The sequence below is a fragment of the Rana temporaria genome, chromosome 2 (genome assembly GCF_905171775.1).
Source record: "Rana temporaria chromosome 2, aRanTem1.1, whole genome shotgun sequence".
NCBI lineage: Eukaryota > Metazoa > Chordata > Amphibia > Anura > Ranidae > Rana > Rana temporaria.
This window is the reverse complement of record NC_053490.1, coordinates 372,159,038-372,231,126: the sequence shown is the minus strand read 5'-3', so window position 1 is coordinate 372,231,126 and position 72,089 is coordinate 372,159,038. Positions and strand designations below refer to the sequence as shown.

Here is a 72,089-nt window from a genome sequence, read left to right as displayed (position 1 = left end):
ATGTGCGGTGAGACCGCATGCGCCTGCCACGTGTAAGAAGAAGGAAAGATTTCTTCAAGTGGGAGGAGCCACCCACCCCTGCGTGAGACGTTTCGCGCCAAACCAGTAATTGCTGCCCGCCTGCGAGAGACTGCCACGTGCAAAGATGTCTGCACCCTCGTTGCCGTCCGCAGCTTTCCAGCAAGTGAGACCCCCGATGACTACCCCGGGAGTCTCCACCATGTCTGCCGCATCTGGAGCACCCCTCACCGATACGGGGATCCGGATGAGCACAGAAGGAAAATTCGTCCTTTTTTCCAGTGGAGGATCCGAGGCCCTTGGACTATCCTGCCCTCGCTGCCAGGAGTTGGCCATGCGGATCCTGCCCTTTGCCCGGTGCCACAGATGCCGGGCCTACCTGTTCACCGTCAAGCCACCTGCTGAAACTCCCCATGAGTATCGGGTGAACTGGATCTCGTTACCGCGGAGGAGGAGACCCCCTGGCCGGAACCCTCCCCATCGGTGGAGATCGTGGAACCGGAGGCTACTAACTCAGAGATCATCACCGTCTCGTCAACCATGACCCTGCTGTCCACTACCTCACCATCCCGCTCACCGGAGGTAAGCACAATAGACGAGACGGACAAAAATGACGACCCGACCAGTGTGACCAGCGCGCAAACCGAGATTGAACCGGAGGCCGACACTACTAATACGGTTTCTGTGTGGCAAGCTGCTGTCGGAGAGGGCCCTGCACAGGCCTCCCTCAGCTGGGGTCAAGGCCTGCCTGCCCACCGCTGTTTACCGGACTGGCCTAGAGACCCATCCAAGGCGTGCCATTACCCACCTGCAGATGAGTATAACTCCTCTGAACTAGACTCTTTGTCGGACGATGGGACCATCGACCATCTTTTCGAGCCGGAGTTCCCAGAGTCCCAGGGCTATGGAGGATTTCAGGCCCCCCGCATGCCAAGGAGGAAGAAACGCTCTGTCCGGAGCGCATCGCATGGGCCCAGCGAATCAAACTTGAGCATCCCGCAGCTGACCTGGGGAGACGGTGAGTGTGTTCCTGTTTGTAATGTCACTGCTCCCATGCCCACTGCTGTGCCTGCACTTAAACGGGCACCTGATGCCATAGCCAAGCGTGGATTTGGAGACCCACGTACGCTGCCCAGACTGGCCCGTTTGCAGCGTGTCTTCATGCAGCGAGTAGCTACTGAATATGGGTATGAATACCCCTACGTACCTCCATCCCTCCTGACTGAGTTTGAAAATTTGAGGGAGGATTAGTACCGAGATGCCATTTGGGAACACCTGAATGTTCCTGTAAGGCATCGGGAGACACCATATGCTTTTCTGTGTATTGGAAACCGGATGGACAGTTGTCTCAAGAGATGGAGCCCAGGTAGGTACATTTTTCACGACCCAGTGGTTCTCAAATGTCCCGGGAGGGTGGACCAAGTGTTCTCTGTTGCTAGCGTTGACTCCCATGGGAACAACATTTTCCTGCCTGACCCACGCTTTTATCGATAGGCCCCACGCCTGTATTATTGAACTTGTTGCTGTTAAAGAAGAGATGGACAAGGACCTTTTCCCCTATTTAAGTTTTTGTTTGTTTATTCCCCTCCCGGATCCACATCTTGGTGCATGTGCAGAACTTTGGGTTGGGTTTATCTCAGTTATTTAAAATAGGGTCTTGTTCACTTCTCCACAGCACCCTCTTTTGAGGCCAAAGGAGAAATGGTCAAACAAGCGCCCAGAGGCGATTCAGTTCGCATGTGCAGCGCTATATAAGTTTTTCACTCACTTACCCGAAGAAAACTCAGCAAAGGAAATGCTTTATTTTTCATTTCCCTCTTGTTGCTATATCTTTTGAACTGAACTTGGACTGCCGTGTAGTACCAGCGCACTGACCGCTAGGGGGCAGTGTTCTGCAACGTTCTATTGCAGGACTTAAATGTATAATTTGTGGGGTTTTTTTCTGCAGCAGAGTAAAGAAATGCTCAGCACTTATGGTTAACTCCCTGGGAGGAAGGGAAATTTCACACTCGGCCCGAGGGTGCAGTTTCAACTCTGACCTTGGAGATTGTAAATAGAAAATAATATATATGTATATATTAGAGTATATATATTTTTATGTGTCTGTTCTTTTGTTTTTTTTAGGTTGCTGATCCAACCTACTATCAACGCTGTCGGAGACTGGGGCAGATTAGATAGATAGGAATGTATATGCTATTGTGTTTATTTGTAGTGTTGTGTAATGTCATAGTTCTTACTATAGTATTCAAGGAAGCTAATACTTGTACCTCAAAGTTATACACTTGTTTTATTATTCCTGTCCTTTCTACTTTCTTCATCACTGTCACGCAGATCAGGCCGGCATTCAGGCTTGAATGCCTTAGGACACTGGGGACAGTGTCATTTCAAGTGGGGGGAGTGTGTAGCGCCTGTGTACTTTTCAGTACAGGTGCTATGTTAAATTTAGTTGGGGGATGAGAGAGTTACCTTGCTCTCATCCGTGCTGTTTTGCTAAATTGGGTTCTGTCGTTTCTGGGCTGTCCTGTGGGTCATTCTGTGCTCCAGAGATGTAGTTCCATCTCTGGATGGCAGGTGGTGCCAGAGGGGTCCAGGCGGAGCCGCTTTTCCCCAGCAGCCAATTGGAGGAGTGTTTCCCTCGCGGGGCATGCTGGGGGAGGGTATTTCTGTGACAGGCGCCATTTTTTGGGGTTCTTCGCCCGTTCCTGGTTCCAGGTGCGGCACCCACCTTTAGGGTGTGTGCACATCACGGGTCCCGGCCTGGCCTACCAGGTCGTGGGAACACGTGCCACGCAGAATTCCTGACTTTGGGCCCTCATGGCCTGGAGCGACTGAGGCTGCAAAAGGACCCCAGTGACTTTCTGGGTTCCACATTCTGTGAGGAAGATCCCAAGCGAGTTATGCTGTTCGGTGTGGAGGCGGTCTGAGGTGAACCCAGAGGCAGGTGATCCAATAGGGCTTAGACGAACCATTGTGGATCTGGGTGACCGGACACTGACAGGTTGTATGCTGCAAACTGTCAGTCGGTGACCCCAAACTATCAAGTCTACCTGAGGGAGATTCAGGCAAAATTGTGTTACTGGGAGGATTCGCTCTACCGTCCATGTTCCTGAGTACTGGGCCTGTGGCAGAGGTCTCACTACTAATCCTAATTCTACTAGAGCCAAGTCGGTGGCAGAGACTTGTTCCTTACCAGAAGTTCTAGTGATGCTCTGGCTGCCATGCCTGTGAGAGGGACCTGTCCGGGGGCACTACACCCACTCCGGCTGGAGTGGCCATGAATTAAGGGTTGCTACTAGAAGCAGGACTGCTTCCATTTATCCATAGGCCTGAATCTGCAAAGTTCTCTCCTTTCACCAACCTATCCTATCTACCTCAAGTTGATTGTTGGTCGTGTTGGGCCAAAAATAAAAGCATTGAGAACATCACCCCGTTGTCTGGACATTCCATCACTACTCACAGCATCCTCATCCCTAGACACATCATAGAGGTAACATAATTACGCCAATCCCAAATCTAACCAGCGGCTCCTCCGGGGGTAGCGCTACACCATCTACCTTATTACCAGGGACCACAGTGAGTAGCTGAAGCAAGTACCGTAGTAGAATTCTCACCAACCAGGGATGGTGAAGAATTTCAGCAGGTTTCAAGCCAGGGACCGAGCCAGCGGAGGTGAAGCTTGCAGAGCAGCCTTGTGTGTCAAGCCAGGGACCGAGCAAGCCAGTGGGGTAAAGCTTGATAAGTATCTATAGTGCCAAACTAGGGACCCAGCAGAGAAGTGGGGGTGATGCTTGAGCAAGATACTACAGTGAAGATTGGAAGAGATCAAGGGATTCAGTGGCAGTGAACCATCTAGTCTAGTGAGAGAGAGACTGGGAGCTCAGTGGGTTGAAGAACTACAAGAAGTGATTGTAGTGGAAGTGACGGAACTGTTACACCTTGTGTTAGAAACTCTTAAAGTATGTTGCCATAGGAGACAGCATTCCTGTCTCCTGATGTGGCATCTTGCTGGATGCCTTTCCCTGCGTGGCTGTTCTCCTGTAGAAGTCTCGCAGTCTGCCAATTAACATTGTTTTTCCTTTATAGTTTGCATTTGTGCTGTGTGTATATGTGTGCTGACAGAAGTTCAGGAGCATTTTGAGAAGTCAAACTGTGGTAGAGGACATATTGATCGGGAATGGCAGCATAGTGAACATAAGAAAATGCGCCAGCCAAAAACAATGATAAAAAAAACATGTCACACTGCATTGCACTGGGAATATAGAGACTGCCATTGTTGGCAAATATGCGACTTTAGTTCTTTATAGCCTCAAACCTGGAGCAGGCAGAAGTCAGAGAAACACTCCTTGGGCCAGATTCAGGTACATCGGCGCATCTTTGAGCCGGCGTAGCGCAACTCATATGCGCTACGCCGACGTAACATTGAGAGGCAAGCTGAGTATTCACAAAGCACCTGCTCCCATATTTACGCCAGCGTAACGTAAATAGGCCGGCGTAAGCCTGCCTAATTCAAAGTAGGCAGGTAGTGGGCGTGTTGTATTAAAATTAGTCGTGACCCCATGTAAATGCATGGTCGTACGAACGGCGCATGCGCGCGCATGCTCAGAATCACGTCGCATATACTCTCTAAGATACGACGGCTCAATGCTTTCGACGTGAACGTAACCTAAGCCCAGCCCCATTCACGTACGACTTACGTAAACAACGTAAAATACGACGGCTGTTCCGACGTCCATACCTTAACATGACTTACCCCTGCTGTATGAGGGGTAAACTTACGTCGGACGTACGCCTTACGTAAACGGCGTAGATTACTGCAACGGGCGTAAGTACGTACGTGAATCGGTGTATCTTGCTCATTTACATATTCGACGCGTAAATCAATGGAAGCGCCCCTAGCGGCCAGCGTAAATATGCACCCAAGATACGACGACGTCAAAATTCAGGCGTATCTTGTACTGTGAATTAGGCGCATAGATACGACGGCGCATCCTAGAACTTACGCGGCGTATCAACAGATACGTCGGCGTAAGTTCTCTCTGAATCTGGCCCCTTATCTCTAAACAGTTTTTGGATCAGTGACGCAGAACGTTTTAAAGAATATGTAAACCCAACATTTCATATTCCTGATACAGTTGTGCTCATAAGTTTGCATACCCTGGCAGAATTGAAGATTTATTGCCATTTTTCAGAGAATATGAATGATAACACAAAAACATTTATTTCACTCATGGTTAAGGCCCCTTTCACACGGTCGGACCGTTCAGGTCCGCCTGTCAGTTTTGACGGCGGACCTGAATGGCCGCTCCATGCATGCCTATGGAGCATTGGATGTCAGCGGAGACATGTCCGTTGACATCTGATCCGCCAAAATCAGACGGATGGCGATACGTCCCCATCCGTCAATGGCGGATCGGATCAGGTGAGATCTGATGAAGATGGACATGCTGTCTGTTTTCATCAGATCTCTCCATAGGAATTAGCGGCGCTGCACAAGCCTCTCCCCGCTCGGTGAGCAGTGAGGGACTTGTCATCCGTTGGCTCAGCGTAGATCAGCGGAGAGATCTCCCACTGAGCCGGCGGGAGCTACGGAGTCCGCCTGGTGTGGAAGAGGCCTAAGTGTTTGGCTGAAGCCATTTATTATCAAGTGTTTACTCTTTTTAAATCATAATAGAAACTACCAAAATTACCCTGATCAAAAGTTTACATACCCCAGTTCTTAATACCGTGTATTGCCCCCTATAACATCATTCTTTTGTGGTATTTTTGGATGAGGCTCTTTATCTTCTCAGATGGTAAAGCTGCCCATTCCTCTTGGCAAAAGCCTCCAGTTCCTGTAAATTCTTGGGCTGTCTTGCATGTAATGCACATTTGAGATCTCCCCAGAGTGGCTCAGTGACATTGAGGTCAGGAGACTGAGATGGCCACTCCAGAACCTACACTTTATTCTTCTGTAGCCAATAACAGGTCAACTTGGCCTTGTGTTTTGGATCAATGTCATGTTGGAATGTCCAAGTATGTCCCATGCGCATCTTCCTGGCTGATGAATGCAAATGTTCCTGCAGTATTTTTTGATAACATACTGCATTCACCTTTCCATAAATTTTGACCAAGTTTCCTGTGCCTTTGTAGCTCACACATCCCCAAAACATCATAGATCCACCTCCGTGTTTCACAGTAGGAATGGTTTACCTTTCATCATAGGCCTTGTTGACTCTTTCCAAATGTAGCATGGTTATGGTTGTGGCCAAAAAGCTAAATTTTGGTCTCATCACTCCAAATGACTTTGTGCCAGAAGATTTGAGGCTTGTCTCTGTGCTGTTTGGCGTATTGTAAGCGGGATACTTTGTGACATTTATGTAGTAATGGTTTTCTTCTGGCGACTCGACCATGCAGCCCATGTTTCTTCCAGTGTCTCCTTATTGTGCATCTTGAAACAGCCACACCACATGTTTTCAGAGTCCTGTATTTTAGTTAGTTATTTGTGGGTTTTTCTTTGCATCCCGAACAATTTTCCTGGCAGTCGTGGCTGAAATTTTAGTTGGTCTACCTGACCGAGGTTTGGTTTCAACAGAACCCCTCATTTTCAACTTATTGATTAGAGTTTGAACACTGTTGATTGGCATTCTCAATTCCTTGGAAATATTTTTATATCACTTTCCTGTTTTATACAGTTCAACTACCTTTTTCTGCAGATCCTTTGACAATTCCTTTGCTTTCCCCATGACTAAGAATGCAGAAATGTCAGTGCAGCACTGTATGAAAGATGCAAGGGTCTGTCAGGAGTCCAGAAACTCATTGATCTTTTATAAACACACACAAATTAGAAGCAAACAGATCACAGGTGAGAATGATTACCTTTAATAGCCATTCAAACCCTTTTGTGTCAACCTGTGTGCATGTTATGAGGCCAAAATCACCAGGCCACGAAATCATAAAGTCTGCCAGGGTATGTAAACTTATGAGCACAACTGTATGTGCCTGCTGTACCATGTACTTGTATAAGAAAGTATCCTATTCTCTTTGTATTGCTTCCTTTATGTAAAATCCCTGGTGTTCCTGTCAGTTCTTCTGCTTTCCTAATGAAAACCGACCACATTAGGCAGGAAAGCTCAACATGGTCAGTTCTCTAGCTGTGCTGGGAACTCAACCTGCTCTCCTCCAATGATCAGACTTGTCCTGACACCCCCCCCCCCTCCTCATGTAAACTCATTCACTGGGAAGACAAGTGTACTGCTCTTTCTCCTCCCCCAACTTTCTGAGCTCCTTATGGAACTGAGAACAGAGGTTATGTGATCACATAAAAAGGGGAAAAAAAGGTATGTATAATGTTTTATATATATATATATATATATATATATATATATATATATATACACACACACACACACATGCTTTGCCTTTCATTTCTATTTTAAACTGAGTTGTTTTAAAAGACGAGGGTTCACGCATACTTTAAGGTACAGCACCAGTATGGCAGCTCAGCAATTGGTATTTTTAGATGGTGATACCAGCAATAGCAGCCCCCAGGTCTCCCTTTGGAACACACTGGGGTTGATTTACTAAAACTGGGGAGTGCAATATCTGGTGCAGCATGGTAGCCAGCCTGCTTCTAACTTCAGCTTTTTTCACTTGAGCTTTGACAAAAAAAACTGGAAGCTGATTGGTTTGTACGCAGAACTGCACCAGGTTTTCACTCTCCAGTTTTAGTTAATCAACCCCATTATCTTCTTATTTTACAGATACTTTCTTTAAAGAAGCAAAAGAAAACCCTTTCTACAGAGTAACATTTATATTGTCTGTTATCGTGGATCTGGTTAGACAATATTATCTCAGTTATTAAAGCCTAAAGTGATTGTAAACCTCAGTCATGAAATCTGAACAAAGCACATACAGTATATCTGTAGTGTTTACTTGTCTCTCTCCAAAGCTCTGAGTGTCATTTCTCTCTGGTGCTTTGTTCCTCTGTTATCTGCATGTGTCACTTCTGAAAAGTTATCCCGACACCAGAGATAAAATGTTGACGGGGAAGAGAGCCCAGCACACAACTTCTCTGTTCACAACACAGCTCTGCATCGTTCCAACTGTGCTGTGTGTTAAGGGGGGTGTGTCCATTTTGTTCAGTCAGCTCTCACACACCGTACAATAGCTTTAACTGCAGCTCTCTGCCCCTTCCCCTGTGCTCCTGACAGATGAAGAAGGATTTGATCACAATTCTGCACTTTTGAAGAGATGTAGAAAAGAAAAGACTGCAGATAAACAATTAAAACCTATGTAGGATGATTTCTTTCATCTCTGTGTATCATCTGAGGCTGTTTACTTCACTGGGTATATGTGAGGGCGTACATCCACTTTAAGGCTGGGTTCACACTAGTGCAAATTGGATGCAGATTTCCCGACATCAAATTCTCATGTCAGAAGACTGTGACTAGCTCTCAATGGAGCCGGTTCACATAGCTCGTGGACGGCTGCCCAGCGGTTTGCTGAAGAGTCTTGTACATCTTCTGGTACATTTCAGGTCTGAATTTAGCCCACAATTTGGACCGAAATCCTACCAGAAACGGTGAGCAGAGACGCACCGGACCCCCTGCTGTGAGCTGCTCCACATAACAGCGTGAACCCAGTCTAAGCCCTGGTTCACACTGGTGCGTTTTGACATGTCAAAACGGCGGTATTTTCCGCAAATTGCCGGCAATGGCATCGTCCTAATCGGTGCAACGCTGCATCTGCGGCGCTGCACCGATTTCAAAAAGTAGTTTCTGTACTACTTTTTGCGATTTCCGCCCGCGATTTACATAGACATCTGTGCAGAAACCTGAACAGATATCTCTAAAATCGCAGCCGAAATCAGGACTGCCAGCGGGAGTGAAATCGTGTGCGTTCAGCTGAACTCGCACGGCTTCATTCCCGCAGCCCAGTGTGAACCTGGGCTAAAGGGAAGTTAAAATGCACATGAACTTGTTTCCCTACCCAGGAGCCCACAATTATTTTATTCTATATATGTGCTTTTGTTTCTTTGGAATCATCTTTGTCCCCTATTATTGACAGCTATTACATATTGAGGAGAATTGACCACAAAGAGCCTCTTATATTTAGAATGGTTCTATATGTAAAGGTAAACAGGAAGGGTTGTTTTCTGAAATTATATTTTTTCACCTTTACTCTTAAAAAACTACTTTCGAAAAAGGAAAAATACTATTTTACTACAGGTACAATGTATATATATGATGCAATATCAATATTGTCATTATCACCTTTGCATGATACATAAGTACATATTGTATTCATATGCTAGAAATATACATTCTTTAATCTGTGTTTGTATGCAAATGTATATGTACATATATGTAAAATAGGTGCTACATAGATCCCGTCTAATGTAAACAGTAATTAGTACAAGTACGGTACAATTAAAATAGTTTAGGTAAAGAACTATAAGGACTAGGGTAGCGAAACATATATGATCCTGTATGTTTCTTTACTCTAGTCCTTATAGTTATATACAAAGATATAGGAACCTCAAAAAAGTTGCTTATCAAAAGCCTAAATCAATGGTGGTGGTGATGTATCAGTTTTCAATTCTACAAAATGGAATTGGGAAAACATTACACAGAAACCCATCATTAAGTGGATAAACTCTGTCAGGCTTATTTAAAGAATAAGGTCCCGTACACACGTCCGAGGAACTCGACGGGCAAAACTCATTGTTTTGCTCGTCGAGTTCTGTGTGAAGCCGCCGAGGATCTCGGCGACCCAACTTTCCGCATTGAACAACGAGGAAATAGAGAACATGTTCTCTATTTGGCTCGACGAGGAACTCGTCGGCTTCCTCGGCCGAAAGTGTACACACGCCGGGTCTCTCGGCAGAATTCAGCTCCGATCGAGTTTCTGGCTGAATTCTGCCGAGAAACTCGGTCGTGTGTACGGGGCCTAAGGGTATGTTAGATAACATGGTAATCAATTCCTTTACATTAGCTTAGTCTTTCACAATCTTTTTATCCCAGGGACACACTTTCAATTATTTTTAGGTTTTACGGAAACCCTGCTTAAAATGATTAGATCTGCAAGTACATACGTGTTCTTAGTGAGATCCAGAAAACAATAAAGAATTTGGCATACATAAGGGTTGATTAACTAAAGGCAAGTAGACTGTGCATTTTTCAGGTGCAGTTGCGCTCTTTTTCCCCAATAAATGTGGTGAAGTTTCACTTTGCAAAGAATATTCAATCAGATGCAAGGAAATAAAAAAAAAACAGCATTTTTTGCTTGCACATGATTGAATGATGGAAATCAGTGGAGCTTCACCACATTTACTATGCTCTGGGAAAAAATTGTGAAACAGCACTCCCATAGAGCACAGTCTATTTCCCTTCCGTAAATCCACACCGTAGTATATTAGACTCCCAGAGTGAATCGTTATTTTAACACCTCTTTGCTCTATATATCAAAATTATCTTCAGTTAAAATACTGAAATGTAATGAAGAATAATAATCAGAAAAGAAACACAGACAATGAAAATTGTAGTGTTCCCGCTTACTAGTGGTCAGTGTAGAAATGTCCTCTTACATTGGTGTTCAGCAGAAGAAGAGCATTTGCATTTTTAGATAGTGGGGAAATGCCCATCTATATTGGAGATCAGTGGGAAAGTGTCCCGTTACATTTGTGATCTGTGTAGAAGTGCCCATTACAATGGATGTCAGTGGAAAATTCTACCCCAACAATAGTGATAGACATATGTGGGTTATCAAGTCTGTCACTGCCCAGGGAACCAGCAGAAAATTATAAAGGAACCCCGGTTGAGAATGGCTGCATCTGCAACAATAAATTTTGAAATCCCTGCTTTTTATTGCACAGCCCGTTCAGAGCCTGGAGTGTACACAGGAATGGTAAGGTGGGCCCCACTTTCTATAGTACCAAATCATTGAAGTGTAAGATTGGTTTTGGGGTTGTCAAATAGTGCTTATACATCAAACAGTCCACTAATGTCTATGGGCTGCCGAAGTGAGGTACAAAGTGCAGTTATCCTTAGCACCAAGGAGAATGAACCTACTGTAGTTAGAACCAGTAGATTGTAATAAAACCATATTTACTGACACTTGAAATGGCCCTAAGGCCCCTTTCATACTACTGCGACTTCAAAGTTGCGCGAATTTACCGTGATTTTGAGGCTTGCGATTTACCCGCGATTCGCGGGCCATGATTTCATGGAATGCCTATGTAAGTGGTGTCAAAATCAGACCAAAGTAGTGCAGGGACTACTTTAAAGTCATACTAATATGAATGGTTGTCATTGGAAATCATGGGAAACGACTTGTCATGCTACTTTCCCATCACAAATCATGGGACAAGTCGTATAAGTGTGAAAGGGGCATAACAGGCTAACAGCTTTCCATTTGTGTTAAGCTACTTGTGTTACTCGCCTGTAAGTTCTCTATATATTTCTATGGAGAATCTACCAGAGGACACATGATGCAGTATTTTTACCCATTTCTCTGTAGTGTATTCTGAGGCCCCGTACACACGTCCGAGAAACTCGACGGGCAAAACACATCGTTTTGCTCGTCGAGTTCCTTGTGAAGCCGCCGAGGATCTCGGCGAGCCAACTTTTCCCATTGACTAACGAGGAAATAGAGAGCATGTTCTCTTTTTCTCGTCGGTTTCCTCGGCGAAAAGTGTACACACGACCGGTTTTCTCAGCAGTATACGTCTCCCATCGAGTTGGCTGAATTCTGCCGAGAAAACCGGTCGTGTGTATGGGGTCTCAGACATATATGGAGAACTCAAGAAGGCGGGTTACAAGAGTAGAGCAATTGAGAAGCTATGTTTGGTCGTTGACAGTGGTTTTATTTGTAGGGGCAAGCATCCCAACCAGCAATTCCATTGAGAAATTAAATCCACCCAACTCCATTCAAAACAGATATATAACATTTTAGTGGAATTGCTCTTTAAAGTATGGACAAGTTGTATCTCCTTGAAGGCTTAGGCCCCGTACACACGTCCGAGGAACTCGACGGGCAAAACACATTGTTTTGCCCGTCGAGTTCCTTGTGAAGCCGCCGAGGATCTCGACGAGCCGAAATTTCCCATTGAACAACGAGGAAATAGAGAACATGTTCTCTATTTCCTCGCCGAGGTCCTCTTCGGCTTCCTCGGCCGAAAGTGTACACACGGCCGGGTTTCTCGGCAGAATTCAGCTCCGACCGAGTTTCTGGCTGAATTCTGCCGAGAAACTCGGTCGTGTGTACGGGGCCTCACTGCACTTCAAGGTGAGCTTGAACTAAATATTTATGTTAAACAGGAATTTAAGAATCAATATGACATATTTAAGTGCCTTTTGATTTAACATACAAGAAATCTAAGTTATATATCAGTAATATCTATACAGATTATAAAGTTACTCTCTAAATTAGCAGGTAGTCATAACAGGTTGCAAGTCTAAGTAAGATCAATACATGTCTTTATAGATCTCCTGTAGAAGAGGATGCAGTGATGCACTGGACTCGGTACGTTTGATACTCTGAACAAGCTCAGCATGCTCTGTCACCAGTTGTCGTAGATCAGCCATCTTGTGAAGGAGCTTTGGAAAGAGGAAAGGTGCATCCGGGTGAGATGTCTGCAGATGACTCCGAAGAGCACTTAAAATCCCTTCCTGGATGTTTTCCACTTGTGGAGGGCTCATGAGGCCTGGACGGTCTACAAAGAAAAGAGAAAAGATCATGTTAAAAAGTGGACTGAAAGAAGAATGGGAAAATACTGAATGCAGAAGAACAAACTGTTTAAAATAGATCAGAGAAGAGAACCTGTCAACAAGCAGAATAGTAAATGAGCTTCTGAAAACCATCAAGCACAGGTGAAAAAGGGTGATGCCACTTTCTCTGTCGAAGGGCTTTGGGTTTTTATTGACAACACCTGTTTGAAATTAGTTTGAGACACTTCTGAAATTATTCAGAATTCAATGACAACTGCTTTTAACCTGCATATGACCTCCTTCTGATCTGCATTTGACCTGCTTCAAAAAGGTTTTGCATTCCCATTGACTTTAACGGGAATGCAAAACCTGTCTGAGGAAAACATAAGCCAATTAACACAGACACCTACAGAGGTTTTACCATTACAGCCTGCTGATTGGACAATTACAGAGCAGCAACACAGTGGTAGGCCGTCACCTCTGCTTGTGTCTCGTTGCGGATATTATTCTTTACTTCTTGTCCCAGAGACACAACAGAAACTATTAGAGCCGGTTCACACAGGCGCGACTCGTCAGCCACCTGACAAGTCGTGCTCTGTTCGGTACAATGGAACCGTTCTAATAGGAGCGACTCAAGTCGTTCCAAATTAGAAAAAGGTTCCTGTACTACTTTGGGATGACTTAAGGGCAACTTGTATTGACTTCAATACAGAAGTCATTTTGCAAATCGCCTCTGAAGTCGCTCAGCAAGTCGTGCTGCCCCAGTGTGAACCGGCTCTGAGGCAATCTTTCCAATTCCTCATTTAGACATTTGTCAACAAAACAGGTTTTCTAAAAACCTGACAGGTGTTCTAATATGTCTTCAGTGTACCGAAACTTAAAATTAAACAAAGCTGTGCTTTTGCTTACACTTTAGGTGCATTTAGTAATCATAGTAACACATCTGAATCTATCTTGCGCTGGCCTTGCTTGAGCAGAATTAATTCTGATTAATTTCTGCAGCATAATACACCCAAACTGGTTGCACAATGCAGCATTAAGGTAGAACTATACTTACCTTCAGTCCAGCGATCTTCAGGTAACCGGCTTCCAGGTCTTGTTTGTCGGCCGCTGTCATTGGCTGAGCCAAGATGACATCACTCCCGCACTTGCAGCATTGCCAAATTTGTGCATTGAGCTGGTAAGTAACTTTAATACAAAAGAGATAAAGCATGTCTCTTCTGCATTAAAAATCCTGCCTGTTCGCTCATCTTTATTTCTTATGCCTCGTACACACGACCGGTTTTACCGACGGGAAAACTGCCATGTTTGCTTTTTGTTGGGAAAACCGTCCGTGTGTATGCTCCATAGCAGTTTTCCTGACAAGAAAACTGCCCGAAAAAAATTAGAACCAGCTCTCTTTTTTCCCGTCGCGAAAACCGCTCGTGCGTATGCTTTTCCAAGGGGAAAAAAATGTGCATGCTCAGAATCAAGTATGAGACGGGAGCGCTACTGGTAAAACTAGCGTTCGTAATGGAGATAGCACATTTGTTATGCTGTAACGGACTGAAAAGCACGAGGCTGAAAAGCGCAAATCGTCTCTCACCAAACTTTTACTAACACGAGGATCAGCAAAAGCAGCCCAAAGGGTGGCGCAATTTGAATGGAACTTCCCCTTTATAGTCCCGTCGTACGAGTTGTACATCACCGTGCTTTGGTCGGGCGGGATTTGGCATGAACGTCTGTATGCAAGGCAGGCTGGAGAGGAATCACGTCGGGAAAAACGTACGTGTGTACGAGGCATTAGAATAAAGTACTACATTAGGTAATGGTGTACGGCACTATTAAGAAAAAAAAATCAGTTAGGGGTACTCAGCATGGGCCAGACATACAGGTGAAACTCGAAAAATTTGAATATCGTGCAAAAGTTCATTTATTTCACTAATGCAACTTAAAGGTGAAACTAATATATGAGATAGACTCATTACATGCAAAGCAAGATAGTTCAAGCCATGATTTGTCATAATTGTGATGATTATGGCTTACAGCTCATGAAAACCTCAAATTCACAATTTTTTGAAAATTAGAATATTGTGAAAAGGTGCAATATTCTAGGCTCAAAGTGTCCCACTCTAATCAGCTAATTAAGCCATAACGCCTGCAAAGGGTCCCCGAGCCTTTAAATGGTCTCTCAGTCTGGTTCAGTAGGAATCACAATCATGGGAAAGACTAATGACCTTACAGTTGTGCAGAAAACCATCATTGACACCCTCCATAAGGAGTGAAAGCCTCAAAGGTAATTGCAAAAGTAGTTGGATGTTCCCAAAGTGCTGTATCAAAGCACATTAATAGAAAGTTATGTGGAAGGGAAAAGTGTGGAAGAAAAAGGTGCACAAGCAGCAGGGATGACCACAGCCTGGAGAGAATTGTCAGGAAAAGGCTATTCAAAAGTGTTGGGGACTTTCACAAGGAGTGGACTGAGGCTGAAATCGGTGCATCAAGTCCACCACACACAGACGGATCCTGGACATGGGCTTCAAATGTCGTATTCCTCTTGTCAAGCCACTCCCGAACAACACAATGTCAGAAGAGTCTTACCTGGGCTAAAGAAAAACAGATCTGGTCTGTTGCTCAGTCGTCCAAAGTCCTCTTTTCTGAGAGCAAATTTGGCATCTCATTTGGAAACCAAGGAGCCAGAGTATGGAGGAAGAATGGAGAGGCACACACTACAAGATGCTTGAAGTCCAGTGTGAAGTTTCCACAGTTTGTGTTGATTTTGGGGAGCCATGTCATCCACTGGTGTTGGTCCACTGTGCTTCATTAAGTCCGGGGTCAACGCAGCCGTCTACCAGGAGATTTTGGAGCACTTCATGCTTCCTTCAGCAGACGAGCTCTATGGGGAATGCTGACTTTATTTTCCAGCAGGACTTGGCACCTGCCCACACTGCCAAAAACACCAAAACCTGGTTCAATAACCGTGGGATTACTGTGCTTGATTGGCCAGCAAACTCGCCTGACCTGAACCCCATAGAGAATCTATGGGACATTGTCAAGAGAAAGATGAGCGTCATGAGACCGAACAATGCAGAAGAGCTGAAGGCCGCTATTGAAGCATCCTGGTCTTCTATAATACCTCAGCAGTGCCACAGACTGATAGCTTCCATGCCACGCCGCATTTAGGCAGTAATTGCTGCAAAAGGGGCCCAAACCAAGTACTGAGTACATATGCATGCTAAAGCCCTGTACACACGATCGGTCCATCCGATGAGAACGGTCTGATGGACCGTTTTTATCAGTTAACCGGTGAAGCTGACTGATGGTCAGTCGTGCCTACACACCATCGGTTAAAAAAAACGATCGTGTCAGATCGCGGTGACGTAAAACACACAACGTGCTGAAAAAAACGAAGTTCAATGCTTCCAAGCATGCGTCGACTTGATTCTGAGAATGCGTGGATTTTTAACGGATGGTGGTGCCTACTAACGATCGTTTTTTTTTCTATCGGTTAGGAATCCATCGGTTAAATTGAAAACAAGTTGGCTTTTTTTTAACCGATGGCGCCCACACACGATCGGTTTGGACCGATGAAACTGGTCCATCAGACCGTTCTCATCGGTTTAACCGATCGCGTGTACGCGGCCTTATACTTTTCAGAGGTCCGATATTGTTCTATGTATAATCCTTGTTTTATTGAGTGCATGTAATATTCTAATTTTCTGAGATTGTGGATTTGTGTTTTTTTATGAGCTGTAAGCAATAATCATCACAATTATGACAAATCACGGCAAACTTGCTTTGCATGTAATCAGTCCATATGTTAGTTTCACCTTTTTAAGTTGCATTTGTAAAATAAATGAACTTTTGCACTATATTCAAATTACTCTGTGGTTGTCACCTATGTGAACTAAACCTAAAATTATCACTGACAATACTTTTAATATTTTATTAATGTTTAAAATTGTACATTTCTCTTTCTTTGCTTCCAGCCATGCAGTCTAAAGCTGACCATACACTAGTAGATTTCGGAACAAGTGTTTGTACGAACAATTATATGAAAATTCGGATTCGTGCATAACAAATGTCGTTTGGAAAGTACTTCTAATGTTTGTTTGTTTTTTTGCTTTTAACATTCCTTTTTGGAATGCTCGGACTTTCCAGAGCGAAAACCACTTCCACTGTTGGAAAACTTTTCTCAATGAATGAATTTCTATCTTGCTCTTTTAAAAAGGTCAACTTCACTCCCCTAACAAGTGGAAAAAATCAAATGTTCTGAAAGTGAACATTTTGTTACATAATTCTACTAGTGTATGGCCAGGTTAAAACTGTCAATATTCATTTATGTTAAATAACTGTGTAGGCTTTGACAGTCTGGTACCTCACAACTCCTAAATAATTGGAACTTTCTTATGAATGCTTCAGTGCCAGTTATTTTCTTTTCTTGCTTGCATTTCAGGAAGGTTTACCTTTCATTAGTAATTTATGAGTAATTTACCAGACAATGGATCTTGTGTCTTCTGTTCTACAGAACCAAGCCACTGACTGATTCATTCTAAGCCGACTTAGGGTATTAAAGGTCCTGGACATTTTCAAGGCTGTGAATTAACATGCAAGTCCAGATTTACATGTTTATGTCTGTGCAGGTGGTAGGGAGAGCACACCTATTGTCACAAGCATGCAATTCTTATTACCTGCAAATGGATGCCCCAATTTTGTTGCAAACAAAAATTATTCACAATAAAGCACAAGACCAAACTTTTGAGTACCTGTTTAACCACTTCAGCCAGGGAAGGTTTTACCCCTTTCATGATCAGGCCATTTTTTGCGATATGGCAGTGCATTACTTTAACTGACAATTGCGTGGTCATGCGATGCTGTACCCAAATAAAATTTATGTCCTTTTTTCCCCACAAATCTAGCTTTCTTTTGGTGGTATTTGATCACCTCTGTGGTTTTTATTTCTTGCATTATAAACAATTTTGAAAAAAAAAAACAGTATTTTTTTACTTTCTGCTATCATACATATCCAATAGAAAAATCTAAAAAATCTAATTACTTCATCAATTTAGGTCAATATGTTTTCTGCTACATATTTTTGGTTAAAAAAATTCCAATATGTGTATATTGATTGGTTTGCGCAAAAGTTACACTGTCTACAAATGATGGGATATTTTTATTTATTCTTTTTACTATTAATGGCGACCATCAGCGTTCTTTAGCGGGACTGCAGCATTGCAGCGGATAAATCGGACCCCTAACTGACACTTTTGACACTTTTTTGGGGACCAGTGACACTAATACAGTGATCAGTGCTAAAAAAATGCACTGTTACTGTACTAATGACACTGGCAGGAAAGGGGTTAACACCAGGGGCGATCAAAGGGTTAAGGGTGTCCCTAGGGAGTGCTTTCTAACTGTGTGGGGGATGGTTTGACTGGGGAATAAAAGAGATTTGTGTTCCTGCTTAGCAGAAGCACAAGATCTCTCTCTTTCCCTCTGACAGAACAGCGATCTGCCTTGTTTACATAGGCAGAACAGCGTTCTGACACTTCTGGGAACGATTGTGGGTGGCCAGCGGACATCGCCCTCTAGCCAATCAGCACGAGATTGCGTCTCTGGCAGCGTGCACGGCCCCCCCCCCCAAAGCTACTGAACCAAACGACGTAAATGTATGTTGTTTCGTGCAGCCGGGCCACCTTGCCACAGTAAATGTGCAGAAGGCGGCCTGGAACCAGTTAAACAAACATATTACTCTTGTTACATCTTTTCACTGGGAAGCCACAAAACTAAAATGACCTGCATTTCCACAGGTGTAAGCATTTTGAGATGCAGAAAACTGACATGATATTTCAAAGCCAGTAGTTCAACTATCCTATAGGTTTACCCCTTTTTAGTTTATATGATGAAAAGAGACATGACATAGAGGAAGGAATACAACAGTAGGATATGATTAAATAATGGGAGGGTTCTAACCACCACATAAGATGATAGCAGCTACGAAGAGCGCCAGATCACTGTCGTTAAGTTCCAGTGCATTGAATTTGGAGGCAAAGTTGAATTTGGGTTCCATTATATGGCAGAACGGAAGACGTAGACTGCGTAGAAATTCACGAGTGACGAAGCCACGGCCTCCAGCTACCAGTAGCCCATCCTTGTTCATAAGGGAGGCTATCATGCAAAATATTGCTTCATGGACTCCATATTTTAGTAGTGTGACTTGATCATTGAGGTAGAGAGAGCTAAATCCTGGAATATTTTTTGCAAAGTCAGTAAGTGCACGCACAGTCTCCACTGAAGTACATTGGCAGCGATAAAATACGTGAACTCCAATTTCTGTTCCAGGAGGATCCTGCATTGGTAACTGCTCCCACACTGCCCCACGTTCAGCCTGCCACAGGGTCTCCATGTCATGTATTACAAAGGGCTGAAAAAAAAAAAATGTAGTATATGATGTTAACAATCTTGTTTCAGTACTCAAATGTCCATAGACAGTGTTGTCATCTACTACAGCATTTCTTAAACTTTTTTCACAAGGCTTTTCATGCTTGTAATAGATGACTGCTGGGCCTTACCTTTTTCTCACAGAAAACACTTGGGGCTTACCTATCTCTTATGGAAGATTCCTAAACTTCACCAGTCTCTCACAGAGGACACCCAGGTCTCAGCTATCTTCTACAGAAGATTTTTGGCCCTCAGCTATGTCTTATGGAAGACACTTGGGCCTCTCAAGCCTCACACAGACATTTTGGTCTCACTTATTTCATACTAACGATACCTGGGCCTTACCAGTCTTTCACAGATGGCTCTCACCTATCTGTCTCAGAAGATAATTGGGCCTCTACTATGTCTTACGGAAGACATCTGGGCCTCATTAGTCTCTTACAGAAGACACCAGGGCTTCACCTATCTCTCAGAGAATACATCTGGGCATCACCCATCTATGGAAGAAGACCCTTGAGCCTCACCAATCTCTTATTTGAAAACATCGACACCTGGGCCTCCCTAATCTCTCACAGATGATCTCCTATCTTGAACATCATTTGTGAAAGCTAATTAAACTAAGGCAAAAGGTGACACTACGTTTTACTATGCATTACCTGCATTATAAAGTGAAAAGAAAATAGTGACCATGTAATAAAGGGTAGATAATGAAAATACCAAAGTTGTAAAATGGAAAGCCTTTCAGATATTACAGTTTGAAAATAGCCAATTGCCATACTTCTGTGTGCCCTGACAATTTGAAGAATACAAAAACTAAACTAGACAGAGAAATTTATTCTAGTGAAGTGGTATTTTTTATATATTAATTAAGCAATGCAACTATTGATTTATGTAAATACCTTGCCCCATGGTTAGTAGGTTAGTTTGCATTTTCTTTTTAGTCAGCAAATTTCTTTGGTCCTCACCGATAAGCTACTCCTGCCAGTTAGAATGTCCCGTGCTCTTTTCTTTGTCATAGTGAAAGTGTTCATGTAAGAAGAATGAATTTGCTGGGATAGTGCCAGCAGATCTGACACCTGGGACTCAGTCGTTTCTGAATCCACTGCTGATGTCTGTACCAGGCGCTTCTTCTCTGCTTCAGGCATTCGACCAAATCTAATTGCTGGAAGACAATAACAGAGAAATGTAAAAACTAAGACTAAGAATAACAAAATTGGACTAATATATAGTCTAATGATAAAGAGTTAGTACACCCAAAATTGATATTTCAGTTTTGAAAGATGTTGGCGTTGAACTTCCTGACAGTTTTTATCACTCAGGCCTCGTACACACGACCGAGAATCTCGTCGTAAATAAAAAAGGCGTTTTCCTCGACGAGTTTCTTGTCAGGCTTGTCAAGAATCTTGTCAAGCTTTCTTTGCGTACACACTGTCAAGACAAAATCTCGTTGTTCTCAAACGCGGTGACGTACAACACGTACGACGGCACTATAAAGGGGAAGTTTGATTCCACTGGTGCCACCCTTGGGGCTGCTTTTACTAATATCATGTTACTGCGTGTTAAGTAAAAGTTTGGTGAGAGACGATTCGCGCTTTTCAGCCTGTTACAGCGTGACAAATGTGCTATCTCCATTACGAACGCTACTTTTACCAAGGGTGCGCTCCCGTCTCATACTTTATTCTGAGCATGCGCGCGTTTCTAAGAATACAGGGCCAGATCCACAAAAGGGATACGCCGGCGTATCTACTGATACGCCGTCGTATCCCTGTTTCTATCTATGGAACTGATCCACAGAATCAGTTTCTCATAGATAGGCAGAAGATCCGACATGTGTAAGGGACTTACACTCTCAGGTCTTAGGATGCAGTACCTCGGCCGCTGCTGGGGGCATTTCTCGTCGAAATGCCGCGTCGGGTATGGAAATTAGCACTTACGGAGATCCACAAAGCGGTTTCCCTTCGTGAAGTCTCCGTAAGTTGTTAGTTTGCAAATGCAAAATTAGGGCTACTTTTACATAGTGTAAAGTTAGTAGACCATGTAAAAGTAGACCCTTCTTTCCCGCGACGCTGTCAAATTTTTTTTATTTTATTTTTTTCCCCGCCGCATCTCATTTTTTTCCCGACGCAACTTTTTTTACCCGGCGCAATTCACAAAACTCTGCGTAACGTAATTTCGCGCAATGCACGTCGGGAAAATCGCGTTGGGAGCATGCGCAGTACGTCCGGCGCGGGAGCACGCCTAATTTAAATGGGACTCGCCCCATTAGATTGGGCACGCCTTGCGCCGGCCGGATTTAAGTTACACCGCAGAAAATTTCTAGGTAAGTGCTTTGTGGATCGGGCACTTAGGTAGAAATTTTCCGGCGGTGTAACTTAAATCCGAATATTTAAGTTACACCCGCTGGCTGTGGATCTGGCCCACAGTTCCCAGACATGCAGACATAAGCTGGTCATACTCAAAATCAAATTTCGAGGATTTTCCAAATTAATTAGCCAGAGTAAATTCCATGTTTGGGCAGGAGGACAGCAGCCACTGGTGACACAACTTGCAGATTTCCCACAGAGCTGACACAAATCCCTCCTCATAGCACAAACCCGCCCCCTCACCCGAATTTCCCCATGTGCACAACTCCTCACCTCAAATACCCCTTTCTAACACAAATCTCTGCCCAAAGATGTCCCTTCCTAGCACACATCCCCCCCAATTTCCCCTCCTAACACAAATCCCCCCCCCCCCCACCAGGGGAGAGATGCTCCTGGGGGTATGGAATCACAGGTGGGGACACCACTGACTGTCAGATCGGGACTTTACAGGTTTGAAAACCCTGCCAAGTCCAGATGCAGGAGCAGAGGAGAGCACAGCCCCACCTCCTTCCAACTCTCTTCTGCTCTCCAGATTTGGCTTGTGACAGTGCTGTTTGTGACATCCTGAGCTAAACTGTTTGTGACATCCCGCGCCAAGCTACTTGTGACTTCCCCGCTAATCTGACAGGAGTAGTGATGCTGCTGTCACTACCACTGTCAGCTTGTAGTGGCAGGAACTCTGCAAGTGGCACCCCCCCACCTCTTATGATACCTGCGCCCGAGGCGGCTATCCCTCCTGCCCGCCCTACCGTCCTGGCCCTGTTTAACAGGCACCCCCTCCTCCAACTAGAATAGAAGATGGATAAACTATTTACTGTCAGTGAACCCTAACTTTTAGTTATATAATACAACAATAGAAGTTGCATTACTGCTCACAAAGAGGTGCTGTGATTTCAAGCTGTTTCGTGAATGTGAAAGGTCTCCGATGTGTCAGCCATAATGTCGCAGGTCACGATAAAAATCGCAGATCGCCTCCATTACTAATAAAAGAAAAATAATAATAAAAATTCCATAAAACTATCCCCTTTTGTAGACGCTATAACTTTTGCGCAAACCAATCAATATATGCTTATTGTGATTTTTTTTACAAAAAATATGTAGAAGAATACATATCGGCCTAAACTGAGAAAAAATTATTGTTTTTTTATATCTTTTTTGGGGATATTTATTATAGCAAAAAGTAAAAAATATTGCTTTTTTTTCAAAATTGGCGCTCTTTTTTTGTTTATAGCACAAAAAATAAAAAAACGCAGAGGTGATCAAATACCACCAAAAGAAAGCTCTATTTGTGGGGAAAAAAATACGTCAATGGGGGAACCACGTCGCACGACCGCGCAATTGTCAGCTAAAGCGATGCAGTGCCAAATAGCAAAAAGTACTCTGGTCAGGAAGAGGGTAAATTCTTCCGGGGCTGAAGTAGTTAAAGCACCTGTGCAAGATAAAGGAAAACCTGCAAATATGGCCTGTTTGGGGTACTCAAGGACTGAGGTTGAGAACCACTGCTCTACACTAGGGATGAGCTCCGGCGTGTTCGCACAGTCCACGTGCAGAGCCCGCCAGGAAGTCTGCACAGCGCTGCACTAACCACAGGCAGGGAGACATTTCCCAATCTCTGCAGCCGAGCATCGGGACAATGTCTCCCTGCCTGTGATTAGCGCAGCGCCGTGCACACTTCCTGGCGGGCTCTGCATGTGGACTGTGCGAACACGCCGGAGCTCATCCCTACACTACAGTATACAGAAGCATCTCTCCAAAAGTAACTGTGAATCAATGTTGCTAGGTTGCCAGAAGGGGGAGCTTCAGGAACACCTTTGTTTTTTTATAAAGAAAACCAGCGCAAGGCTCATAGGCCCAGATTCTCAAAGGGCTTAGTGAAGTTACGACGTTTACGTTAGTTTTGCGCGGCGTAAAGTTGCCCCTGCTATATGAGGGGCAACCAATGTTAAGTATGGCCGTCGTTCCCGCGTCAAAATTTTAAAATTTACGTCGTTTGCGTAAGTCATCCGTGAATGGGGCTGGACGCCATTTACGTTCACGTCGAAACCAATGACGTCCTTGCGACGTCATTTGGAGCAATGCACCCTGGGATATTTTCCGGACGGCGCATGCGCAGTACGTTCGGCGCGGGAACGCGCCTAATTTAAATACTACACGCCCCCTACCCGGCTAATTTGAATTAGGCGGGCTTGCGCCGGGTGATTTACCCTACGCCGCCGCAACTTTACAGGCAAGTTATTTGTGAATAAAGCACTTGCCTGTAAAACTTGCGGCGGCGTAACGTAAATCAGATACGTTACGCCCGCACAGTTTTACGCCCATATACGAGAATCTGGGCCATAGTGTAGTATGAAAAATCAGTCATGATGGATCTATTGCCCGCCTGCTAATAGTTTTGCGAGTTCAACTCTTTTATTCCTAATTAATAGATATGGTGTAAGAAAATTAACAGCACTACTTCATATATACTTATTTGTAATGTGTTACCACCTTACCGCATTAAACAAATATCCAGCTAATCCAACGTGCAAAAATAAAAGAAATATGCATCCAGAAAACTATGTATAAAATAAAAAAACTCCATATATGTCATACAAAAATAAGTCCCAAAAGATCAATAATAGTGTAGTCTTGCAACCAAAATCACCTAAAACATGTGAGGTTAATAGCGGCGCTAAAATGTGAAAGAGTGATCTCACCCTCACCTAAATATAAATGGAACACAATAAACAAATATAGTATATTCTCAAAGTAGTCTGAAATCACACCTAGTCAAACTGATGATCCGTAACATTCAGTAGATGTGTCTTTAGAATAAATATCACACCACACCATGTGAGACTGTGCAACCACTTCCCCATTCGGTTGAAACTCACCAAATTACTCACATTCTCATGTTTGGCAAAGTAGGCATCAACAACGATTTCCAGCCATTAGAAGTGAATCACAAAGGTAGAACTCAGATTTATTAAAAAAATCTTCAACTACAGTATTAACTCACAAATTTTCAATATAAACGGAAATATCGTAGTCTAGCATATCTTGTTCATAGCTCATTTGAATTCAACTAGGATTCTAGACCGGTAACTGTGGCGCAATGGTAGGCTGAGTGGTATATGAGGTTGAGATCACAGATCCTGAGATTTTCCTAATAGTGTAGTCATACGCCTCTAAGGCCTCGTACAGACGACCGAACATGTCTGCTGAAACTGGTCCGCGGACATTTGTCCACCCGACCGTTTTCGAGCGGACACATGTTTCTTAGCATGCTAAGAAACATGTCCGCTGGAATCCTGTCCGTCGGACATGTTCGGTCGTCTGTACAGACTCACCGTACATGTCCAAGCGGCAGCCATCCCTCGCATGCGTCGAATCACTTCGACGTATGCGTGGAAGCATTGACCTTCCAGCGTCGCGCACGTTGCCGCGGCGACGGCGCGGACACGTCTGTCCATGCGGATTTCTGTATGATGGTGTGTACAACCATCAGACAGAAATCTCCGGCCGGACATGTCCGCTGAAAACGGTCCGGCGGACTGATTTCAGCGAACAGTCCAGTCGTCTGTACGAGGCCTAAGGCCCCATACACACGAGAGGATTTATCCGCGAATACGGTCCAGCGGACCGTTTCCGCGGATAAATCCTCTCAAGGATTTGTGCGGATTTCCATGCGATGGAGTGTACTCACCATCGCATTGAAATCCGCGCCGAAATCCTCTGGCGATGACGTGTCGCGCCGTCGCCGCGATTATGACGCGGCGACGTGCGCGACGCTGTCATATAAGGAATTCCACGCATGCGTCGAATCATTACGACGCATGCGGGGGATCCCTTCGGACGGATGGATCCGGTGAGTCTATACAGACCAGCGGATCCATCCGTTGGGATGGATTCCAGCGGATAGATTTGTTTAGCATGTCAGCAAATATTTATCTGCTGGAATCCATCCCAGGGGATAAATATCCGCGGAAACAGATCCGCTGGAGTGTACACACCATAGGATCTATCCGCTGAAACCCATTCGCTGGGATTTTTCAGCGGATGGATTCTATCGTGTGTATGGGGCCTAACACACGATCAGATTTCCATGCGAAGGGAGTTGGCCGTGAACTTGTTCTGCATACAGACGGCAGAACTTTTTCAGCCAACATACACGAAACTAAGTGTTTTTTCTGCTCTTTAGCGCCACCCTTTGGGCAACTTCTGCTAATGTTGTCTTATGGTTAGCACTGGTTCGGAGCATGCGTGTTTGTACTTTGGATTTTAGTTCAACAGACTTGTGTACACACGATCGGATAATCCGACGGAACACATTTGTTGTCGGAAAGTTTGAGAGCATGCTATCCCACATTTGTTATCGGAAATTCCGACAAGAATTGTCCAATGGAGCGTACAAAAGGTCGGATTATCCGACAAAAACCCTGCCATCACACAATTGTTGTCGAAAAATCCGATCGTGTGTATGGGCTTTTAGGGCCTGATTCCCAAAAAAGCTGCCTAACTTAACTTTCAGCAGTTAAGTTACACTGACTTAAAATTTCTACCTAAGTGCCTGATCCACAAAGCACTTACCTAGAAATTTCAGGCCGTGTAACTTAAGTGCCTCCGTCGCAAGGCGGTCCTCCTCTCCGGGGGGCGTTTAAAATTTAAATGAGGCGCGCTCCCGCGCCGGCCGTACTGCGCATGCGTGTGACGTAATTTTCCCGACGTGCAGCGCGCGAACGTAATTGACGCCGGGCTTTGTGGATTGCGAAGGGACACTAAAGTTGCGACGGGTGAAAAAAAATATACGCGCCGGGAAAACAAATAATTATAAAAAAAAATGACAGCGTCTCTCAGCATGCATTCCTGAGAGGGAGAACTCCATGCCAATTTTCAAAGAAAAAAACGGCATGGGTTCCCCCCCCCCCAGGAGCATACCAGGCCCTTAGGTCTGGTATGGGTTGTAAGGAGACCCCCCCACGCCGAAAAATCGACGTAGGGGGTCCCCCTACAATCCATACCAGACCCGTATCCAAAGCACGCTACCCGGCCGGTCAGGAATGGGAGTGGGGACGAGCGAGCGCCCCCCCCCCTCCTGAGCCGTGCCAGGCCGCATGCCCTCAACATGGCACTGCGGGCCCCCCCACCCCAGAGCACCCTGTCCCCATGTTGATGAGGACAGGACCTCTTCCCGACAACCCTTGCCGTTGGTTGTCGGGGTCTGCGGGCGGGGGCTTATCGGAATCTGGGAGTCCCCTCAAATAAGGGGGCCCCCAGATACCGGCCCCCCACCCTAAGTGAATGGATATGGGGTACATCGTACCCCTACCCATTCACCTGGAGGCAAAAAGTTAAAGTTATTAAACACACAACACAAGGGTTTTTAAAATAATTTATTATTCTGCTCCGGAGGCCCCCCCTGTCTTCTTTATTAGCTCTAATACCAGGGGGGGCTTCTTCTTCCGCTCCGGTAGGTACCCACGTGGTGGGTGCACGTGGGTAGGCACCCACCACGTGGGTACCTGCCGGAGCATGATGGGACGGTGATGCCTAGATAAATGGGATGCAAGGCGCGCTTCCATCATTGCAGTGACAAGAGGCGACGAGTCAACATCGGAAGAGGGGAGAAGAACAGAAGAGAAGAACCTGACGTCACAGAAGACCGCGATGGCTGCCTGCTAGTAATTGAGCTAACACACGAAGATAGCAGGCAGCCAGCGCTGAAGAAGAAGGCACCGGACAGCTGCAGAAGAACCGGGGTTCGCCGAGTCAACAGCGGAGAGCGGCGAAGATAGAAGAAGACCCCCGGAGAGCGGAGAATCCCCCCCCGGAGAGCGGAAGAAGAAGCCCCCCCCGGAGAGCGGAGAAGACCCCCGGAAAGCGGAAGAAGAAGCCCCCCCTGGTATTAGAGCTAATAAAGAAGACAGGGGGGCCTCCGGAGCAGAATAATAAATTATTTAAAAAACCCTTGTGTTGTGTGTTTAATAACTTTAACTTTTTGCCTCCAGGTGAATGGGTAGGGGTACGATGTACCCCATATCCATTCACATAGGGTGGGGGGCCGGTATCTGGGGGCCCCCTTATTTGAGGGAACTCCCAGATTCCGATAAGCCCCCGCCCGCAGACCCCGACAACCAACTGCAAGGGTTGTCGGGAAGAGGTCCTGTCCTCATCAACATGGGGACAGGGTGCTCTGGGGTGGGAGGGCCCGCAGTGCGCCCCCCTGCCCCAGAGCACCCAACCCCCCCATGTTGAGGGCATGCGGCCTGGCACGGCTCAGGAGGGGGGGGGCTCGCTCGTCCCCACTCCCATTCCTGACCGGCCGGGTAGCGTGCTTTGGATACGGGTCTGGTATGGATTGTAGGGGTACCCCCTACGTCGAATTTTCGGCGTAGGGGGGGTCTCCTTACAACCCATACCAGACCTAAGGGCCTGGTATGCTCCTGGGGGGGAACCCATGCCGGTTTTGAATTTAAAAATTGCCGTGGAGTTCTCCCTCAGGAATGCATACCAAATGCCGTCGCTTGAATGGGCCTTTACATGGTGTGACTAACTTTCCACATTGTAAAACCAGCCCTAGTTTTGCGCAAGCAAAATCGGAACTTACGCAGAAATCACAGTGCTGAAAAGCGTTGTGGATCTGCTTAAGTCCTCATTTGCATACTCAAAGCTGCATTTCAATGAGAAATGCCCCCAGTGGCGGATGCGGTACTGCATCCTAAGATCTGACCGTGTAAGTGTCTTACACATGTCAGATTTTCTGCCTAACTTTGGAAAAAGCCTTTTGAGGATCGTTTCCAAAGTTAGGCACAGAGATAAGCAGGCTGAACAGCAGTTCCGCCTGCGTATCTCTTTTGGGAATCAGGCCCTTAGAGTTTCAATTTGCATCAGACAGGCTCTTGCACTACATGGTTTTGGTAAATCTGAAGACAAATATCTGCAGAAAATCTAATAGTGTGTATGGGGCTTCAGGGTTCTCAATTTTTTTTCCTAATAAACTTGTTTGAAAAAAATAAAAAAAATGTGCCAAACCTCGGATCCGAAAACGTTTTCCAGGGTACTCTAGACCATTCATTCCTCATGTATGGGCAATCTACAAACTCCACACTCGACAATTTTAACAAATAGATCATATAATAAAAAACCTTAATCAAGGAGCATCAGAATATCACTCTCAAAAATTTGTCAAAAAACAATTCAAATCGATGTCGATGTTCAACGCTTTAGGAGGGTCTCCAAACTACAGCCTGGGGCGATTGTTTTTATCTGGCCTTTGGGGCAATATTTCATCTACTGACACCAACGAAAGGACACAATTTCTACCAATGACACCAGCAATGGGGCACAATTTCTACCAATGACACCAGCAATGGGGCACAATTTCTACCAATGACACCAGCAATGGGGCACAATTGCTCCCAATGACGCCAACAATGGGGCTCAATGACACTAATGATGGGGCACAATTCCACTCACTGACACCAAAGATGGGGCATTGTTTACTTCCACTGATGCAGAGACATTTTCTATTCCCGATGACCACAGTCCGGCCCCTTTAAAGTCTGAAGGACAGTAAACTGGCCCTATGCTTTAAAAGTTTGGTCTCCAAACTGGGTGTTCCTCGATGTGATAGAGAATAAATAGCGGTGAGTCAGCACGCCGCTCGTGCCCCTGGAAGAAGTCAGCTATTTGACGAAACGGAGATCTAAGTAAGTATTTCATAATGAGCTTGTATGCGATGCTGCATTCTAGCTCATTATGCCTTTGTCTTACAGGGTTTTTTTGTTTTTTTTCAGGTTTGACTGTTTGTTTGTTTTTCGGGTTTGATGTGTCATTAAACCCAGAGTATGGGTAAACTCTCATTACATGCTATATAACAGAATGTTCATACTCACAAAACCACTAAAGCTTTTGTTTTGTGTGGAGTGAAATATACCTGGTTGATCCTGCATTGAGCTGTCCCTCCCATCTTCTCTGGGTCCCCACTTCAGGCTGAGATTGTGTAGACCAGTGGGTGTCCTCTAATAAGCATGCTCAATTTCCATTCCCTTCTAAGCTCCTTAGTTCCTTCTTTTTCTTATCTATACAGCCCACATTACTATAGTGACACATGTGGGTGTATACACAGTGGTAAATGACACTCTCCTTCCACGTAGCTCTTATTAGTAAACACTAGGGTGGAATATAGTATGCTGAGTAAGAAAGTCACTTTTTTTGGCGTATAGTTACCCCTGCTATATGAGGCGTAGCTAATGTTAAGTATGGCCGTCGTTCCCGCGCCAAGTTTTGAAATTTTTACATCGCTTGCGTAAGTCGTTCGCCAATACGGCTTTACGTCATTTACGTTCACGTCGAATCCAATACGTCCTTGCGCCATAATTTGGAGCAATGCACACTGGGATATTTTACGGACGGCGCATGTGCCGTTCAAAAAATACGTCAGAAACGCGGGGTCAAGTACAATTTAAATAAAACACGCCCCCAACATCCCCATTTGAATTAGGCGGGCTTACGCCGCCACACATACGTTACGCCGCCGTAACTTAGGGCGCAAGTTTTTTCTGAATACAGAACTTACGCCCAGAGTTACAGCGGCGTAACGTATCGGAAGATACGTTACGCCGGAAGAAAGATGCGCGCATCTTTCTCTATCCGGCCCGTGATATTTAGTTTTATCAAAAATTAAACCATTCGTTCCAGTGTATAGAAAATGCTTTGATGCCTAAATGCAGACTTGCATTTTGATTATGAACATAATGCTTAGCAACATGTACACATTACTTACCATTATGGGACATGCCAAGGTTTAGACACTTGTGAAATCGACAGTACTGACATTTGTTTCGATTCTTCTTCTGTATCTTGCAGTTACGATTACAGTATTCATACTGAAGCCTCATCCGCAATGTTCGTCGAAAGAAACCCTGTGGAAGTTAAAACACGGATACTAGGTTTTAGCAGCTTTGGTGTTTAGTGGCACTCTTTCATAACCCCGAACATCTCAAAAACATCAGCCCAACTTTTTTTTCCCAATGCAGTGGGGTTGTGCCTGCACTGCATGGATTAACTGCCCATTTTGTCTAGGGGTGAACACAGAGCCTATACTCACCCGATCCTCCAGAAAATCACGCTCCCCACGTCCAGAGGTGGACTATTCCTGACGTCTTCACGTCCAGACACGGTCTATGGACATTATGATGTCAGGAACACTCTACCGCACCTGACTGCGAGGGAGCAGGAGCCAACAGGACTGGGTTTGTGCTACAATTTTTCGGGTCCTGTGCCACTGCTGCTTAATAAACACAGGAAATTTCCTGCTCTGCACGTGTGTCATTCAGAGAATACTTTCCATTTTCTTAATGAATGCAAAGTGTTCTCTGATTGGATGAGGTGGAGATTGTTACTTCACCACGTTACCTCTCCACCTCCTCCAATCACAGTGTCATGAATATGCATCAAGTCTGTCTGCTTACCTGATCTCCATGTGTTCATTAGAGGCTGACCCTGTTCTGGTTTCCCTTTTTATCACTTCCTCTTCCTGTATGGCTCCACCCTAGTCCATCCCAGGAAGCCTATATTAACCGTTTCTCTACAGGTCTGCAGTGCTGTTCAACAGTGTTCCTATGCTTAGTTCCTGTCTGCAGTGTAGTTTGCTAGTTCTTGTTTGCAGAGTGCTACGATCATCTTTCCGTGTACCGTTTTGGCTTGTCCCCGACTTCCTTGTCTGCCTGTGCCCCTGACTATTTGCATGTTCCACGGTTATCCTTGTCTGCCTGTTGCCCTGACCTCGGCCTGTCCATCACCATTGTTTGTCCTGCTGGCTGCTTCCCCCTTCTCCCTGCGGAGTGTGACTTAGGGAATCCCGGGAACGCGACCTGGACCCAGTTGCGGCCAAGACCATCCTTACCATCAAAGGCTCTGGTGAATACAAAACTGGGTCTTAGACTCCGCGCCCTGGGTGATCTTGGGTTACGCTTCCTCCCTGCCAGTAGTAGTCGGCTATAGGGTTCACTTCCCTGTGGTGCATCCCTGACCCCTACAGGGTGCACTTGTCACCTGGCCACAGGTGACCTGACACACAGAATGCTTTATATTCATTTGGGAAATGCAAAGTTTCCCCTGGATAGCACCTGGGCCGAGCGATTGATCAGTCGTTTGGTACGGGACTCCGAAGCTAGTGGCAATCACTGTAGTAGCAGTGCCTAGTTCAGTGGTTTCCATAGGGATCCCACATTTACAGTATCTCACAAAAGTGAGTACACGCTTCACATTTTTGTAAATCTTTTCATGTGACAACACTGAAGAAATGACACTTTGCTACAATGTAAAGTAGTGAGTATACAGCTTGTATAAGGCCTTGTACTCACGAGCAGACATGTCCGATGAAACCGGTCCGCGGACCGTTTTCATCGGACATGTCTGCCCGGTGACTTCTGTTCGATGGCTGTACACACCATCGAACAGAGGTCCGCGCGTAAACAATACGCGGGGCGTGTCCGCGGTGTCGCCGCGTCGATGACGCGGTGTCGCCGCGACAATGACGCGGCGACGTGGGCGGCCTGCCTTTAAAATGCTTCCACGCATGCGTCGAAGTCATTCGACGCATGCAAGGGATGGCGGGCGGCCGGACATGTACGGTAGGTCTGTACAGACGACCGTACATGTCGGGGGGACAGGTTTCCAGCGGACTGTTTTAAAGCAAGTCCAGGAAACAGTTGTCCACTGGAAACCTGTCCGATCCGCCCGAAATTGGTCCGCTCGTGCCTACACACGGCCAAACATGTCTGCTGAAACTGGTCCGCGGACCAGTTTCAGCAGACATGTTTGGTCGTGAGTACGGGGCCTAACAGTGTACATTTTCTGTCCCCTCAAAATAACTCAACACACAGCCATTAATGTCTAAACTGCTGGCAACAAAAGTGAGTACACCCCTAAGTGAAAATGTCCAAATTAGGCCTAAATTGTCAATATTTTGTGTGGTCACCATTATTTTCCAGCACTGCCTTAACACTCTTGGGCATGGAGTTCACCAGAGCTACACAGGTTGCCACTGGAGTCCTCTTTCACTCCTCGTTGACAACATCACAGATCTGGTGGATGTTAGAGACCTTGCGCTCCTCCACCTTCCGTTTGAGGATGCCCCACGGATGCTCAATAACATTTAGGTCTGGAGACTTGCTTGGCCAGTCCATCGCCTTTACCCTCAGCTTCTTTAGCAAGGCAGTGGTCGGCAGAGGTGTGTTTGGGGTTGTTATCATGTTGGAATACTGCCTTGCTGCCCAGTCTCGAAAGGGAGGGGGATCATGCTCTACTTCAGTATGTCACAGTACATGTTGGCATTCATGGTTCCCTCAATGAACTTGTATCATATTCAATGGCAATCATGCACTGTGACATATAATTTCTATATAATGGCCATTAATTTGTTCGAATGTTAGCCTATTCGATGTTGTTTACAACAGAAAATTCTCCAGTTTTCTGTGGAAAAATGTTTTAAAGTGTTTGTAACCCTAAAAGAAAAGATCCTATTCCTGTATAGCAAATTAAACAGCACAGTGCTTGTGCTGTCTAATCTGTCCCTCTCTAAACTGTAAACCTGGCTGATCCCGTCACTTCCTGTGTCCCCCTTTGTGAGCTGACCACGATAATCATGGGGTAACAGAGATAAGCAAAGGAAAGATGGCCTCCGCTCATCTCTAAGATCTGGGAGGACCGAAGTAGTGTTTTTTTTAAAAAAAAAGCATTAGATCAATATTTACATTTGATCTAATGCTTTAAATTGTACAGGAGAGATGTGGAGTCTTATTGACCCAGGATCCGTCCATAAAGAGGACCTGCCACTGCTTATTTCTATCACAAAGGATGTTTACATTTCTTTGTGATAGGAATGCAAGTGCTAAAAATTTTTTTTTTTAAGGGGGCAGTGTAAAAATATAAAAATGATTTAATAAAATAAGTAAGCTCACGTCCACATATGTAAACAGTGTCCAAATCACACATGTGAGGTATCACCACTAACGTCAGAGCAAGAGCAATAATTGTAGCACTAGATATCCTCTGTAACTCTAAACTAGTCACCTGTAGAGTTTTTTTTAAGTGTCATCTATGGAGATTTTTAGGTACCGTAGTTTGGCACCATTCCACTAGCGTGCACAATTTTAAAGCATGACATGTTAGGGAACTATTTACTCTGCGTAACATTATCTTTCATATTTTACAAAACAAATGGGTTATATATTGTGTTTTTTTTTTCAAATTCATTAAAGTGTATTTTCTTCCCCCAAAAAAATGTGTATGAATAATCACTGCACAAATACTGTATGACATAAAAATTGCAACGACCGCTATTTTATTCTCTAGGACTCCTACTAATATATATATATATATATATATATATATATATATATATATATATATATATATATATATATATATATATATATATATTATGTACATGTATTTATTGTGGTCAGGACTAAATATAATATTCTGTTTGAAACACTTGATATTAATATTTAAAATTCTCACATCCTGCCAGCAGTTGCTCCACAAAATGATTAAAACACTGCATGCGGCTGAGAGAAATGAGGCCCTCTGTGCAATAGAGTGGCATGGGGCACTGCGTTTACCAGAGATAACAATTTAATAGCAGTGAGTTACAACACATAATGGAGAGCCATTGTGCATGAAGTGTAATAGATAGGTGCTATGCAATACAGGATAATGAGATGATCCATATCACACTGGTCAAAGGAATGAACTGTCTAGTTAAAATCAATATTTTTTGCTAGAAAATTACTTATAACACTCAAACATTAAATATATTTTTTAGCATTGGCCCTAGAGAATAAAATGGCAGTTGTTGCAATATTTTGTGTCACACTGTATTTGCGCAGCGGTCTTTCAAACACAATATTTTAGGAAAAAATAAATTTTAATGAATTAAAAGAAAACTAAACAGAAAAGTTAGCACACTAGTTGGTATAATATGAAAGATGATGTTACGCCGATCGTGATCTTTAGTCTAAGCAAAAAAAATCTGATTCTCATTTTAGCCAGAATCGTGCAGCTCTACTCTATACTTACCTGCTCTGTGCAATGAAATTGCACAGAGCGGCCACTCCTCTTCTCGGGTACCCAGCGCTTCTGGCTCCTTCTCTGTTCCCAGTGCCCCCACAGGAAGTCACTTCCCATGGGGGCACTGTGCATGCTCACTCCCAAGCCCTGCTGCTGCATCCATCGACACAGACAGCGGGACCCACCTCACAGGTGTGGCATATCAAGATGCTGATAAAACAGCATGATTATTGCAAAGGTGTGCCTGAGGTTGGCCACAATATAAGGTCACTCTAAAATGTGAATATATATGTGGATGAGGGCACTGTGGTTCACATGTTGAACCACAGCGCCCTCATCCACATATATATTCATGTACACAGTTCACCCCTGTAAACTGAGGAGCAGCTTTTATTTGTATATTTTGCATATACCATCCTCCCTTTTGGGGGGTTGTATATAGATTGCACTATATTTAAATATATAATTTCTGGCACGGGGGGGGGGGGGGGGGGGTACAAAAAGCAGTAAGGATCTGGTGTGACCACCATTTGCCTCACGCAGTGCAGCACATCTCCTTCACATAGAGTTGATCAGGTTGTTGATTGTGGCCTGTGAATTGTTGGTCCGTTCCTCTTCAATGGCTGTGCAAAGTTGCTGGATATTGTCTGGAACTGGAACATGCTGTCATATAGGCCGATCCAGAGCATCCCAAACATGCTTAAGGATGACATGTGAGAATGCTGGGCATGCAAGAACTGGGATATTTTCAGCTTCCAGGAATTGTGTACAGATCCTTGTAAGATGGGACCGTGCATTATCATGCTGCAACATGAGGTGATGGTCGTAGATGACTGTGTTACAATGGGCCTCAGGATCTCGTCACAATATCTCTGTGCATTCAAAATGCCATCAATAAAATGCACCTGTGTTTGTTGTCCATAGCATACATCTGCCCATACCATAACCCCACCACCACCATAGGCCACTTGATCCACAATGCTGACATCAGCAAACCGCTCACCCACTCTACAGCATATATGCTGTCTGCCATCTGCCCTGTACAGTGAAAACCAGGATTCCCCTGTGAAGAGAACAGCTCTCTAAAGTGCCAGACGCCATCAAATGTGAGAATTTGCCCACTCAAGTAGGTTACGATGCCAAACTGCAGTCAGATCGAGACCCCAATGAGGACAACGAGCATGCAGATGAGCTTCCCTAAAACCGTTTCTGATAGTTTGTGCAGAAATTCTTTGGTTATGCAAACCGATTTTTGCAGCAGCTGTCTGGGTGGTTGGTCTCAAACGATCTTGGAGGTGAAGATGCTGGATGTGGAGGTCCTGGGCTGGTGTGGTTACACGTGGTCTGCGGTTGTGAGGCCGGTTGGATGTACTGCCAAACTTTCTAAAACGCCTTTTGAGACGGCTTATGATAGAGAAATGAACATTCAATTCAAGGGCAACAGCTCTGGTGGACATTCCTATAGTCAGCATGCCAATTGCACACGCCCTCAAAACTTGCAACATCTGTGGCATTGTGCTGTGTGATAAAACTGCACATTTTAGAGTGGCCTTTTATTGTTGCCAGCCCAAGGCCCACCTGTGCAATAATCATGCTGTCTAATAAGCATCTTAATATGCCACACCTGTGAGGTGGATGGATTATCTCGGAAAAGGAGAAGTGCTCACTAACACAGATTTAGACAGATTTGTGAACAATATTTGAGAAAAATAGGTATTTTGTGTACATAGAAAAAGTCATAGATCTTTGCGTTCAACTCATGATAAATAGGGGCAAACACAAATGTGCTGTGTTTATAATTTTGCTCAGTGTATATCAGCGCAGAAAGCATACTGTGATTGGGCCATTTGTGGAGTCATGATGTGGACCAGCACAGTATTACATAGGTACTTTTGACTTTCTGGTCATTAGTTGCATGTGTCCTACTTCTGGCTTGGAGTAAAAATGAACATAGATAAATAGATAAGCTAGCATACTACAGGTCTGCTGCATAGAAGGATATTATATATAGCCCAGCCTGTAGTTCATGCTGTATATACAGTATATGTTGGGAAAAGGAGGTGATCATTATTATTTTTTTAAATCAATGTCCACAATACATGCCATTTTAATGTGTATTTTGTTATATATGTATTTTGTATAGCCAAAAATTATTTCTGTATTATTAATGGGCTATTATTAGTACACAAAAGAACCCTCTGCTCCTGGTCTGATCACTTATCTTGTAATAGTACCCTATAGATATATAGCTGGATTCAGAGACAGTTATGCCGTCGTAAATTTAAGTGTATTCTGGAAACCAGATACGCTTAAATTAGGCTAAGATACGAGCGGTGTAAGTCTCCTACGCCGTCATATCTTAGGGTGCATATTTACGCTAGCCGATAGGTGGTGCTTCCGTTGAGTTCAGCGTAGAATATGCAAATGAGCTAGATACGCCGATTCAGAAACGTACGTGCGCCCGGAGCATTTTTTTACGTCGTTTACGTAAGGCTTTTTCCGGCGTAAAGTTAGTCGAACAAATAGCTGGCCTAGCCAATGTTAAGTATGGCCGTCGTTCCTGCGTCGAAATTTGAAAATTTTACGTCGTTTGCGTAAGTCGTCCGTGAATGGGGCTGGACGGAATTTACGTTCAAGTCGAAACCAATACGTCCTTGCGGCGTACTTTGGAGCAATGCACACTGGGATATGTCCACGGACGGCGCATGCAGCGTTCGTTAAAAACGTCAATCACGTCGTGTCACCAGTCATTAACATAAAACACGCACCCCTGTTCCAGATTTGAATTAGGCGCGCTTAGGCCGGCCCATTTACGCTACGCCGCCGTAATTTAGGAGGCAAGTGCTTTGTGAATACAGCACTTGCCTCTCTGCGATACGCTACGCCCTCTCAAAGATATGCCAGTCTATCTGAATCTAGCTAATAGAATTATACTATATGTCTCATAGATAAGTTTGTATTCCTTTGGTTGTACAATTGCTTTTATTTTTGGAAACTTTTTTTTTAAATAATATGTTTAAAAAAAAACTATAGCAGTCATGCTCAACCAGGGTCCATGTAGAGGTTTCTAGGGGATTCCCTGAGTTTTGGCTTCTATCTGATGGTAGCTGGATGGTTCTTAAACCACTTGGCATAGCCATCTTTATAACACTAGCATCCTCAGGTGTACAGAGTAGGAAATGTAGTTTTAGTTGTAGGCAGAGGAGCTAGGGTTAATTGTTGTGCCGTTTAGAGCTCCAAGGGCCAAGTCTCTGTTACCTCCCCCTGGCTTCTGGAACAGGTTGGAGGGTTCTAGAACTTAGATGGTGGAAGAACAGAGATTAGGCCTGAATATTTATGGAGTCTCCTCCAATCGCTGGGTGGGTACAGCTCATAAGGTGGGGGGATAGGCCAATTTTAGGGTGACCACGTGTCCCAGGATTGCCCGGGACAGTCCCGCATTTTGCAGGTCTGTCCCAGGCACCTTCATTCCAGAACAATACAGTGTCCCGGAATGAAACGGACACAGCCACCCCCCCCCGGGCCAATCTGATGCCCCCAAAAAAGGCCGCCACATCACTGCTTTACTCACTGACAGTACTTGTCCTGGCTGGGAATGCCTGGAGGAGCACAATCCCCGCCCCCTGCTTGTGATTGGAGAAACCATAAATCCCGCCTCTTGTGTCCAATCACTGTGCTGTGATTCGTTACAGCGCAAACTGATTTTTGGGAAGGGAGGGGGTGTCCCTGAATGGTAGTTTGGAAATGTGGTCACCCTATAGGCCATTAATGTTCTGGAGCCTGGCAGCAAGGAAGCAGAGTCCAGGGTGCAGTTGCCTGGAGGTGACCCCATGTGCTGACAGACAGAGGAGAAGAACCAGAGAGAGAGAGAGAAAAGCCAGAAGGAGCTAAAGCCTTACTCACTTTCAGCTTCAGCTAGGCGTAGCTGAAGCAATCCTGTTCAGCAGGAGGTCTGTGCAGCAGTCACTTGAGCTTCAAGGTTCATCAAAAGGACCTAGTGAGTAACTTCAAACTCTACAACCCAGAGCCTGATAGGGGAGGAGCAACAAGTTGCAATACCCTGCTTTCTCACTGAAAAGGGACAGCTTAGTGCCAATTAAAGCCTGTAAAGCCAACCTACACCTCTTGCTTGGGGATTTAAAGCAAAACTCCACCAAGAAAAAAAAAATGCTGCAAAAAAAAATATTTTTTTATACATACCTGAAGTGCCTGTTGCTAGGCAGATCGTCCTAATCTGCCACTTCCTGATCCACGGTCCGTCTTCTTTCTTCTCCCCCTCGCGCTGGGGTATGGGGGAGCGGTGTCTTCTGGGACCTTGTGTGTGTGTCCCAGGAGACATCACCCATTTACGTTGTGCCGCGTGGCTCGCGCATGCGCAGTAGGGAATTGGCGGTGAAGCCGCAAGGCAGCCGAGACCCGAACGTTTCCTCGGCTTCGGTTGCCGTCATCGCGTTCACCCTGGACAGGTAAGTCTCCTTATTAAAAGTCAGCAGCTACAGTGTAAGTACCTGCTGACTTTTAATCTTTTATTTTTTAAACCGGACCTCCGCTTTAAGAACCTGCCAGGTGCATTAGCATTATCTATGGAAGCTGTATCTGCGCCCAGTGTTTGCAACTTTTTGTTACCAGTTGAGCTGGTCTGCCAATCCTACAGGAGGACAGCATAGTGACTTTCAGTAGCCAGAAACAGTATCAAGTCCTCCGTTTGTATTCAAGTTACAGTTCTGGGCAGTTATAAAAGGAAAATATAAGAACAGACAGAGGGGAGACATTTGACAGGTTTGTGGATTATATCCGGATTATCCATCTGTGACTGGTCGTATCTGGAAGGACTCCCTAATGCTTCAGTGAGGACCATCACTCTGCTGAGCCTGTTCTGACCCCCCTGAGAAAGGCGGTCACTGGCTAGTCGGTAAGCCTTCACTTCTCCTCCTGGTGGCGGGTCTCTCCACGTATTGGATTCTGTTCATTTGTCTGCTGAGCCTGTTTTGACCCCCCCTGAGAAGGGTGGTCACTGGCTAGTCGGTAAGCCTCCACTTCTCCTCTTGGTGGCGGATCTCTCCACACATTGGATTTCGTTTATTTGTCACTAGAGGTCTACACGAATGGATTGAACTTTTATTTTTTTCCACTAGGGCATATTCATTTATGAACCTTGAGTGAGTAATTATTCACCATTTATTTTTATTTTTTTATACTTTTTTCACCTTTTTTCACTGTATATTCACACCAGGGCTCTAGTCCTGCGGGAACGCGTGGGAACGGAGTTCCTGCACTTTTTTCACAGCAGGAACGCAGTTCCCTTTGCAGGACTAGAGCAGCCGAGAGCAGCCGAGCCGCCCGAGCCAATCCTTCACTAAGCGGCGATGCCCAGCTCGAGTCACTCTCAGGGGCAGGCGAACCTTAGTAATCCTTTGTTACTGGCCGCTTCCTGTATATGGATGCATCGCTTGTGTGCGGGCATTCCGTCACTTCCTCGATGCCGCAATGTCTCCTGGGGGCTTTTTCATTGTTCCCCGGAGACATTCCGGAGGTCTGCCGCGAGTTATCGCAGGATTTATAAAGAACTTGCTTAAAAAAACATGCGGTTTAGTAATTATGCATACGAGCGTATCATTTATTTATTTTTTGGTGGGGGAGTGGATTTTGGGTGGGAGTTCCCACACTTTTTTCCCCAGGACTTGGCCCCTGATTCACACATTGAACTATATGGTTGCATATGGTTCATCATCCAGCGCTACACTTTTATTGTATACAGTTCTGGGCATCCTACACTTCCCCTTCCAAGTTCATCCCCAATAAACCAAAACAAAAACACCCTGGAATGGTTCCTGAAGTCTGTGCAAGTGTTGAAAATGTCCTGTTGCCTGAATGTGTGAGTGAGGGAGGACCCAAAAATCCAGCGGCCCTTAAGGGGGTAGCGATTCACCACCAATGATCTTAGCTATCTGTAAGGGTGCTATTCTAACCACCACTGTAAGGGGCCTTTCTTTACACTGACCATCAATTTGAGGGGCATTTTGCCTCCTGCTGACATCACATGCATTAATTTTAGCAGGGGTTCCCTGAGCCCTAACAATAATTTTTAGTATTTAATTTTTAGAATAGCTGCCCTTTAGCAAAGCAAATTTTCCATGACAGGTCAATTTTTTAAGGGGAAAAAAAGATAGGTGTTACCTTGCAGCCTTCACACGCGTGTACGCCATAATGGAAACCAGATGCTATGTCACCACAAATTTTGCAGTCCACAGTATGCACAGTATCCTGAGATTGTTGGGTTCCTGAGTTCTCATCTGAAGATGGAGATCGAGGTGGGCTTTCTGCAATAATGAACAAGACATATTTGCATGTGCTAAACCATTTCTGCATTTAGGCTTGCCAATACAGTTTTATGGAAATGCATCTCACGTAACAAATTTCGACCAGCATCAACATTTGCAAAATGATAATTAAAAACAAAGTAAAATTACTTCATAGAACATAGCAGTTTTATAAAAATCACAAGGAAGCATATGTAGCAGAGAGACACAAGGATATGCGTATGGTATGAGTAGATTACAGCTGATCATGTAATGCACAGATGTCAGGGAAGCTCGTAGACCAGACTATGTGACTGCAAAAGAGGAAACCCAAAACGTATATAGGTATATATATAATAATTTATTAAAGCGGTTGTAAACCGCATATATAATTTTTTTTTTTTTTTTTACCTGCAAGGCAAAATGCATAATCAGCTAGTATGCACCGCATAATAGCTGATTATGAAATACTTACCTCAAAACGAGGTGAACAACACTTACCTGGTTCACGCCGAGCGAGATGTCATCTTGCTCCGGCGTGTCTTCCGGGTATCGCCGCTCCAGCGCTGTGATTGGCTGGAGCGGCGCCGCTCCAGCGCTGTGATTGGCTGGAGCGGCGATGACGTCACTCCCGCGCATGCGCGCGGGAGATTTAAAATCGGCAAGGTCCGGCGGCTGCCGGATCTTCCGCCGTGGATCCCCCCTGCGCATGCGCCGCCCGCATTGCGAGGGGAATATCTCCTAAACCGTACAGGTTTAGGAGATATTCTTTTTACCTACAGGTAAGCCTTGTTATAGGCTTACCTGTAGGTAAAAGTGCAAATTTAAGGTTTACAACCGCTTTAAGAAGAGGGGGTAACACCCCACCACCTCCAACAAACACAGTGCAATAAATAAATAAACAAGCAGTGACAAAAACTATGCTAAAGACGATATGTACAGTAATGGGGAATACCGGAATCATAAACAGGCCAGGTCGAGGTCATACACAGGAAGATCATAAAATGAATGAGGACGGGGAATGAGCAGGAAGCCAGGGCAAAGGGGAATGCAGGAAGGGCAAGTCCAGGATGGGGATCAGGTCGGATCAGAAGTCCAGGATAGGGATCAGGTCGGATCAGAAGCAGAGTCAGGATAGCAGGCTCAGGGTCCGGATAGCAGGCTCAGGATAGTAGAAAGATACCTGGGCGAGGTATGCTTGCACACACAGGGTATATGTAGAGGTGTGGTAATTGAGTTCAGGTCACACCTGAGCGCAGTAAAGGCCGTCTCCACACTGCCAGGATCCATCCGCTGGTGGAGACCAGTACTGCGTCCCAAAGGTGATATAACACCAGCAGGGAGAAGTTCTCCCGGCAGTTCCAAACTGCCAGGAGACACCTGTTGGTGAAACGCAGTACTGCGAGCCAGATAATAAATAGCACCAGCAGGTGGAACCTTTCCTGACAACAGATCTATTAAAGCGTTCCTCCACCCGATTTTTAAGTATATTTGAATAATTCTAATGCTAAAAAACTATGCTGAAATGGATAGTTATGTTTAATAAATATGTACATTACCTGAGTTCTTCGTTTGCCTTCCGGTCTGGAGTCTTCGGGTTTTCCTCGGGTTATTCTTACTTCCTGTCCCGCGCTGTGTCTTCTGGGAGCTTGTGTCATAGCTCCCTTGTGATCCTATTCTGGCCTAGATGAAACCTTGCGCGATTTCGGGACCAGGTTTACATCAGAGGGGGCGGAGGTGGCTGTGTTTACATCAGAGGGGGCGGGAACGCCATCGGTTGTTAGGGGAACAGAGACGCTGACGCCGCTGCTCCCCGCTGTGAGTGCTCATGCGCTAGATCGAGCGGTGCATGCTGGGATTACAGCATCACCGCAACCAGGAAGCCACTGCTGGTGGGATTCTAATGCCCACAGTGAAGATGGCAACGGCGCACACAGAGAAATATAAGTCATTCTTACAGACTGAAACAGAAAGGAGCAGACCTTTAACAAGCAAAACGGGAGTTTATTTAAGCCTTGCTACTATCTGTTTCACTACCCAAAAAAAAAAAACGTATTGGCATGGGAGAACCGCTTTAAAGTAGATCTATAGGCAAAGCTTTTTCTTTTTTCATTTATGAAAATTCTTTTTATTAAAGTTTTCTTAACAATACAGACAAAGAAAACATATACATACCTAAGAACAGCCTGTCAACCAGGCAACACTTACAAACAAGACCTCAGCACAAGGCCAACAGTATAGCTCCAAGGCTAATAGATAGCTGTGACACAGTACTTCCATTTCAGTTTAACCCCAAAATTAAGGTTTTATAAAAGGACTTTTATTGTTTACCAATTCAGGTAACAGTCTACGGGTCTGTAGGAATAAACAGCATATCCTGGGAATATTACATACTGTAAGTACCCAATTCAGATTAAGGGATGCACTAACACACAGTCCCAAAATATCCATAGCAAACTCCACCGATATATATTATGATGATAACCAGGAGCCAATATATCTTGTCCACTTAGTCAGACACTGTAAACACACTATTAGTCCACCCACCCCACACGTTATCAAATTTATTGGGTATTCCCTTACTAGTATATGTGGCTTTATAGAAGGTAAGGGCTTTATTGATACGTGCCTTCCTGGCCGGAGCAGCAAAAAGTGTAGAGTTTTTCCAAGTGAGAACTATCAGCTTTCTAGCATAGTAAAATAATAATGTCAAAAGTGTACGTGTTACTCTCTTAGGGACCAGGGCATCAACTAGTCCCAGGAGACGCACTTCCACAGTAGGTCTAACGCAGAGATTAACTTCTTCAATACATTCAGTAACCAAAATGTCTGTAAAGCCACACAGTCTCAAAAAATATGTATAAAATCTTTCCTAGGTGAGGTGCACCACCAACAGCATGACGACTGGGAGGGAAAAGTTCTAGCTAATCTGGTTGAGTAAGGTATCTCCAATGCAGGATTTTATATTGGATGAGATGGTCTCTAGCCAAAACCAGTCTGGAAAAATGATTATCCCAAAGATCATTCCAGTCATCCACATCTAAGGTAAGGTAACACCCCCTCCCAAGCTACTCTGCAAGATGAAGGGACCCTGCTGATATCCTTAAACAATCGCTTGTAAATATTGGACAGAGCCTTGTCTAAAGAATCATCCCGAAGCTTTTTTTACATTTTGGACAGAGCAAGGGAGGGTTAAACCCCCAGTCAGATTTTTTTGTTGTCATCTGTGTCCCATCGGGGATATTTCCTTTCACCTGTCCCATAGCCAAACAGAAAGTGAAAGGAAATCCCTGAAAATTGAGGTAATTTTTTGGTGACCCCCAGGTCACCAGATCTAGAGTCGCCATTGGAAGAGTTCCCTCTATTACTTTTCTGGGGCAGCCCAAAATTGGGGATTTTCTTTTATGTTCACTTTAAATGATAATGGTAAACAGGACAAATAGAGTGGACGTATCTCCTTAACAAGGGCACAGACAGCAATAAAAACAGACAAGCGTTCTAATCCCTTTCCACTCTATCCAACACTACAAAGAAAGTTTTGCCTTTTATTATACTTTTTTGTTAAACTATTTTTATTTAGAGGCATAAAGCAATACACATTGAAAACAGTGGTCCAAAAGTGGACGAAAAATGAAATGAGAACATAACAGTAGCCAAAGTCAGTGAGCACTTGGGAAATTATCAACTTTGGAGGGTACTAAGCCCTCGAAGAAAAGGATGAAGTGGGAGAAGGGAACCCAGGTGTTATCAGGTCTGGTCAGAAGTACTTCGGCTTCTTTTTAGGTTTAGTCACTGCAGATTTGTAAATAATGGGAGGGATGTATGAAAAGGATGGAATTGAGTAAGAGGAAGGGCTGGAATGTGGCAGAGACACAGGAACAGTGGCTGGAGGAGGTTCTTGTGGACTCGTTTCAGGTAGAAGGGAAGAAGCAGGTGGATTGAAGGCGGGGTAGGTGCAACAAGTAGACACTGGGTAATAATATTAGTCAGGAAGCTGGGTAAACTGGGCTGTAGCTGGGGTTGCCATAGGCGATGGACGGATAGATTCTTGGGAAGGCAAGTGATTAATGGCAGGGCTGGAATGTAGTGGCTTGGCTAAATTCAGGAGATCTGACCATGCCTGCAGCACAGGTTGAACAAAAGCAGATTCACACACACCCTGACTAATCAGAGACTGCACTGAACTAATAAATCAGATAACTTCTGCTGGGGACAAGAGAAATAATGTTCATCGAAAGAAGCCGGATCATCCTCTATTAACCATACCAGGGATTCAACTTGGTCACGACTGAAGGGGGGAGAGAAATCATCACTTCCATCGGGAATAAACGTCAGGGCTGGCTTTACACATAACCGGATTAACGGCTGATCATTAAAAGACATATAGCCCTGATCCACCCAGGAAAGAGCTGATCGGATGGGTTCCATCAGCTGGTCACTAGTCCACCCTAAAACCTGGTGACAATATTCCTCATCCTCTGCTGCGAGCAGAGAAAAGTAAACAATTTAATTGAAATCCATATTAGAAAAACGCACCACACTAGGATGGTTCCTCAATGCAGGCACGTCTGGTCAAGGAGTGGCCTTGGTATACTGTCACGGAGCTAGTAGACCAGACTGAGCGACTGCATAGAGGAGACCAAAAACGCATATAAGTTAAAGGTATTTATTAAAAAGGTGACAAACAAATGAAAACAACCAGTGCACTTTCCACAACAAATGGTATATACAAATACAGGGGAGATACCGTAAAGGTAAATAAGCCAGGCCGAGGTCACACACCAGGGGATATCAGCAGGATGGGGGACAAGGAGCAAGACGGACAGGGAGAGCAAGGATGGATAGGCTGCGGGGCAGGGATGTATAGGAAATCAGGATACAGACGGGATAGGTCCAGGAAGGGCTTGGGATAAGGATCAGATCGGATCGAGTCGGATCGGGTCGGGCTCAGGGTCAGGAAGAGCGATACCAAGGCGAGGTGTGCTTGCACTCACCGCGTATAAATAGGGATGTCAGTGATTGGCTTCAAGTCACACCTGAGCACAGCAAGAGCCTTACGCTCCACACTGCCAGGATCCATCCGCTGGTGGAGACCAGTACTGCGTCCCAAAGATGATATAACACCAGCAGGGAGAAGTTCTCCTGACAGTTCCAAACTTCCAGGAGACACCTGCTGGTGAACCACAGTACTACGAGCCAACTAATAATAAATATTACCAGCGGATGGAACCTTTCCTGACACTGGGTGGAGTTACAGACTTACTCCAATGTTTTCAACTATTTAATTGGTGTAATCATATTGGGGTAGATTCTTACCTCATAAGGGTGCATTCTCACTTGCGAATGCACCCTACCTACGACCTTAAGGTCAGAAAAAAAAAATCACCCAGTGGTTTACTACCGCTTTAAGTAATACTGCTGAGTATAATGGTGTCACAGAGGTAGTGGACTTTCTGTTCCACCAGGAAAAAGTAGGCCTTAAAGAGGGCCATGGTGCAGGGTCTAAGGAGGTACCCAATGTTCACCAGAGAACCCCACAAAGGATGATTGGCTTTGCTGGAGAAGGCTTCCAGGATGCGTCTCTCAGCTACACTCAGAGCAGAAATAGCTGAAAACAGGCAGAAATAAAGCGCAGTAAGGGAGGCCCGGAGCAAAAGACAGCAAAGACTAGCAGAGGGCCGGGCATGACAGAGTGTCTAGTGACACAGGAAGGGTTAAGCTTAGGGGGGTTGGAGGTAGGAAGAGCAGGATTGGTGTAGAGAGGGGCGGGGGAGTTAGTATTAGCAAGTTCAGAGGAGGAGCAGGATTGGCTGCTGGTGTCAGGGGAGTTACCCTATAAAAGGGTGGGGCGGGGCCAGGCGGGCACTTGCAGTCAGGAGAGCAACGAGGAAGCAGCTTTTCCTCCTGCTCTCACACAGACAAGATGGCGTCCATCGACCTCGTGCTCGCACGCTTGCGGGCCGAGGCAGCTCATCGGGGCACGGATTGGCTGGAGAGGCGCGCTGCAGAATGGGTCGCGGAGCAGGCGGGCGGATCGGGAGGATCGGGCGGCGGTGAGTTGACCCCACGCGGGCGGAGGTCGCGGCCTCCGGCCCGCTATTCCCCGGGGCCCTCATCCGGGACTGCAAGGGGGGCCCGGAGCCCCCCGGGGGGGCGGTCGGCCCCCCCGCCGAAGCGGGTTACCAGAAGCGGAACGGGGGGGACAGAGCAGGACTCACGCCGCCGACCTCCGTCGGTGGGCGGGGCCACGGGCCGTACTGGCGCCGCTTCCCCAAATACGGGCGGCGGGGGGGGGGGCACCTTCTCCACCTGCGGCAGGAACGGGAGCGGCAAAGGGGAAAAAGAAGGCCTCAGACCCACCTGGCACGGCCGCGGGGCCCTCTACACGTGGGGCCGGCGGTTCCGCGGGTGGGCGGGGCTCGGAGCGGGGGGCATCGGTCAACGCGGAGTCATCGTCGGGTGGTCTGCCTGCTGCAGCAACGCGGGGCAGAGGATCAGAAAAAGGCCGGCCGGAACGGAGGGGGGACTCCGGGGCCTCCAGGTCATCTTCTCCTGGGGGACTGTCGGCCGCACCGATCCCAGTCGGGGAGGACAGGTCAGAAGGTGTGCCATCGGAAGAAGAAGATGGGGAACCAGAGAGGGAGGCAGCGGTGGAAATCCAATCTACGGCAGCGGGGGCGTCTCCCGGCAGGCCTGGTAAGTCCACTACTTTACATGTATCCTCTTTAGCTGACGCATTGTGTGAATTGTTGGGAGTGGGGAGGGGGGGGGTTCCAGCACCTCCGCCGCCAGTGGCGGTGGCGGCACCGGTGGTGGCGGGCGTTGCGCCTGCCGCCTCTGGGGCTGACGCCCTGTTGACGGAATTGGTGGGAGGCCTCAAGGAGCTTTTGGGCCGGGTGGCTGCTGTACAGGGCCCTTCGCCACAGGTGGCTCCGTGGGCACCTGCGGCTGTGGGCGCGACTGGGGGTGATGCTACGGCCGGAGGGGGGGTTGCGGTTTCGCAGCTTCCCCCGGTGGCCCCAGTGGCAGGACAGGTGGGGACGGGAAAAGACAAGTCAGGGGGGGCCCCGGAGGTGGTGACTCGTTCCGATCTGGTACGTATTGCGGATGCGGCAAGGGGCGAGGTTTATATATGCTACGAGTGTCCTCTGGGGGGTCATTTAAAGCAGGAGGTGAAGGAAAAAATTTATAAGAGCGAATATGTAGAGATATTCTCCCTGTTGCCGTTGGAGAAATTCAACCTCGACAGGGTGAAGCCGGATGATTCTAAAAAGGAGGATGAGGAGAAGAGGCGGTATAGGTTGATTCCGCGCACTTTCGTGAACTGGCTCCAGGCGTTCGCCATTATGGCTAGCGTCGTTGGGGAAAAGAACCCAGAACATTGCTCGGCGTTGTTCGGGTACATGGATTCAATTGGGGAGGCGCATCGGGTGTACGGGGGGTCGGCTTGGCTCAGGTACGATGAGCAGTTTCGGCAACGGCGGGCAGTTAGGCCCTCTCTGCGCTGGGATCAGAAAGATATCAGCCTCTGGATGCGGCTCATGTCGGCGGCTAAGGCCCCGGCGCAGTCTTTTCACGGGGGGGGCCGGGGGTACATCCTCCTCAGGACCGTCGGCCGGTAAGAAGTGGGGAGTTTGCTGGCAGTTCAATGAGAACGCCTGCAAATTCGGAGGATCATGTAAATTCAAGCACGAGTGCTCAGGGTGTGGGGGCTCCCACCCCGCGGCCAAGTGTTTCAAAAAAGGAAAGCGTGCCGGTGACGCTGCTCAAAAAAGGGACGACTCCGGTGAAGGGGGAAAGGATGCTACCTTTCCTAAGTAGGTACCCGGACAAGGCAGCGGCAGAACTATTGTCCTCGGGGTTCAGGGACGGTTTCAAGATACCGTGTTCGCTGGTGGTGGTGCCGCCGGTGGCACGAAATTTGAAATCGGCTCTCCTTAATCCGGGGGTGGTGGGGGAAAAGTTGGGCAAGGAAGTGGCACTAGGACGGATGGGCGGGCCGTTTTCGGCCCCGCCCTTGCCGGAGCTGGTGGTGTCTCCGTTGGGGGTGGTGCCTAAGAAGGAACCGAACAAATTCCGTCTTATTCACCACCTGTCATTCCCAAAAGGGGGTTCGGTCAACGACTTTATCGATCCGGAGGCTTGCACGGTGTCCTACACGTCGTTTGACGCGGCGGTACGGTGGGTACGGCGGTACGGACGTGGGGCCTTAATGGCAAAGGCGGACATCGAATCCGCCTTCCGGTTGTTGCCGGTGCATCCTGACTGTTTTAGGCTGCTGGGATGTTGCTGGCAGGGCCAATACTATGTTGACCAGTGCCTACCCATGGGCTGCTCTATTTCCTGCGCACTGTTTGAGACATTCAGTTCCTTTTTGGAATGGGTGGTCAGGGATGTTTCGGGCCTGGACTCGATCATTCACTATCTGGATGACTACCTCTGCATGGGGCCGCCTTCCTCTGGTGTGTGTGCGACTCTACTGTCAACGTTGCAGCACATTGCGGGACGTTTTGGCGTGCCCTTGGCGGCTGACAAGACGGAAGGCCCCACGACGGAGATTAGTTTTCTGGGTATAGTGATCGATTCGGAAGTAATGGAGTGCCGTCTTCCCAGGGATAAGCTCGAGGCCTTGAAAGCGGAAGTTAGAGAGTTTCAGGGCTTGCGGAAGGTGCAGCTGAGGACTTTGCAGTCACTGCTGGGAAAACTTAATTTTGCCTGTAGGATCATTCCCATGGGCAGAATATTTTGCCGGCGGCTGTCGGCGGCTACGGCGGGGGCAAAGGCCCCCAATCATTTCATTCGTCTGTCTAAGGAGCATCGGGAGGACTTGAAGGTATGGTATGAGTTCTTGTCATCCTACAATGGCAGGTCGATGTGGCAGTCCAGTCCGGTGAGTAACTTCGACGTGGAACTGGTAACGGACGCGGCGGGGTCCACGGGCTATGGGGCTTTCTTCAAGGGGCAGTGGAGCGCAGAGCCTTGGCCGAAGTCTTGGGTGGAGGCAGGCTTTCTCCGGAACCTGGTGCTGCTGGAGCTTTTTCCGGTGGTGTTAGCCATTGAGCTTTGGGGGGAGGCCTGCAGCAACCTAAAGCTTCGGCTGAACTGTGACAACATGGGAGTGGTTCAGGTAGTGAACCGCATGTCCGCGTCGTCACAACCGGTCATTCGGCTCATGCGGCATTTAGTGTTGAGGTGTTTGCAACTGAACATTTTCATTTATGCCGTGCATATCCCGGGCGTCGAGAACACGCTGGCTGATTCATTGTCTCGTTTTCAGTGGGACAAGTTCAGAGAGCTGGCCCCGGCCGCGGAGGCGGTCGGGGTCCCGTGCCCAGGCTGGATTTGGGAGCTGGCGCTGGATTAGCCGCCTCGTGGATTAAGCGGTCCGTTTGCACGGCCACATGGTCGGCCTACGCCAAGGTATGGAAGGAATGGTTGGAGTTGGGTGCCGAAGCTGGGGTTGTGAGCGGGGGGCCAGAGGAGCGGTTGCAGGTGATTTATTTTGTATCTAGGAACATGGAGCTAGGTGTGTCTGTGTCCTCCATTGAGAAAAAGTTGGCGGGTTTAGCGTTCTTTTTTAAACTTATGGGTGGGGTGGATTGGACCAAGGACTTCTGGGTCAGACAGGCAGTGAAGGGCTACCGGAAAGGTCGTAAGGTGCAGGATGCCAGGAGGCCTGTCTCTTTTGCCAATTTGGTAAGTATCAGGGAGGCCTTGGACGGGGTGTGCACGGGGCAGTATGAATGCCTGTTATTCGCGGCGGCTTTCTCGCTGGCATTTTACGGCGCGTTCCGCATCAGTGAATTGGTTAGCCCTTCTCGCATGAGGGCTGGGGGGCTGATGAGGGAGGATGTGTGGATATCGGAGGATAAGGTGGGTATTCGATTGCGCAGATCAAAAACCGACCAGAGTGGCAGGGGGGTGGACGTGGTTCTTTTTTCCCTGCCGGGGGCCAGAGTATGTCCGGTGGCATCGCTCAAGGCATTTTTGGGGGTCAGGCCGGAAGGGGGCGGGCCGTTGCTTAGGCACGAAGATGGGTCTTTCTTGTCAAAGTTCCAATTTGTGGCGGTTTTTCGTAGTTGCTTACAAGAAATGGGCTTGGACAAGTCCGAGTTTTCGTCTCACTCCTTCCGTATCGGGGCGGCTACCGAAGCTGCCAGGTGCGGGATGAACGAGGCGGCAGTACGGAAGATCGGGAGGTGGGAATCACGGAGGTTCCGGTCATACGTGCGGCCTCAGTTGGTGGTTGGTTGATGGGGAAGGGAGTGATGAAATGGGGGGGGTTTTTTGCTAGGGTTGGTGTCTGTTTGGTGAGCATTGTGGATTGTTATTTCATTTCAGATGGAGGGACTACACGCCTCGTCTGGATTTTCGGACATTCGTACGTTTGCTGGGGGGCAAGAAGGGCTGATGAGAAGCCGGAAGGCAGGCAGCTGGGTATTTCCAGGAAGGAAGCGGTTTTGAGGTGGTTGGGGATACCTGGGATGATGTGGGGTAGGGTGCTACCAGAGGTCGAGAGGTACGCCCGACTGGACAGGCCCCCCGATGTTCTGGTTATACACGCGGGGGGGAATGATTTTGGTGTGCGGAAAATCAGGGCTCTGATTACGGACATCAAAGCGGACTTTGAGCGGCTGCGAGCGGCTTTTCCGGGGACGGTGCTGGTGTGGTCGGAAATTGTCGCCCGCACACAGTGGCGCAAGGCTCGGTCAGTTACAAAGCTCAACAGAGCCAGGACTCGGGTTAACCGGGTGGTGGGTAAATTTTTGGCACGCCTTGGGGGGCTAGTGGTACGCCACCAGGAATTGGAGACTAATGTAGGCATGTATCTGAGGAGGGACGGGGTCCACCTGACTGATGTGGGGATTGCGCTGTGGTCGATGGGGATTCAAGAAGGGATCCAGAGAGCGTTGAGGTTGGGTGGGGGCCCTTAAAGGTGGAGGTGTCATCCTTTCGGGCTGTGGCGGTTAGTTCTGTTGGTCCTTTATGGTGGCAGTAGAAAACGTGTGAAAACGGGGGTGGGGGGCTCATCAATATATGGGCCCCTTAAAGTGTATCCCAGCGAAAGGTTAGTTGGGATACTGTAACGTTTGCACTGCGGGCGGGGGTTGTCTCCGAGCGTACTACACGGACTGGAGGCCTAAAAAGTTTAATGTTTGCTCGCAGTGCATTGTTCATCTGGTATATGGTAAAATGGTGGAGAATGGGTGTGCTGCCAGAAAGGACCAACAGAGTGGGGGTTTACTGTATGTCATTTGATGTTGGATATTTACTGTTTCATTTAAGTTGGAGTTTTATTGCAATTTATGTTTAATAAAATAGGCTGTTGTGGCCAGTTTACTCCAAAGCAAAGGTGTGGTCTCTTTACTATATAGTAAGTGGGGGACAATTAAGGGGTGGAGTACATGGGGTCTCAATGGTCGAAGGTTATTGTGTCATATCTGGACTACACTAGTCAAGGGAGGCCCGGAGCAAAAGACAGCAAAGACTAGCAGAGGGCCGGGCATGACAGAGTGTCTAGTGACACAGGAAGGGTTAAGCTTAGGGGGGTTGGAGGTAGGAAGAGCAGGATTGGTGTAGAGAGGGGCGGGGGAGTTAGTATTAGCAAGTTCAGAGGAGGAGCAGGATTGGCTGCTGGTGTCAGGGGAGTTACCCTATAAAAGGGTGGGGCGGGGCCAGGCGGGCACTTGCAGTCAGGAGAGCAACGAGGAAGCAGCTTTTCCCACCCTCCCTCCCTTATTGCATTACCAGTTGTTGCCGGTGTTTTTTCTTTTACAGGTACGGTGTTGGACGGTCGTCACGACAGCTGGGTTGGCGGTTAGTTCTGTTGGTCCTTTATGGTGGCAGTAGAAAACGTGTGAAAACGGGGGTGGGGGGCTCATCAATATATGGGCCCCTTAAAGTGTATCCCAGCGAAAGGTTAGTTGGGATACTGTAACGTTTGCACTGCGGGCGGGGGTTGTCTCCGAGCGTACTACACGGACTGGAGGCCTAAAAAGTTTAATGTTTGCTCGCAGTGCATTGTTCATCTGGTATATGGTAAAATGGTGGAGAATGGGTGTGCTGCCAGAAAGGACCAACAGAGTGGGGGTTTACTGTATGTCATTTGATGTTGGATATTTACTGTTTCATTTAAGTTGGAGTTTTATTGCAATTTATGTTTAATAAAATAGGCTGTTGTGGCCAGTTTACTCCAAAGCAAAGGTGTGGTCTCTTTACTATATAGTAAGTGGGGGACAATTAAGGGGTGGAGTACATGGGGTCTCAATGGTCGAAGGTTATTGTGTCATATCTGGACTACACTAGTCATGAAACCAGCAGGCAAAGTCATGGTCACAAGACAAAATGTCAAGGCAGGAGGATAACAAGGAACAGGCAGCGGTCATAAGCGGTTATCATAAATGGAACAGAGGTCACGTTCAGTGCAGGAGTCTGTATCTGCTTGGGTAACTTACAAGCAACACAAGGCACAGCTATTTCTACTTTTTTTATTTTTTTATTTCCTTCATAGTTCTTTCTAAACTGCTGCTATACATCAGGAGCTCCCTACTGCATCGGAACAGTGTCTATGAACGAAGGGCTTCTGCACCCCTCTGCTGTATTATTCACAAAGCATAGAACAGAGATAACGTTTGTGCTTTGCTTTGAGACTGGCACTGCAGGGTGATGGTGTGAAGGCACAACATGGAACTGGTGTCCTTCACAGACATTGTTCCAAAGCAGCAGGGAGACAGAAGTTTTACTCTTAGGCCCCATACACACGGGAGGATTTATCTGCGGATACGGTCCAGCGGACCGTTTCCGCGGATAAATCCTCTCGAGGATTTCAGCAGATTTTAATGCGATGGAGTGTACCCACCATCGCATTGAAATCCGCGCCGAAATCCTCTGGCGATGACGTGTCGCGCCGTCGCCGCGATTATGACGCGGCGACGAGCGCGACGCTGTCATATAAGGAATTCCACGCATGCGTCGAATCATTACGACGCGTGCGGGGAATCCCTTTGGACGGATGGATCCGGTGAGTCTGTACAGACCATCGGATCCATCCGTGGGATCCAATTCCAGCGGATAGATATTCTGTGCATGTCGACAAAAATCTATCTGCTGGAATTTGGAAGTATCCGCGAATAAATATCCGCCAGAGTGTACACACCATAGAATCTATCCGCTGAAACCCATTCGATGGGATTTATCTGCGGATAGATTCTATGGTGTGTATGGGGCCTTACTGTATAGTGGCAGTGGTCACATGAGCTTTTAGAGCTCCTAAATTAAAGATAGCTGTAATGTGATAATTAGAGATGAAAAAAAGAAAAAAACAGTAAAAAAAAAGTTGTGTCAAGAGTTTGACTTTAAATAGCTTTTCTAGACATGACATCATAGGAAGTGTCTAGCAGCAGTTTTAGTTAGCACCACTAGATAGACAGATGCAGAGAGATAAATACACATGCAAAGATTTAGGGCCCTTTCACACGGGCGGATCAGTAATGATCCGCCTCCGTGTGTCCGTAAGCTCAGCAGGGATCGCTCTGTATATCCCAGGCTGAGCCGTCTGATGACAGGGCGGTCACAGTACACTGTGCAGGGACCGCCCTGTCTTTCCTCCGCTCTCCCCTATGAGGGGATCAGATGAACACGGACCGTGTGTCCGTGTTAATCCAACCCGATCCGCAGACGGAAGAAAAAATAGGATTTTCTTCAGTCCGCAAAATCGTATCTTTGCGGAAGCAGGTGATTACGGGTGTCAGCGGATGTTCATCCGCTGACACCCGCAATCACATAGGGACCCATGTATGTCCCTTTTTCATCCGCAAACGGATGGATGAAAAAGCGGACATACGGTCCGCACGTCTGAAAGGGGCCTTAGACCTCATGCACATTTGCCAGTTAGCTCTGATATATGAGACGCCCGCACCTAAGCAACAGAGACTCATGTGCCATGGCTAAACGCCCAACATGTATGGGGCCTAACAGGAATTAAGTTTTGCGACCTAGGGGCAAAACATCAGATTGATTCTGCAGAGACTTAGCTGCAGCAAGAACAACTGCGGACAGTGACACTGGTTAGTTCTGAATATAGAAAACTGTGACAAATGGAAAGTAATTAGTGATATTCATTCACCTATAAATCAATCATAGGTGTGCGCAGGGGGTGAGCCAGATGTGCCTGGGCACACCCTAATCCCTACCTGCGGTGCCGATTCCCCCTACTGCCCGTGCTTTCCCCCGCGTTTGCCTCGCAGTGCTGCTGGCTTCCTGCTTTTCTTCTCCCCCTGGAGGATGTTTCAGGATAGAGAGCAGGGGATGGGGATAGTAAATATGTAGTTTACCAGCCCCTTCCTTTTCTAAATGAACACAGTGAACACACTCATTTACTGTGTCCATTCATAATTGAAGAATAGTAAACTGTGTTTACTATTATTCAGTTTGTGAATGACCAAGAAACCACTCAGCACAGAGCACTAACAATTCATTCACTGCCCCATGCAGCTGAGGCTGCAGAAAAAGGTGTGTGTGTTAGAGCTTTGGGGCGCACACTCTAATGCAATAGGCTGCACACACCTATGAAATCAATCCCTAATTAAGCGCTTCCCGTCCCCCCCCTGCAATAAACATCCTCCCCTTTGCACGCACCCTGCTGACAGTGTGAGGAGAAAAAAAAGCCAGTCACCGGCTTCTGTGTAAGGGACATCGGTCCCAAAGAGGAAGAGGCACAGCCACCTCATCTGTGCCCACCAGTGCCACCTGCCATTGCCACCTGCCAGTGCCCACAGTGCATATCTGTGCCACCAATCAGTGCCCGCCAGTGTATATCAGTGCCACCTATCAATGCCCACGAGTGGCACCTATCACTGCCCACCAGTGGTGCCAATCAATGCCTCATCAGTGCCACCTAGCAGTGCTGCCTATCAGTGTCACCTACCAGTGCCCATCACTGCCAGCTATCAGTGCCATCTATCAGTACCACCTATTAGTGTCCTTCAGTGGCACCTATCAATGTTTCTGCAAAACTGAAAACTCACATAGGTGTGAACCAGGCCTAAGAAGCACAGACTAGTTTTATGTGCATTAGTTAGACCACCTGAGCCAGTTTCTTTCTGACCACAAGCCCTCGTTCACATTGGAGAGATTTGTCATGTGATTTGACAGGTCAAATCACACGACAAGTCTCAGCTAATTGTCGGCAATTGCGCCGGTCCAATCAGTTCGACGCCGACTTTGCAGCGCCACACCAATTCGCGAAAGTCGTTCCTGCACTACTTTTGGCGACTTCGGGTGCGACTTCAATAGACATCTGTACATGAAGCCGCACAAATGTCTTTCAAGTGGCACTGAAATGCAGCTTTGAAATTGTGCGATTTTGGATGAAGTCGCACAATTACTATTATTATTCTTACACAGAACAGACTCTGCAAAGTCCTGTAATGTCCCTGCTGTTGTCAGAATATTACATGCTTTAGGTGACAACCTTTGGCATGTATTAAAGTGGAGGTTCACCCAAAAACCTTTTTTTTTAACATTAGATTGAGGCTCGTTTTGTCAAGGGGAATCGGGTGTTTTTTTTACAATCGAAGCAGTACTTACCGTTTTAGAGATGCATCTTCTCCGCTGCTTCCGGGTATGGGCTGCGGGACTGGGCGTTCCTACTTGATTGACAGGCTTCCGACGATCGCATACAACGTGTCACGATTTTCCGGAAGTAGCCGAACGTCGGTGCGCAGGCGCCGTATAGAGCCACACCGACGTTCGGCTTCTTTCGGCTACTCGTCGGAAGCCTGTCGGAAGCCTGTCAATCAAATAGGAATGCCCAGTCCCGAAGACCATACCCGGAAGCGGCGGAGAAGATCGCTCTCTAAAACGGTAAGTACTGCTTCGATTTTAAAAAAACGACCCGATTCCCCTTGACAAAATGAGCATCAATCTAATGTTAAAAAAAAAATTTCGGGTGAACTCTCGCTTTAAGTTCCTCACAATAGATTTTCTGTAAGCTTGCATTTATTAACATTGCTTACTACCCTAACAATTCCTTGTGTTTCTGAATAATGTTTGGTATCTCTCCAATTCATAAACAACCTTAGGACTAAAGCTTGGAGATACCTATCTTCCCAATACTGGCTACTATATACAGAATGTATGACAACGTTATTTATATCCTATGACCTTCAGAGATGTCAAAATTGGGATTCCACTGGAGTTTTAAAGAGTCAGAAATGCATTCAAATTACCTGCTAATGCCACAAACAACAAAGAATGTGACATTATTAAACTATTTCATTAATCCAGCAGTACTTTAAAAGAATGTGAGTCTTTATACAGCACTTGGAGAATCTATTTAATATAAAACACAGGGTTTGTGCAATCTTTTAATGGTCTGTTTAATTAAAATGAGAAGGTTTCCATGCAAATATTTCAACACATTAGAATTAGATATTGTCCAAAGTGGACTTACTACTATGGAAATCCCATTGGGTCACTGATCTTAGTCTCTGAAATGAGTCCAAAGTGCTCTGAAATTTCAATCACAAAGACTTTGAAAACCTTGTAACAAACACCCATAAAAAAAATACATTAAAGTGATTGTAAATGTATTTTTTTTAAATAACAAACAAGTCATAAATACCCGCTCTGTGATAGGGTTTTGCACAGAGCAGCCCCAATCCTCCTCTTTTGGTGTCCCCGCTGGCGCTCCTGGCTCCCCCCCTTCCTCCCGCCAAGTGCCCTATAGCAAGCTGCTTCCAATGGGGGCACTTGTGCAGGTATAAAGTATTAGCTGGAGTTTGGCAAAGTTTGTTAGTGTATTTAAATCTGCTAGTCCATTTAACACCCCCTCTCCCAACTGAACTGACAATACTGCTGTCCAAAAGTACCCTTGTGCGCCTTCATCCAGAGAGGGCAACAAAGCTAATAAAGAGACTGGAGGATATTAGTTATGAAGAAATGTTGTGAGCACTGAACTTATTCTCTTTGGAGAGGTGCTTGAGAGGGGCTATGATTTCAAATTTACAAATACCGTACTGGTGACCCACAATAGGGATAACACTTTTCGCAGAAGGGAGTTTAATAAGTCATGTGGCCACTCACTACAATTAGAAGAAAAGAGGTTTAACCTTAAACTGCGTAGAGGGTTTCTTACTGTAAGAGCGGCTAGGATGTGGAATTCCCTTCCACAGGCGATGGTCTCAGCGGGGAGCATCGATCGATAGTTTAAAAAAACTATTAGATAAGCACCTGAACGACCTCAAGATACAGGGACAGGGCGCCATCAGGGGGTACAGGCAGTACTCATGTAAGGGGCCCGAGTGTCCCAAGGGGCCCGCTCCCCCTACAGCAGCACCTGCGCCGCCGCTGGCATGTGCCCACTATAGAGAAGGAAAATGAATCCCCTCCGCCTCCTTTCACTTTCACTAGCCCCCCCACCCCCACTCGTTATAGAGAAGAGGAGATTATCATATAATAATACAGCAAACCCGAGTGAGCATGTGCCGCCTCTCTGACTAGCACCCCCCCCCCCCCGGCTGCTACGAGGTTGGTTTGCAATATGATTGGCTAGGACACGGGCAGGGGTGTGGTCAGCAGTGAACGTAGACCCAGCCCTATAAGGTGCATGCAGATAGATATGAGCAGCGTGGAGGGTAACTCACAAAAAGTTAGTGTGTGCTGCTGTGCCCCCTGTGCTGTAGTCGATTTGGACTTTATTTAATCTCTTTCTCCTTGGTTAACAAGCTGGCATGATTGAGTTGCATTGTGAAAATGGATGAGCATGACTCTGAGTGGAGATGGAGAGTTACATTGTGGAGAGCCTCTTTACTATGTAACTCTGATCTCCACCCAGAGAAATCCTCATCCATTTTAACAATGCAACTCAATCATCTTCATCCCCACCCAGCACCATCTATCCCTCCAGTCTCCACAATGTATCCCCCCAATCAATGCCCAGCACCATCCATCCCTCTCTATAATATATCCTCACCTACGCCCAGCACCATCCATCCCTCTCCATAATATATCCCCACCTCCATCCAGCATCACCCATCCCTCTCCATAATATATCCCCACCTCCGCCCAGCATGGACTGGTGCCCAGAACTGGACAGCATATACCCAAGCATACTTGCCAACAGTCCCGATTTTCCCGGGGAAAATCCAGATTTTTGGATCCTCGTCCTGATCGGAGGCCATCCAGATTAAAATCCTGGGATTTTGCTTTTGTCCTGGGAAATCAGGACTGTTTTTGACACCAGAACTGCTTCTAGCTCCAAAAATATGGCTGCCGCCACTGACGCAAGATCTCTTTCCTGTTTTCCCCTAGCTCTCAGCTCAGATCCGAACTCCGCCCCATGTGCAGTGCACACTCGGCTGTGAAGCCACAAGCTGTTACATCCGTGTGCCCACACTTGCAATGCCAGCGCCGCGGAGAGGCGGGGGAGAGGAGCGAGACTTCAACCAGCCGCATCGCTGGATCATGGGACAGGTGAGTGGCTGTTTATTAAAAGTCAGCAGCTAGAATTTTTGTAGCTACTGACTTTTAATAAACTTACAAATGAGTGGAACTGCACTTTAAGTCTGGTACACACAGGTATTTCTTCTTTTTTTTTCATTCAACCAAGCAGGCTGAAGAAAAAAAAAAAGCCGAGGAGCTCGCCTGTCAACAGGCGCCGGACAGGCTGCTGTAAACCCTGGCTGAATTTCGGCCAATTTCTGTTGAACTGGCTGATACTTGCTGATATTCGGCCTGTGTGTACCAGCCTTTAGTTGTCAAAGGAACAGGTGTTCCCATAGGAAGATTTACCCTCACCTCTAACATTTACCATCGCTATATGTCTTGGTGACAATGACCAACATGTCAATTAGGGTGAATCTCACCAGGAGGAATAAAGACAGCAATTTTACAGGAAATAGGTTCTAATCCTTCTCTACCCTATCCAATAATATTATTGCACACTCCATTTTTATTGATTTTTGTATAGGTTTATAAGACACCTTACCTCCTTCCCATTTTTATGCAAATAAGCTCTGAGGGAGGATTATATCAGAGGAGTAGGTGCCTGGGGTAACGAGATCTTATTTGCATTCAATATTATGCGTATTATGAGGATTCCAATGTGTACTTAATAATATCAAAGGACCTACTAAAGGCATATGTAGCGCCCTGCTCCTGATGACCAGGCGCTATGTTAAATTTAGTGGGTGTCTGAGCTGATAATTGGCTCAGACTTTGATGAGTGATACAAAAATCAGCCTCTGTTCTGGCTGTGGCTATGCTTGGAGGGATTTTCCCACTGTTGCCTGTAGGTGGCGATACCACCACCGGCCAATGTTGGAATTCAGGCAGGCTACGGTGCATTGGGTGTCTTTTCCCGGGAGCAGCCCAGTGGGAGTGGTCTTCCTACTGGGCATGCTGGGGAAGGATACTTAAGGGACAGACGCCATGTTGTGAGAAGCTCTGACTCTAGGCCCTCCTGGCTCGAGGTCCGTGATGGTCATCGAGCCTCGGGGCCTTGTTGGCTCGAGGCTGTACTTCTACCAAGTAGGCCCAGCCATCCTGACTGGGGCCTATGATTTCAAGTGATCCTGAGCTGTCCGGATGGGAAGTTATTTAATGGAGAAAACCAGGGGAGGACCTTCCCAGGATGGGACCAAGCAGAAGGCTCATGTCTCGGGAGAGGCCTGGTGACTCTACTAAGGGACGATCTACAATCCATGTTACCCTACAGTTTCACCGGATCGGCTTAAAGGCTCTTAAACTGTATGGCTGGAAGTTTGGGTACCAAATACTGTGGCAGAGGATTCCGGACTGTTCACATTTGCTTGCAACCAGTCTGTGGCAGAGACTGTTACTGATCATTGTTCGAGCATCATTCCGGCTGCTAGGCCAGGGGAGAGAGGCCTATCCGGGTGAGCAATACCCACTCGAGAGGAAGTGGTGAGTGACCTTTTTGGGACTTAAAAGTTTTCCCCAGTGATCTGTACCATGCGCCTGAACCTTCCCCTGCTCCTCCATCCTTCTACTTTCTTGCAAGTTAGGAGAAAAATAAAACAGCTAAAGGTTTTACAACTTGTGTGGACATTGGAGTTCTTTACAAACTTTCTTCCCCTAGATAACGAATGTTGAGGTAACATGCAAGGCTCAAAATCTAATCCAGCAGCTCCTACGGGGGTGGTGCTAAACATATTTTGCATTCCTAATAGTATTGCACTGGGGAAGCCCTCCACATACCAAATACACACATTCAAGCCAAACTACTCCCCAGATCACAAGCTTTGTGGCATGCTAATAAATACCCACTCGACCTAACCCATACTCATGTGCAGGGGCAGGCCCCTTTAATGCTACTTCCCACAACTCATTGGTTTCCTGGACATGCCCTGGAAGTATAAATTCCTCTGCTTCCCTCCCTCAGCAGTTTAGAGAGGCAGCACCTCATAAGACTGAAGTAGCTGAGCAAATGATCTGCAGCCAGGTGAGTGACCCTTCACTGGCAAAACCAGCATGCAGACAGCCAGGCGTCAACCAAATAGCTCACAGATGCTTTAGAAGACTCAGCTACTCTGAGGAGCACCTCCCCAATTGCTACCAGAGTACTTAAATTCCATTGGGGTAGCCCTTTCTCCTTGGATCCCTCTGGCTCTTCATCTGTGTTACCAGAGCTACCTTTGACTTCACTGTGAGGGATGCTTTCAATGAGGATAATTGCGTTAAGCTGTGTTCTTTATTGTTTTACTAAAGTAGTGGTTTTCAGCCTTGAGACCCTGTTCACACCTATGCGAATTGGTTGCGGCTTAAACCGCATCCAATTCGCAAAACATTATAAAATACACATGATTTTAATGAGGCTGGTTCACATATGTGCAAAGCATTCACACTGCACATTGCCCAAAAAACGTGTGCGTTTTCTAGGCATTGCGGTGCGGCTCAGGTGCGAATTCAGGCCCATTATCTTCTATGGGCAAGCATCTAAATTGGCACAAGTGTTTCGTTCTGAACAGGGATCATGAGGGGGAACTCCACGCCAAATTATAAATAAAAAATTGGCATGGGTTCCCCTCCAGGAGCATACCAGGCCCTTAGGTCTAATATGGATTTTAAGCGTAATCCTTACGTGGAAAAAACAGCATTGGGGTTCCCCCCAAAATCCATACCAGACCCTTATCCGAGCACGCAGCCCGGCCGGTCAGGAAAGGAGGTGGGGACGAGTGAGCGCCCCCCCTCCCATGACCTTAACATTGGGGGGTGGGTGCTTTGGGGCAGGGGGCGCCCGCCCCCCTACCCCAAAGCACCTTGCCCCCATGTTGATGAGGACAAGGGCCTCTTCCCGACAACCCTGGCCGTTGGTTGTCGGGGTCTGCGGGCGGGGGGCTTATCAGAATCCGGGAGCACCCTTTAATAAGGGGCCCCCCACCCTATGTGGATGAGTATGGGGTACCCCTACCCATTCACCTGGTGGAAAAAAAATGTCAATTGAAAAACACACTACACAGGTTTTTAACCACTAGCCGACCAGCTGCAGTTTTACGGCGGCAGGTCGGCTCAGCTGTGCGAAATCACGTAATATTACGTAATTTCGCATTTCAGCCATTAGGGGCGTATGCGTGTCGCCGGAGGCACGCGCGCGCCCCCTGCTCGCCCCTGGTGTCGACGCGCGTGCCCGGCGGGCGCGATCACCGCCGGGCACCCACGGTCACTCGTTACAGAGCGAGAACCGGGAGCTGTGTATGAACAGCGATCTGTCATTTCCCCTAGTCATTCCCACCCTCCCTTCAGTTAGAACAGACCTAGGGAACATAATTAACCCCTTCCTCGCCCCCTAGTGTTAACCCCTTCCCTGCCAGTGAAATTTTTACAGTAATCAATGCATTTTTATAGCACTGATTGCCATAAAAATGCCAATGGTCCCAAAAATGTGTCAAAAGTGTCCGAAGTGTCCGCCATAAGGTCGCAGTAGCGATTAAAAAAAATCGCAGATCGCCACCATTACTAGTAAAAAAAAAAATATTAATAAAAATGCCATAAAACTATCCCCTATTTTGTAGACGCTTATTGTGATTTTTTTTCCTAAAAAATATGTAGAAGAATACGTATCGGCCTAAACTGAGGAAAAAAATAGTTTTTTTATATATTTTTGGGGGATATTTATTACAGCAAATTGTCGCTCTATTTTTGTTTATAGCACAAAAAAATATTTTTGCACTATGATTTTTTTCAAATACCACCAAAAGAAAGCTCTATTTGTGGGGAAAAAAGTAACGCCAATTTTGTTTGCGAGCCACGTCGCACGACCGTGCAATTGTCAGTTAAAGCGACGCTGTGCCGAATCGCAGAAAGTGGCCCGGTCATTGATTAGCAAAATGGTCTGGGGCTGAAGTGGTTAAAGTAATTTATTGGGCAGCTCTGGGGGTCTTCTTCTGACTCCGGAGGTGTTCTTCCAACTTTGGGGGTCTCCTCCGACTTCGGGGGTCTCTTCCGACTCTCCGGCCTTATCTCCCGCTCTCCGGTCGGTGCCTTCTCCGCACTCTCTGGTGGCCCGGTCTTCGTCGCCTTCTTCCCTCTTCTCTTCTTGAGATGTTGACACAACGCTTCCCCAGGACTGTGACGTCATATGGGGGCGTGGTCGCCGGGTGGCATCACCTGGCGACCACGCCCCATGCCTATATAAATCGGGAGGAAGCGCCGTGTCAACATCTCAAGAAGAGAAGAGGGAAGACGGCGACGAAGACTGGGCCACCGCTAGTAAAAGAGCTGGCAGAAGACAGCGGAGGTGCCCGGCAGAAGGCAGAAAGCACCGAGCAGCGAGAGAAGAACCGGAGAGCCCTAAGAAGGCACCAGAGAGCGATAAAAGAGGCCGGAGAGTGGGAAGAGACCCCCAAAGTCTAAAGAAGACCCCCGGAGTCGGAAGAAGACCTACACCTGTGTTTTTTTATTGACATTTTTTCCACCAGGTGAATGGATAGGGGTACGATGTACCCCATACTCATTCACATAGGGTGGGGGGCCGGGATCTGAGGGCCCCCTTATTAAAGGGGGTTCCCGGATTCCGATAAGCCCCACGCCCGCAGACCCCGACAACCAATGGCCAGGTTTGTCGGGAAGAGGCCCTTGTCCTCATCAACATGGGGGCAAGGTGCTTTGGGGTGGGGGCCGCAGGGCGCCCCCTGCCCTAAAGCAACCACCCCCCCATGTTGAGGGCATGTGGCCTGGTACGGTTCAGCGGGGGGGGGGGTCGTTTGCTCGTTCCCACAGCCTTTCCTGACCGGCCGGGCTGCGTGCTCGGATAAGGGTCTGGAAAGGATTTTGGGGGGAACCCCCACACTGTTTTTTCCGCGTTGGGGTTCCGCTTAAAATCCATACCAGACCGAAGGGCTTGGTATGCTCCTGGAAGGGAACCCATGCTGGGTTTTTATTTAAAATTTGGCGTGGAGTTCCCCCTCATGATAACAGCGAGACATTCCTCCCCTCTCCCAGGTCAGCAAATCCGCAGCTAAAACGCAAATGAACCGCTGAACAACTGTTTGAGAACTTGGCAAAGAAACCGAAGCTCAAAAACGCAAAGTTCAAGTGTGAATCCAGCCTGAGAGACTTATAGAGACCATGGGGTTGATTTACGAAAGGCAGTTGCTCTACAGCTTGGTAAATGAGGTAAAGCTTCACTTTGCAAAGAATATCCAATCACATGCAAGAGAAATAAAAAATACAGCACTTTTGCTTGCACATGAATGGATGATTGAAGTCAGCAGAGATTCTGCTAATTTACTAAGCTCTGGAGCAAATGCTCTTGCAAAGTCTATTTGACTTTAATAAATCAACCCCTATGTTATACAGCCATGTTACCCTGAAGGAGTCACAGAGACACTGCTGTAAAGAGTCCATGCCGTGCAGCTTTCATATGTTTGTCAACTTTTATTATTCTGTAGTATAAGTGAAACTCTTTATTGGCTAAATGAAAGCAATAGAGCAGCAGTAATTACCGCTTTTTTGGCTGGGCTTCTCCTCTGGGTCACAGGAGTGTCTTTCGTTTTGACCCGTTTTCAGCGGAGAGAGGGGGCCTGCATTGAGGGGGGTCTATGCTTATGTACAGGGGGCCTGCATTGAGGGGGGTCTATGCTTATGGAGAGGGGGGTTTGCACTGAGGGAGATCTCTGCTTATGGAGAGGTGGGTCTGCCCTGAGGGGGATCTATGTTTATGGAGGGGGGCTGCACTGAGGGGGGTCTACTATGCTTATGGAGAGGGGGCATGCATTGAGGGGGGTCTATGCTTATGGAGAGGGGGGTTGCACTGAGGGAGATCTCTGCTTATGGAGAGGGGGGTCTGCCCTGAGGGGGATCTATGTTTATGGAGGGGGGCTGCACTGAGGGGGGTCTACTATGCTTATGGAGAGGGGGCCTGCATTGAGGGGGGTCTATGCTTATGGAGAGGGGGTTTGCACTGAGGGGGATCTATGCTTATGGAGAGGGGGTCTGCCCTGAGGGGGATCTATGTTTATGGAGGGGGGCTGCACTGAGGGGGATCCACTTTGCTTATAGAGAGGGGGGCCTGCACTGAGGAGGGGTCTGCACTGAGGGGGATCAATGCTTATGGAGAGGGGCTGCACTGAGGGGGGTTTATGCTTATGGAAGGGGTCTGTTCTGGGGGGTGTCTATGCTGATGGGGGGGGTCTGCACTGAGGGGAGGTCTATACTGATGGAGGGGGGTATGTACTTAATGGGAGGTGGTTATATTGAGGAAAGGGAGTCTGTACTTAGTGGGGGGGGGTCTATAATGAGGGAGGGTGGTCTGTACTGAAGGGGGACTATAGTTGGTCGGGGGGGTGACACCAATTTTTTCCGCACCGGGTGACACCAACCCTAGTGACGCCACTGGGTCTGAAGTTCGCTCTCCGCTGACGTCACTGCCATCAGTCGGGGCAGCGCATCATCACGACTTCCCAAGTCGGGATCCGCCAGCTGCCCTGATTGATGGCAGTCTCAGCATATCAGCGTGAGGGATCAGCGTATCAGTGAGCTGCTGAGACAGCCTCTCCCCGCCGCTCAAACGTTTATGGATTGGTTTGCGCAAGAGTTATAGCGTCTACAAAATAGGGGGTCGTTTTATGGCATTTTTATTATTATTATTTTTTTACTAGTAATGGCGGCGATCTGCGTTTTTTATCGTGACTGCAACATTATGGCGGACACTTTTGAAGCTATTTTGGGACCATTGTCATTTATACAGCGATCAGTGCTATAAAAATACACTGATTACTGTGTAAATGACACTGGCAGGGAAGGGGTTAACCACTAGGGAACAAGGAAGGGGTTAAGTGTGTCCCAGGGAGTGATTCTAGCTGTGTGGGGGCTGGGCTACCAGTGACATGACACTGATCACTGCTTTCGATGACAGAGAGCAGTAGATCAGTGTCCTGTCACAAGGCAGAACAGGGAGATGCCTTGTTTACAATGGCATCTCCCCGTTCTGTCGCTCCGTGACACGATCGCGGGACACCAGCAGATATCGAGTCTGCGTGTCCCGCGGGCACGGTCACGGAGCTCGTGTGCCCCGGATGGTGGCAAATTCAAAGCAATGTACCTGTACGTTGCTTCGTGCAGCCGTGCCATTCTGCCAACGTATATGTACAGGACGTGGTCGGCAAGTTGTTAACATAAGTTAGTCAGTAAGTGCCAGTTCACACAGGGGCGACCTGTCAAGTTGCGCTCCATGCATTGCAATGGAACCGTTCTAATAGGACCGACTAAAATTTATTTTCCTGTACTACTCTAGATTGTAAGCTCTAACAAGCGGGGCCCTCTGATCCCTCTGTATTGACTTGTATTGTAAGTGTACTATCTGCCTCCATGTTGTAAAGTGCTGCGCAAACTGTTGGCGCTATATAAATCCTGTATAATAATACTTTGAGGCGACTCCGGAGCGGCTTGCATTGATTTCTGTGCAGAAGTCGTTTTTCAAGTCGCGCTGTACGGGGCGGCTTCAGAGTCGGATGACTTTGAAGCTGCCCTTATGGGAACCGGCACTAAAAGCTTTCACTTATATTCCAAACTTTCTGCATTAATCAATGACTATTGCCTCATACACACCATCAGAATTTCCGATGGAAAAAGTCAGACGGAATTTTTTCATCAGATATTCCGACCGTGTGTATGCTCCATCTGACTTTTTCCGTCGGAAATTCCGACAGAGTTAGAAAGAGAACATGTTCTCTTTTTTTCCCCGCCAGAAATTCCGTTCGTCTGTATGGAACCCCCGACGGAGAAAAAAACATGCATGCTCAGAATCAAGTCGACGCATGCTCGGAAGCATTGAACTTCATTTTTCTCGGCTCGTTGTACGTGTTGTACGTCACTGCGTTTTTGACGTTCGGAATTTGGTGTGACAGTGGGCCAGATTCAGGTAGATCAGCGGATCTTTAGATCCGCGTGATCTATCTGATTTAAGATACCCTGCCGCAAGTTTGAGAGGCAAGTGGGTAATTCACAAACCACTTACCTCCAAACTTGCTGCGGCGTATCGCAAATCCCCCGGCGGAATTCAAATTCCGCGGCTAGGGGGAGTGTACTATTTAAATCAGGCGCGTCCCCGCGCCAAATTAAATGAGCATGCGCAGTCCGTGAATTTTCCCGGCATGCATTGCTGGTTTCGACGCTTACGTAAACGACGTCCATCCGTATTACAGAACGATTTATGCAAACGACGTAAAAAAATTCAAAATCGACGCGGGAACGACGGCTATACTTAACATTGGCTGCGCCTCATAGAAGCAGGGGTAAGTATACGCCGGGAAAGCCGCTTCGGAAACATCGTAACAACACTGCGTCGGGTCCGCGTACGTTCGTGAATTCGCGTATCTCGCTGATTTACATATTATTCAACGTAAATCAGCGGGAACGCCCCCCGCGCCATTTTTAAATTAAAAATAAGATCCGACGGTGTAACACAGTTACACCTGTCGGATCTTAGCAATATCTATGCGTAACTGATTCTATGAATCAGGCGCATAGATAAGACCAATGTAAGGCTGGGTTCACACTACGGTTTTCCCGTCCGTCAGCCGCATACGATTTATATGAAAAAACGTATGCGGCTGAAACGGACGGGAACGTATGGCACCGCACATATGTGCGTTTTCCATTAACATTAATGTTAAAGGAAAACGTATGCGGTTGCCATACTGTTTTAAAAACGACCGCAAAACCGTGGTTGAACACGGTTTTGCGTACGTTTAAAAAACGTTTTGCCAGCAAATCGTACGCACCCGGATGCATCCGAGTGCATACGATTTGCAATGCATTGTCTATCTCTACGTTTTCCCGTCCGGGCCCGTACGTTTTCAATACTGAAATCGTATGCGGCTGACGGACGGGAAAACCGTAGTGTGAACCCAGCCAAAGTCAGAGATACGATGGTGTATCAGGAGATACACCGTCATATCTCTTTGTGAATCTGGCCCACTGTGTATGCAAGACAGCTTGAATGGAATTCCGTCGGAAAAACCCATCAGAGTTTATTCCGACGGAAACTGATCGCGTGTACAGGGCATAACAGTACTATTCTCTGCTACTATTTTTGCAGTGTATGTATGTTTTTGCCATCCAGACACTGCTTTAAATTATTGCTTCCAAATTTGCATCTGTTTAGTAAACTAAAAGTTGCAGTAAAGCTGGCCATACATTATACAATTTTCTTATTCAATTTCCTTTAGATGTACCTTACACTATGTAGTACAAGGACTTGCCGGATTGCATGCAAATTAAAAGTGTTTAGGTTTGACCTCATATTACTTGGTTTTGGTAAATCTAAAGGAAAGTTTAACAAGAAAATTGTATAATGTATGGCCAGTCTCACTCCCTGTCTGATCATTCGGTTGATTACCCATCCTGGTTGTAGTTACTATTCTAAGGTCCCAGGAGAGGTATGGCATTGACATACAGATGCTGGCTTTTCATAACGTATTTAGCACATATAAAAAAAACACAAACACAAACACAAACACACACACACACACACACACACACACACACACATACACATACACATATATATATATATATATATATATATATATACACACACACACAAAGACTGACTAGTTTACTGAAATAATGTAACTAATACCCAGTAAATATCAGCATATGGTTACTACACGGTTACTACACGGTCGTCCGAATCGAAGAACAACACAAATTTTTCTCAGACATATACTACAACAGATGCAAGATTTAATTTCTCTGTGAAATTAACTATTTCATACTTTAATCCCACCATCCTCACAATTGTGGCTGTGCAAAAAGTCCTAACAGCAATGAATCCTTGTAAATAAACATGTAAACAAAGCACTAACATCCTCAAGCATTATTTATCTTGTCTCGGTAGAAGAGGTCGCTGTTTTCACATACAATCACACAAGACAGGCAGACAAATACATGAAGTAGCTGGAACTTGTGCACACTTCCTATGATGTTTACAGCCAGGAGTCTGTACATCCACACACACACACAGACATCTTGAACCTTCACATACATTACTCAGTACATATTTACAAGCGTACACAGATATAATTTAGCCTATCCTAGGTACTAAGAGTAGAAAAGGATGGGTCATTTACCGTCTTTCATCTGTCTGCGATGTGACAGGATTTTATTTTATTATTATTCAGGATTTAAAGAGCCCCCCCTCCCCCTTCCTGCTCTGCTGTTTCCTGTGACTCAGATGACATCACAGCAGGCAGCTGGAATGTGAGTGGTGGGGGTGGAGAGTATCACATGCATTCTTTGCAAACTCTTGAACCCTTCCCCAATCTTTTGCATCCTTTCAGTATAGTTTTGTCTATACACGCTTGTTATGATACTCGCTGCTACTGTTTCCCATCTAACGTTGCACTATATCAGTACTGGACAAAACACAAGATAACAACAATGCCATGGATTATAGAAGGTCTTTGTAAGGAATTAGAGGAAAAACAATAATATATTAAATATATATCTGCAAATTAAAATGGATAACCTGGAATGTGGTTAGTATAATGACAATTTTAAAGTGATGTGTAATTGTTAACCACTTAACCCCCGGACCATATTGCTGCCCAAAGACCAGAGCACTTTTTTGCGATTCGGGACTGCGCCGCTTTAACTGACAATTGCACGGTCGTGCGACGTGGCTCCCAAACAAAATTGGCGTCCTTTTTTTCCCACAAATAGAGCTTTCCTTAGGTGGTATTTGATCACCTCTGCGGTTTTTATTTTTTGCGCTATAAACAAAAATAAAGCGACAATTTTGAAAAAAATGAATATTTTTTTACTTTTTGCTGTAATAAATATCCCCCAAAAATATATAAAAAAAAAAAATGTTCCCTCAGTTTAGGCCGATACGTATTCTTCTACATATTTTTCGTAAAAAAAAATCGCAATAAGCGTTTATTGATTGGTTTGCGCAAAAGTTATAGCGTTTACAAAATAGGGGGTATTTTTATGGCATTTTTATTAATATATTTTGTTTACTAGTAATGGCGGCGATCAGCGATTTTTTTTCGGTACTGCGACATTATGGCGGACACTTCGGACACTTTTGACACATTTTTGGGACCATTGGCATTTTTATAGCGATCAGTGCTATAAAAATGCATTGGATTACTATAAAAATGCCACTGGCAGTGAAGGGGTTAACACTAGGGGGCGGGGAAGGGGTTAAGTATGTCCCTGGGTGTGTTCTAACTGTGGGGGGGGGGGTGGCCTCACTAGGGGAAACACTGATCCTCTGTTCATACATTGTATGAACAGAAGATCAGCATTTCCCCTGCTGACAGGACCGAGAGCTGTGTGTTTACACACACAGCTCCCGGTCCCCGCTCTGTAACGAGCAATTGCGGGTGCCCAGCGGTGATCGAGCCCGCCGGGCACACGCACGGGAGTCGGGGCGGCCTAGTGGCCGCTTGAAGAGCGGACGTATAGCTACGGCCTCTCGCCCAGGAGAGCTGACCTGCCGCCGTATAATGACGGTGCGCGGTCGGCTAGTAGTTAAAGTGATTATAAACTCAAAAAAAAAAAAACCCTGCAAGATGCATCGCATACTAGCTCATTATGAAATACTTACCTTAGATCAAAGCCCTCACAGTGGTCCCCGCACACCGCTGTGACCGACGACATGTCTCCCAGAGTTATTTCCACGTTTGTCATTGGCCGGAGCTGCGAAGACGTTACTCTCGCGCATGAGGACGGGAGCTGTCGGGCATGGCTACTGAAGAAATTACTCGAGTGGGCCGTTTCTTTAGTGTGCATGTGCCGATGCCGTGCTGATACAGCGAATATCTCCTAAACTGTGCAACTGTAGGTAAAAGTGGTGTACCAGGGTTTACAACCACTTTAACCGCTTCAATACAGGGCATTTTCACCCCCTTCCTGCCCAGACCAATGTTTAGTTTTCAGCGCTGTCGCACTTTGAATGACAATTGCGCAGTCATGCAACACTGTACCCAACTGATTTTTTTCCCCCACAAATAGAGCTTTTGTTTGGTGGTATTTGATCACCTCTGCGGTTTTAATTTTTTGCGCTATAAACAAAAGAAGAGCGACAATTTTGAAAAAAATATAATATTTTTTTACTTTTTGATTTAATAAATATCACAATTTAAAAAAAAATGTTTTCCTCAGTTTAGACCGATGCGTATTCTTCTACATATTTTTGGTAAAAAAATCGCAGTAAGCATTTATTGATTGATAGTTTGCGCAAAAGTTATAGCATCTACAAAATAGGGCATAGTTTTATGGCATTTTTTTTTATTTTTTTTTACTAGTAATGGCGGCAATCTGCGATTTTTTTTGACATTGCGACAGACACATTGGACACTTTTGACAAGTTTTTGGGACCATTCACATTTATACAGCGATCAGTGCTATAAAACTGCACTGATTACTGTGTAAATGTGACTGGCAGGAAAGGGGTTAACACTAGGGGGCGATCAAGGGGTTAATATGTTTCCTAGTGAGTGATTCTTACTGTAGGGGGAGGTGACTTGCAAGGGGAGGAGACCGATCTGTGTTCCTCTGTACTGGGAACACACATCGGTCTCCTCACCTCTGACAGGACATGGATCTGTGTGTTTACACACACAGATCCACGGTCCTGCCGTGATTGCAGGTAATCGCGTGTGCCCGGCGGACATCGCGGCCGCCGGGCACTCGCACCGGGTCCCGAGCGATGCGGTGGGCGCACGTGCACCCCCTAGCCCAGGACGTCATATGACATCCACCTGGAGGGATTGAGG

The 72,089-nt window shown here is 46.5% G+C and overlaps 1 protein-coding gene across 2 annotated transcripts; it reads right to left on the bottom strand.

The window, feature by feature from the left end:
- Nucleotides 1-12,272: 12,272 nt before the first annotated feature.
- On the bottom strand, nt 12,273-69,536 carry PPARD (peroxisome proliferator activated receptor delta). Of its 2 annotated transcripts, XM_040337796.1 has the most exons (6): nt 69,435-69,536; nt 40,718-40,860; nt 30,249-30,387; nt 20,087-20,283; nt 18,654-19,104; nt 12,273-12,709 (listed from the first exon to the last, which is right to left on the bottom strand). In XM_040337796.1, exons 1-6 carry the CDS (start codon nt 69,442-69,444, stop codon nt 12,462-12,464), a joined length of 1,188 nt encoding a protein of 395 aa, XP_040193730.1. In that variant the 5' UTR covers nt 69,445-69,536; the 3' UTR covers nt 12,273-12,461. The 2 variants fall into 2 exon arrangements, with proteins under 2 accessions (XP_040193730.1, XP_040193731.1); XM_040337797.1 differs by lacking the exons at nt 40,718-40,860; nt 69,435-69,536 and adding an exon at nt 35,544-35,900.
- Nucleotides 69,537-72,089: the final 2,553 nt, after the last annotated feature.

Bases quoted from the DNA above. Each gene is read 5' to 3' on its own strand.
- PPARD (XM_040337796.1), bottom strand. The intron at 30,388-40,717 runs GTAACACCTATC...TAACTTCCACAG, and splicing joins ACGCGTGTGAAGGCTGCAAG to GGTTTCTTTCGACGAACATT. The intron at 20,284-30,248 runs GTAAGTAATGTG...ATTGTCTTCCAG, and splicing joins CCTTGGCATGTCCCATAATG to CAATTAGATTTGGTCGAATG.